At 50.7% G+C, this 60571-nt stretch overlaps 2 protein-coding genes across 2 annotated transcripts; one reads left to right on the top strand and one right to left on the bottom strand.

Annotated features, from left to right (window-relative positions):
- Positions 1–11250: 11250 nt before the first annotated feature.
- Positions 11251–48103, top strand: YEATS2 (YEATS domain containing 2; the record flags this gene model as incomplete). Its single annotated transcript, XM_048506902.1, has 25 exons — positions 11251–11438; positions 12275–12386; positions 13369–13413; positions 15769–15955; positions 16241–16474; positions 17395–17553; positions 19887–19990; positions 21607–21714; positions 22552–22725; positions 22952–23210; positions 25164–25325; positions 26385–26494; positions 27155–27316; positions 28483–28656; positions 28981–29182; positions 31903–32034; positions 32608–32706; positions 34084–34195; positions 35771–35844; positions 37085–37164; positions 39268–39466; positions 42695–42921; positions 44815–44889; positions 45110–45183; positions 46208–48103. Coding segments are annotated over 25 exons (3561 nt in total), but the record flags the coding sequence as incomplete, so codon positions are not given.
- Positions 48104–51833: 3730 nt separating this feature from the next.
- Positions 51834–59779, bottom strand: MAP6D1 (MAP6 domain containing 1). Its single transcript, XM_048506481.1, has 3 exons — positions 59041–59779; positions 57214–57331; positions 51834–55034 (listed from the first exon to the last, which is right to left on the bottom strand). Exons 1-3 carry the CDS (start codon positions 59622–59624, stop codon positions 54957–54959), a joined length of 780 nt encoding a protein of 259 aa, XP_048362438.1. The 5' UTR covers positions 59625–59779; the 3' UTR covers positions 51834–54956.
- Between the last annotated feature and the right edge of the window lie 792 nt (positions 59780–60571).

The following is a 60571-nucleotide window of genomic DNA, read 5'->3' as shown; positions in this document are numbered from 1 at the left end:
TACATATAGATCAGGGGTAGGGAACCTGCGGCTCTCCAGATGTTCAGGAACTACAATTCCCATCAGCCTCTGTCAGCATGGCCAATTGGCCATGCTGGTAGGGGCTGATGGGAATTGTAGTTCCTGAACATCTGGAGAGCCGCAGGCCCCCCCCCCCACCCACCCCCCCCCCCCCCCACCCCCCCCCCCTCCCCCCCCCCCCCCCCCCCCCCCCCCCCCCGCCCGCCCCCCCCCCCCCCCCCCCCCCCCCCCCCCCCACCCCCCCCCCCCCACCCCCCCTCCCCCCTCCCCCCCCCCCCCCCCCCCCCCCCACCCCCCAACCCCCACCCCCCCCCCCCCCCCCCCCCCCCCCCCTCCCCCCCACCCACCCCCCCCCACCCACACCACCCCCCCCCCGCGCCCCCCCCCCCCCCCCCCCCCCCCCCCCCCCACCCCCCCCCCCCCCCCCCCCCCCCCCCCCCCACCCCCCCCCCCCCCCACCCCCCCCCCCCCCCACCCCCCCCCCCCCCCACCCCCCCCCCCCCCCACCCCCCCCCCCCCCCACCCCCCCCCCCCCCCACCCCCCCCCCCCCCCACCCCCCCCCCCCCCCACCCCCCCCCCCCCCCACCCCCCCCCCCCCCCACCCCCCCCCCCCCCCACCCCCCCCCCCCCCCACCCCCCCCCCCCCCCACCCCCCCCCCCCCCCACCCCCCCCCCCCCCCACCCCCCCCCCCCCCCACCCCCCCCCCCCCCCACCCCCCCCCCCCCCCACCCCCCCCCCCCCCCACCCCCCCCCCCCCCCACCCCCCCCCCCCCCCACCCCCCCCCCCCCCCACCCCCCCCCCCCCCCACCCCCCCCCCCCCCCACCCCCCCCCCCCCCCACCCCCCCCCCCCCCCACCCCCCCCCCCCCCCACCCCCCCCCCCCCCCACCCCCCCCCCCCCCCACCCCCCCCCCCCCCCACCCCCCCCCCCCCCCACCCCCCCCCCCCCCCACCCCCCCCCCCCCCCACCCCCCCCCCCCCCCACCCCCCCCCCCCCCCACCCCCCCCCCCCCCCACCCCCCCCCCCCCCCACCCCCCCCCCCCCCCACCCCCCCCCCCCCCCACCCCCCCCCCCCCCCACCCCCCCCCCCCCCCACCCCCCCCCCCCCCCACCCCCCCCCCCCCCCACCCCCCCCCCCCCCCACCCCCCCCCCCCCCCACCCCCCCCCCCCCCCACCCCCCCCCCCCCCCACCCCCCCCCCCCCCCACCCCCCCCCCCCCCCACCCCCCCCCCCCCCCACCCCCCCCCCCCCCCACCCCCCCCCCCCCCCACCCCCCCCCCCCCCCACCCCCCCCCCCCCCCACCCCCCCCCCCCCCCACCCCCCCCCCCCCCCACCCCCCCCCCCCCCCACCCCCCCCCCCCCCCACCCCCCCCCCCCCCCACCCCCCCCCCCCCCCACCCCCCCCCCCCCCCACCCCCCCCCCCCCCCACCCCCCCCCCCCCCCACCCCCCCCCCCCCCCACCCCCCCCCCCCCCCACCCCCCCCCCCCCCCACCCCCCCCCCCCCCCACCCCCCCCCCCCCCCACCCCCCCCCCCCCCCACCCCCCCCCCCCCCCACCCCCCCCCCCCCCCACCCCCCCCCCCCCCCACCCCCCCCCCCCCCCACCCCCCCCCCCCCCCACCCCCCCCCCCCCCCACCCCCCCCCCCCCCCACCCCCCCCCCCCCCCACCCCCCCCCCCCCCCACCCCCCCCCCCCCCCACCCCCCCCCCCCCCCACCCCCCCCCCCCCCCACCCCCCCCCCCCCCCACCCCCCCCCCCCCCCACCCCCCCCCCCCCCCACCCCCCCCCCCCCCCACCCCCCCCCCCCCCCACCCCCCCCCCCCCCCACCCCCCCCCCCCCCCACCCCCCCCCCCCCCCACCCCCCCCCCCCCCCACCCCCCCCCCCCCCCACCCCCCCCCCCCCCCACCCCCCCCCCCCCCCACCCCCCCCCCCCCCCACCCCCCCCCCCCCCCACCCCCCCCCCCCCCCACCCCCCCCCCCCCCCACCCCCCCCCCCCCCCACCCCCCCCCCCCCCCACCCCCCCCCCCCCCCACCCCCCCCCCCCCCCACCCCCCCCCCCCCCCACCCCCCCCCCCCCCCACCCCCCCCCCCCCCCACCCCCCCCCCCCCCCACCCCCCCCCCCCCCCACCCCCCCCCCCCCCCACCCCCCCCCCCCCCCACCCCCCCCCCCCCCCACCCCCCCCCCCCCCCACCCCCCCCCCCCCCCACCCCCCCCCCCCCCCACCCCCCCCCCCCCCCACCCCCCCCCCCCCCCACCCCCCCCCCCCCCCACCCCCCCCCCCCCCCACCCCCCCCCCCCCCCACCCCCCCCCCCCCCCACCCCCCCCCCCCCCCACCCCCCCCCCCCCCCACCCCCCCCCCCCCCCACCCCCCCCCCCCCCCACCCCCCCCCCCCCCCACCCCCCCCCCCCCCCACCCCCCCCCCCCCCCACCCCCCCCCCCCCCCACCCCCCCCCCCCCCCACCCCCCCCCCCCCCCACCCCCCCCCCCCCCCACCCCCCCCCCCCCCCACCCCCCCCCCCCCCCACCCCCCCCCCCCCCCACCCCCCCCCCCCCCCACCCCCCCCCCCCCCCACCCCCCCCCCCCCCCACCCCCCCCCCCCCCCACCCCCCCCCCCCCCCACCCCCCCCCCCCCCCACCCCCCCCCCCCCCCACCCCCCCCCCCCCCCACCCCCCCCCCCCCCCACCCCCCCCCCCCCCCACCCCCCCCCCCCCCCACCCCCCCCCCCCCCCACCCCCCCCCCCCCCCACCCCCCCCCCCCCCCACCCCCCCCCCCCCCCACCCCCCCCCCCCCCCACCCCCCCCCCCCCCCACCCCCCCCCCCCCCCACCCCCCCCCCCCCCCACCCCCCCCCCCCCCCACCCCCCCCCCCCCCCACCCCCCCCCCCCCCCACCCCCCCCCCCCCCCACCCCCCCCCCCCCCCACCCCCCCCCCCCCCCACCCCCCCCCCCCCCCACCCCCCCCCCCCCCCACCCCCCCCCCCCCCCACCCCCCCCCCCCCCCACCCCCCCCCCCCCCCACCCCCCCCCCCCCCCACCCCCCCCCCCCCCCACCCCCCCCCCCCCCCACCCCCCCCCCCCCCCACCCCCCCCCCCCCCCACCCCCCCCCCCCCCCACCCCCCCCCCCCCCCACCCCCCCCCCCCCCCACCCCCCCCCCCCCCCACCCCCCCCCCCCCCCACCCCCCCCCCCCCCCACCCCCCCCCCCCCCCACCCCCCCCCCCCCCCACCCCCCCCCCCCCCCACCCCCCCCCCCCCCCACCCCCCCCCCCCCCCACCCCCCCCCCCCCCCACCCCCCCCCCCCCCCACCCCCCCCCCCCCCCACCCCCCCCCCCCCCCACCCCCCCCCCCCCCCACCCCCCCCCCCCCCCACCCCCCCCCCCCCCCACCCCCCCCCCCCCCCACCCCCCCCCCCCCCCACCCCCCCCCCCCCCCACCCCCCCCCCCCCCCACCCCCCCCCCCCCCCACCCCCCCCCCCCCCCACCCCCCCCCCCCCCCACCCCCCCCCCCCCCCACCCCCCCCCCCCCCCACCCCCCCCCCCCCCCACCCCCCCCCCCCCCCACCCCCCCCCCCCCCCACCCCCCCCCCCCCCCACCCCCCCCCCCCCCCACCCCCCCCCCCCCCCACCCCCCCCCCCCCCCACCCCCCCCCCCCCCCACCCCCCCCCCCCCCCACCCCCCCCCCCCCCCACCCCCCCCCCCCCCCACCCCCCCCCCCCCCCACCCCCCCCCCCCCCCACCCCCCCCCCCCCCCACCCCCCCCCCCCCCCACCCCCCCCCCCCCCCACCCCCCCCCCCCCCCACCCCCCCCCCCCCCCACCCCCCCCCCCCCCCACCCCCCCCCCCCCCCACCCCCCCCCCCCCCCACCCCCCCCCCCCCCCACCCCCCCCCCCCCCCACCCCCCCCCCCCCCCACCCCCCCCCCCCCCCACCCCCCCCCCCCCCCACCCCCCCCCCCCCCCACCCCCCCCCCCCCCCACCCCCCCCCCCCCCCACCCCCCCCCCCCCCCACCCCCCCCCCCCCCCACCCCCCCCCCCCCCCACCCCCCCCCCCCCCCACCCCCCCCCCCCCCCACCCCCCCCCCCCCCCACCCCCCCCCCCCCCCACCCCCCCCCCCCCCCACCCCCCCCCCCCCCCACCCCCCCCCCCCCCCACCCCCCCCCCCCCCCACCCCCCCCCCCCCCCACCCCCCCCCCCCCCCACCCCCCCCCCCCCCCACCCCCCCCCCCCCCCACCCCCCCCCCCCCCCACCCCCCCCCCCCCCCACCCCCCCCCCCCCCCACCCCCCCCCCCCCCCACCCCCCCCCCCCCCCACCCCCCCCCCCCCCCACCCCCCCCCCCCCCCACCCCCCCCCCCCCCCACCCCCCCCCCCCCCCACCCCCCCCCCCCCCCACCCCCCCCCCCCCCCACCCCCCCCCCCCCCCACCCCCCCCCCCCCCCACCCCCCCCCCCCCCCACCCCCCCCCCCCCCCACCCCCCCCCCCCCCCACCCCCCCCCCCCCCCACCCCCCCCCCCCCCCACCCCCCCCCCCCCCCACCCCCCCCCCCCCCCACCCCCCCCCCCCCCCACCCCCCCCCCCCCCCACCCCCCCCCCCCCCCACCCCCCCCCCCCCCCACCCCCCCCCCCCCCCACCCCCCCCCCCCCCCACCCCCCCCCCCCCCCACCCCCCCCCCCCCCCACCCCCCCCCCCCCCCACCCCCCCCCCCCCCCACCCCCCCCCCCCCCCACCCCCCCCCCCCCCCACCCCCCCCCCCCCCCACCCCCCCCCCCCCCCACCCCCCCCCCCCCCCACCCCCCCCCCCCCCCACCCCCCCCCCCCCCCACCCCCCCCCCCCCCCACCCCCCCCCCCCCCCACCCCCCCCCCCCCCCACCCCCCCCCCCCCCCACCCCCCCCCCCCCCCACCCCCCCCCCCCCCCACCCCCCCCCCCCCCCACCCCCCCCCCCCCCCACCCCCCCCCCCCCCCACCCCCCCCCCCCCCCACCCCCCCCCCCCCCCACCCCCCCCCCCCCCCACCCCCCCCCCCCCCCACCCCCCCCCCCCCCCACCCCCCCCCCCCCCCACCCCCCCCCCCCCCCACCCCCCCCCCCCCCCACCCCCCCCCCCCCCCACCCCCCCCCCCCCCCACCCCCCCCCCCCCCCACCCCCCCCCCCCCCCACCCCCCCCCCCCCCCACCCCCCCCCCCCCCCACCCCCCCCCCCCCCCACCCCCCCCCCCCCCCACCCCCCCCCCCCCCCACCCCCCCCCCCCCCCACCCCCCCCCCCCCCCACCCCCCCCCCCCCCCACCCCCCCCCCCCCCCACCCCCCCCCCCCCCCACCCCCCCCCCCCCCCACCCCCCCCCCCCCCCACCCCCCCCCCCCCCCACCCCCCCCCCCCCCCACCCCCCCCCCCCCCCACCCCCCCCCCCCCCCACCCCCCCCCCCCCCCACCCCCCCCCCCCCCCACCCCCCCCCCCCCCCACCCCCCCCCCCCCCCACCCCCCCCCCCCCCCACCCCCCCCCCCCCCCACCCCCCCCCCCCCCCACCCCCCCCCCCCCCCACCCCCCCCCCCCCCCACCCCCCCCCCCCCCCACCCCCCCCCCCCCCCACCCCCCCCCCCCCCCACCCCCCCCCCCCCCCACCCCCCCCCCCCCCCACCCCCCCCCCCCCCCACCCCCCCCCCCCCCCACCCCCCCCCCCCCCCACCCCCCCCCCCCCCCACCCCCCCCCCCCCCCACCCCCCCCCCCCCCCACCCCCCCCCCCCCCCACCCCCCCCCCCCCCCACCCCCCCCCCCCCCCACCCCCCCCCCCCCCCACCCCCCCCCCCCCCCACCCCCCCCCCCCCCCACCCCCCCCCCCCCCCACCCCCCCCCCCCCCCACCCCCCCCCCCCCCCACCCCCCCCCCCCCCCACCCCCCCCCCCCCCCACCCCCCCCCCCCCCCACCCCCCCCCCCCCCCACCCCCCCCCCCCCCCACCCCCCCCCCCCCCCACCCCCCCCCCCCCCCACCCCCCCCCCCCCCCACCCCCCCCCCCCCCCACCCCCCCCCCCCCCCACCCCCCCCCCCCCCCACCCCCCCCCCCCCCCACCCCCCCCCCCCCCCACCCCCCCCCCCCCCCACCCCCCCCCCCCCCCACCCCCCCCCCCCCCCACCCCCCCCCCCCCCCACCCCCCCCCCCCCCCACCCCCCCCCCCCCCCACCCCCCCCCCCCCCCACCCCCCCCCCCCCCCACCCCCCCCCCCCCCCACCCCCCCCCCCCCCCACCCCCCCCCCCCCCCACCCCCCCCCCCCCCCACCCCCCCCCCCCCCCACCCCCCCCCCCCCCCACCCCCCCCCCCCCCCACCCCCCCCCCCCCCCACCCCCCCCCCCCCCCACCCCCCCCCCCCCCCACCCCCCCCCCCCCCCACCCCCCCCCCCCCCCACCCCCCCCCCCCCCCACCCCCCCCCCCCCCCACCCCCCCCCCCCCCCACCCCCCCCCCCCCCCACCCCCCCCCCCCCCCACCCCCCCCCCCCCCCACCCCCCCCCCCCCCCACCCCCCCCCCCCCCCACCCCCCCCCCCCCCCACCCCCCCCCCCCCCCACCCCCCCCCCCCCCCACCCCCCCCCCCCCCCACCCCCCCCCCCCCCCACCCCCCCCCCCCCCCACCCCCCCCCCCCCCCACCCCCCCCCCCCCCCACCCCCCCCCCCCCCCACCCCCCCCCCCCCCCACCCCCCCCCCCCCCCACCCCCCCCCCCCCCCACCCCCCCCCCCCCCCACCCCCCCCCCCCCCCACCCCCCCCCCCCCCCACCCCCCCCCCCCCCCACCCCCCCCCCCCCCCACCCCCCCCCCCCCCCACCCCCCCCCCCCCCCACCCCCCCCCCCCCCCACCCCCCCCCCCCCCCACCCCCCCCCCCCCCCACCCCCCCCCCCCCCCACCCCCCCCCCCCCCCACCCCCCCCCCCCCCCACCCCCCCCCCCCCCCACCCCCCCCCCCCCCCACCCCCCCCCCCCCCCACCCCCCCCCCCCCCCACCCCCCCCCCCCCCCACCCCCCCCCCCCCCCACCCCCCCCCCCCCCCACCCCCCCCCCCCCCCACCCCCCCCCCCCCCCACCCCCCCCCCCCCCCACCCCCCCCCCCCCCCACCCCCCCCCCCCCCCACCCCCCCCCCCCCCCACCCCCCCCCCCCCCCACCCCCCCCCCCCCCCACCCCCCCCCCCCCCCACCCCCCCCCCCCCCCACCCCCCCCCCCCCCCACCCCCCCCCCCCCCCACCCCCCCCCCCCCCCACCCCCCCCCCCCCCCACCCCCCCCCCCCCCCACCCCCCCCCCCCCCCACCCCCCCCCCCCCCCACCCCCCCCCCCCCCCACCCCCCCCCCCCCCCACCCCCCCCCCCCCCCACCCCCCCCCCCCCCCACCCCCCCCCCCCCCCACCCCCCCCCCCCCCCACCCCCCCCCCCCCCCACCCCCCCCCCCCCCCACCCCCCCCCCCCCCCACCCCCCCCCCCCCCCACCCCCCCCCCCCCCCACCCCCCCCCCCCCCCACCCCCCCCCCCCCCCACCCCCCCCCCCCCCCACCCCCCCCCCCCCCCACCCCCCCCCCCCCCCACCCCCCCCCCCCCCCACCCCCCCCCCCCCCCACCCCCCCCCCCCCCCACCCCCCCCCCCCCCCACCCCCCCCCCCCCCCACCCCCCCCCCCCCCCACCCCCCCCCCCCCCCACCCCCCCCCCCCCCCACCCCCCCCCCCCCCCACCCCCCCCCCCCCCCACCCCCCCCCCCCCCCACCCCCCCCCCCCCCCACCCCCCCCCCCCCCCACCCCCCCCCCCCCCCACCCCCCCCCCCCCCCACCCCCCCCCCCCCCCACCCCCCCCCCCCCCCACCCCCCCCCCCCCCCACCCCCCCCCCCCCCCACCCCCCCCCCCCCCCACCCCCCCCCCCCCCCACCCCCCCCCCCCCCCACCCCCCCCCCCCCCCACCCCCCCCCCCCCCCACCCCCCCCCCCCCCCACCCCCCCCCCCCCCCACCCCCCCCCCCCCCCACCCCCCCCCCCCCCCACCCCCCCCCCCCCCCACCCCCCCCCCCCCCCACCCCCCCCCCCCCCCACCCCCCCCCCCCCCCACCCCCCCCCCCCCCCACCCCCCCCCCCCCCCACCCCCCCCCCCCCCCACCCCCCCCCCCCCCCACCCCCCCCCCCCCCCACCCCCCCCCCCCCCCACCCCCCCCCCCCCCCACCCCCCCCCCCCCCCACCCCCCCCCCCCCCCACCCCCCCCCCCCCCCACCCCCCCCCCCCCCCACCCCCCCCCCCCCCCACCCCCCCCCCCCCCCACCCCCCCCCCCCCCCACCCCCCCCCCCCCCCACCCCCCCCCCCCCCCACCCCCCCCCCCCCCCACCCCCCCCCCCCCCCACCCCCCCCCCCCCCCACCCCCCCCCCCCCCCACCCCCCCCCCCCCCCACCCCCCCCCCCCCCCACCCCCCCCCCCCCCCACCCCCCCCCCCCCCCACCCCCCCCCCCCCCCACCCCCCCCCCCCCCCACCCCCCCCCCCCCCCACCCCCCCCCCCCCCCACCCCCCCCCCCCCCCACCCCCCCCCCCCCCCACCCCCCCCCCCCCCCACCCCCCCCCCCCCCCACCCCCCCCCCCCCCCACCCCCCCCCCCCCCCACCCCCCCCCCCCCCCACCCCCCCCCCCCCCCACCCCCCCCCCCCCCCACCCCCCCCCCCCCCCACCCCCCCCCCCCCCCACCCCCCCCCCCCCCCACCCCCCCCCCCCCCCACCCCCCCCCCCCCCCACCCCCCCCCCCCCCCACCCCCCCCCCCCCCCACCCCCCCCCCCCCCCACCCCCCCCCCCCCCCACCCCCCCCCCCCCCCACCCCCCCCCCCCCCCACCCCCCCCCCCCCCCACCCCCCCCCCCCCCCACCCCCCCCCCCCCCCACCCCCCCCCCCCCCCACCCCCCCCCCCCCCCACCCCCCCCCCCCCCCACCCCCCCCCCCCCCCACCCCCCCCCCCCCCCACCCCCCCCCCCCCCCACCCCCCCCCCCCCCCACCCCCCCCCCCCCCCACCCCCCCCCCCCCCCACCCCCCCCCCCCCCCACCCCCCCCCCCCCCCACCCCCCCCCCCCCCCACCCCCCCCCCCCCCCACCCCCCCCCCCCCCCACCCCCCCCCCCCCCCACCCCCCCCCCCCCCCACCCCCCCCCCCCCCCACCCCCCCCCCCCCCCACCCCCCCCCCCCCCCACCCCCCCCCCCCCCCACCCCCCCCCCCCCCCACCCCCCCCCCCCCCCACCCCCCCCCCCCCCCACCCCCCCCCCCCCCCACCCCCCCCCCCCCCCACCCCCCCCCCCCCCCACCCCCCCCCCCCCCCACCCCCCCCCCCCCCCACCCCCCCCCCCCCCCACCCCCCCCCCCCCCCACCCCCCCCCCCCCCCACCCCCCCCCCCCCCCACCCCCCCCCCCCCCCACCCCCCCCCCCCCCCACCCCCCCCCCCCCCCACCCCCCCCCCCCCCCACCCCCCCCCCCCCCCACCCCCCCCCCCCCCCACCCCCCCCCCCCCCCACCCCCCCCCCCCCCCACCCCCCCCCCCCCCCACCCCCCCCCCCCCCCACCCCCCCCCCCCCCCACCCCCCCCCCCCCCCACCCCCCCCCCCCCCCACCCCCCCCCCCCCCCACCCCCCCCCCCCCCCACCCCCCCCCCCCCCCACCCCCCCCCCCCCCCACCCCCCCCCCCCCCCACCCCCCCCCCCCCCCACCCCCCCCCCCCCCCACCCCCCCCCCCCCCCACCCCCCCCCCCCCCCACCCCCCCCCCCCCCCACCCCCCCCCCCCCCCACCCCCCCCCCCCCCCACCCCCCCCCCCCCCCACCCCCCCCCCCCCCCACCCCCCCCCCCCCCCACCCCCCCCCCCCCCCACCCCCCCCCCCCCCCACCCCCCCCCCCCCCCACCCCCCCCCCCCCCCACCCCCCCCCCCCCCCACCCCCCCCCCCCCCCACCCCCCCCCCCCCCCACCCCCCCCCCCCCCCACCCCCCCCCCCCCCCACCCCCCCCCCCCCCCACCCCCCCCCCCCCCCACCCCCCCCCCCCCCCACCCCCCCCCCCCCCCACCCCCCCCCCCCCCCACCCCCCCCCCCCCCCAAGCTTCTTATTTGGGCAATGACATCAGGGGGAGTCACTGCCCAAATAAGGAGCTCCCTCTACCTTCCGGGGTTTGAGGAAGCCCAGCCAGCCAGGGTTCCCCTTCAACCTCCGAGGAGGGCAGCAACAAGCGGCTTGTGCAGCCGCAAGAAGGTCGTCCCAGCCACGCCCCCAGCCTCCGCAGAGGCCTGAAGATCCGTCTGGTAAGCAGTGACTCGTGTATAAGCCAAGGGAGCATTTTTCAGCCTTAAAACAGGGCTGAAAAACTCGGCTTATACTCGAGTATATATGGTAAATGGACTTTCCTCTTCTATTGAAAACTAGTTCTACCTATCCCAATTTGGATTTTAATGTCCAAATTCTCCCTAATTTAGCCCTTTGGATGTGTTCTGGAAGCAGCATAGGCCACCAAATTGCAGAAGATGGGAGAAAATGGAAGCCAGGTGGCTCGGAAGAAGGGGACAAGAACAATCTGAACTGCTGATATGGCAGTTCTGTAACGTGTGGCAGCAGCCTTATTTAAAACTCATTGATCATCCTTGAAAACCTGTGAGAAGACCAATTTACGATAATCTGTTTTTGTGACAGGAGCAAATATGTACCTCACTTCCAACTTTTACACTATGATACTCAATGTAATCTTTAACTAAACTCTGACTGTTCAAAACTGGACGGACAAGAAAATGTTTGAAACATTAAACATCTTATTATAGCATTACTTTCATACTAAAATATGATTAGGTGTGTTTAAAATATTTAACAAACTCTGGCATCACTGTTGTAAAAGGTACTGAGAAGGGTTCGAGGAAGACCATTAAACCAACGAATTGATCCCTACAATGTGAAGTATTAATTTCCTTTCTCATTATGATTAGGTATTAAATCCCTGGGAAAAATAGAGATAAAAAGGAGTGACTGGGAAAATAAAGAAATTTTGTTCAGTAATTAATGAGATTCTTGGAACAATGTTAAAATGTCTTTAAAAATTTTATCTGGAGGGAAGGATTTTAAAGTGGGAAATAAGAACAAGGTGATTTTAAAAACATGCTTTAGCATCAGGGTTTGTGGTTGTTATTTTATTGTCTGTTGCAAAAAAAATTGAATTGATTTTGGTGGTGGCTTTTTTCTTACTAGGTATATTCCTCCTGATAAAAGAGAGGAGAATGACCAGTCCACCCATAAATGGATGGTATATGTACGTGGGTCCCGAAGAGAGCCCAGCATCAATCATTTTGTTAAGAAAGTCTGGTTCTTCCTTCATCCCAGCTATAAACCTAATGATCTTGTTGAAGTCAGGTAACTGAGCTCTCACTGATGCTTGCAGTTTTTCCTAGTTTGAATGACGGGTTCTTGGAAGCTTGCCTTCTTCCTGTAATTTCTTTGCTATACCTCCTCACTGACTTTTTCCTTGAATGAGGCGTTTGGAGATGCCTGCCGTTGCATATTAGTTTTGCACAGCAGCATGAGAAAGAATAATTGTTTCTGGAGGAGGACATTGCAAAGGTGAACAAGGAGATTATTGGGCTGAAAATACAGGCCATGGTTTTATTAGCAATTTCACAAACATCCCTAAGAAAGGAATTAGAACATCATCTCCGTGAGCTATAATTTTAGCCAAGAAGGACCGGTTAACTTGCACCAGGAGGAAGCTTAGGTTAGAAAGTACATACCACAGGTAGGACAATGCTTTTCTTAGATTTTAAAAAAAAACAGCTGCCAGGACTTCATTATAGGCATTTGTGTGTGATGTGCAGTTTACTGATTTGTAGTATATCCCAGCTACATAGTGTTTCAGGTTTGTAGTTCAGTAATTTGGAACTGTGGTACAAATCCTTTTTAGAATCAAATAATCACTTAGACTGCAAAGGTAGCGAAGTTTGAAAAGTTTTAGCAAAATGTATTTAACACTAAAGAATGCTTTTAGGCTCTCTGGCATTGTTTCAACCTTTGTTAGTATTTTAATATCACCTGTGCTGCTCCACCTGACTGGATGGCTTTTTCTTCACCCCTCCCCCATCCTCAGTCAGAAATTCTTTGCATGGGAATTAATTATTAATTTTCTACTGTGTCCTGTGTAATAGAAAACTTGTTTTGGAGGCTAATGAAAGCATATGCAATTATTTTGTTCCTAGAGAGCCTCCTTTCCACCTTACAAGGCGGGGCTGGGGTGAGTTTCCTGTGAGGGTTCAGATCCACTTCAAGGACATCCGGAACAAAAGGATTGATATCATACACCATCTAAAGGTAACTTGGCCACAGCGACAATTCACAAATAATTAAGCCGCATTCTTTACTTGCCCAAGTCATAAGTTAGTAGACTTCCATTTCTGCTGGTGCAAGAACCACAGTGAGCAGTTTTCTTGCTTTCCCCTTCTTCAGTAGCCAAAAGTTCCCTGCCATCCTGTTCCTGAGGAAGAGGGACTCCCAGGCACAGGATTGAGGGGAGATTTTGGACTTCCACAGGAGTGAGAAAGGAGGAAAATTGTGCTTCATGGGCAGAACTCCTTGTGCCCTTGGAAATTTAGTCTGGGTCCAAATCCTTGATTGTCGGGTCTCCTTCTGTGCAGAACCCATGCTCCCTTTTGTAAAATTGATCCAGCACATCTATTTTATTTGGTGTATGTTGTTTTGGCCATTGTATGTTTGGCCCAGTGTACACCGCCCAGAGCCCTTCGGGGGGTGGGCGGTTTATAAATTTGATATATAAATAAATAAATAATGTACATGAGGAAGCTTATGGGCTTTCACATAAGATTGCACTGTTCTTCTCGCAAATTTCCTCAGAATAAAATAGAAGCTGTTTAATACACAGTAAGCAGAAATCTATATATTCAGAATATAGAAAAGCTGGTCATGTTATAAGAATATGAAGGGTCGTCCTAGGAATGCATTCAGCTCACGTGCAAGTTGGTGACCTGACCCTGTCTTATCAACCTAGCTTTTGCTTAGCCTCAGAGTATGTTTAAAATTATTATTGTAGTTTAGCCATTTTGTATTTTTCATTAAGAACACACAAAACAGTGACACTTTGTAGAAGAAGTACCCTAATATTTAGAATTACACAAAATAGGAAGGTAGCTTTTGTGTGATTCTTACAATTTTTGCATGCACAGTCAAAAACTGAGGAATTAGTTTTACATTCCACTGTTAAATAACATGTGTCTGTATTTCCTAATGTTTGTAGCAAATTCAATTACATTTTGCTTTACTTCATTGTTTTATACAGTTGGATAGGACCTATACTGGTCTACAAACACTGGGAGCTGAAACGGTAGGATTAAAAAAACCTTTCATTTAGTCCTTTTATGTATGTGTATAACTGTAAAATGAAATTTCTAATTCTTCCTTGCAAAAATGTTGCCAGTGTTGTGCTGAAAGTGTTTAAAATTTATGTGCTGCTTTCCTGTTATACACTTAAACTGGCTTTACATGTCAAGTTGGGCAGCAGTCAGTAACATGGTGATATACATGCTTGCCACATAGATATAGTGTGAAATTGTCCTGATTTCTTACAGGAGGCAGATAGATGCTTGGGGATTTGAACTCATTTTGCTGAGTAGGGAGTAAGTGAGTTGAATAGAAAGGGGCACATGACCCTGATGAAAATTCTGAGAATACCTCGTGTAAATTGGTTGTGTGGAGAGAATATTTTTTCAGTGTTCTTCCAAGTATGCTGTGTGCAAGTTGGAGAATTCTGCTGTCATGATTCCAAGTGCATTAACTGTATCAGAATCCTAAAATTATGATATTCAAATTGAGGCAAAAATGGCAGGTTGTGAGAGGAACTGAAGGTCAGGATAAAATCCTTACTTCTGCCAGCCAATGAGCTTTGACTAAAGGATGCTTTGTATGTGCTGCTACCCATGTGGGTGATGGCCTGAGAGCTGTGAGGTGCAGTACTGGGGTGATTTTAACCATCAGCACAGTTGCCAAAAATACAAGTGGTAGACCACATGCTATGCCAGGAGTCGGCAGCCTTTACCACCCGAAGAGCCATTTGGACCCGTTTTCCACAGCCCTGAAGATCTACCGAGCCGGAGAGGTGGCTCCACATGGGTCCGCCTCCAGTTCGGCCCCTCCACTCACATTTCCTTCCAGTACTGGGAGGTGGAGGCACCGGGCAGGGAAACCCCCTCTGCTCTACGGAGCAGGCAGCCACCTCCGTGGAGCAGAGGAGGGATGGCGGCTGTCCGGTGCCACCGCCTGTCACGCTGCAGGAGGCAGCGGTGCTGGACAGGGAAACCCCCTGTAAAGAGAAAGACAAGCTTACTGCCTTCTCTTAACAAAGAAACGTGGGTTAGGATTTTGTAAAAGTGCACGCATGAATGCAGAAACACAATGCAAGATATAATTATAACAGTTTAAAACAGATGCAAGATATAATTATAACAGTTTAAAACATTCGGTAGCGTAGCTTTCCTTACAGCTAATGCAAGCAGAGAATAACGATAAATATTATAGGTAAGACTAACTTGCAACAATTAATAAGTTGAAAATACTTCAGATAACAGACAGTATATCAAAACAGAGTAACAGCAGTGAAAACAAAGGAAGAGAAAAAGATAGATAGATTCTAATGAGAGCTTTGAAAGGTAGTTCTACACCAGGGGTAGGGAACCTGCGGCTCTCCAGATGTTCAGGAACTACAATTCCCATCAGCCCCTACCAGCATGGCCAATTGGCCATGCTGACAGAGGCTGATGGGAATTGTAATTCCTGAACATCTGGAGAGCTGCAGGTTCCCTACACCTGTTCTACACAAACTACCCGTCAGGTGGTATGAACAGACCAATAACGTTCTCATGGTAATTTGCTGAGTCAGCTTGGCCAACAGTCATAATTGCTAACAGTTGTAATTACTAAGATTAGGGTCCTTTTCAGAAAGAACATAGTTTTCAGCTGCGCATGACTTTTAGCTGAAAGAGCTACAGATTGGAGAAATTTTAGTGATGTGACCAATTTCTCCACACACCCTCTGCCTGATGGAGCAGGCAGCCTCCTGCTCCGTGGGGCAGAGGGGAATGGTGGCTGCCAGGATGGCAGGGTGGGTGGCGGCTGCTCTGGAGGGACTCACCACGGTACTCTTCAACCTCCAGTGGTCAAAGGGCAGCGTGGGCATGTCTCTCCAGGCCTTCAGATCAGGGCTGGAAGGAGAGGTGAGTGGAGGGGACTCGAAAAGTGGCGCCCTCACGCACGAAGCCGCCTCCGGTTTGACCCCTCCACTCACCTTTCCTTCCAGCACTGCTCTGGAGGACTGGAGAGACACGCCCACGCTGCCCTCCAACCTCCAGGCCATGCGGAGCCACAGTATAAGGCTGAAAGACCCGCATGCGGCTCCGGAGCCACAGGTTGCAGACCCCTGTGCTATGCATACAAAATGTTCCCAGCTCACTCTCAGTCATCTTCAGTCAAAGGAAGAAAGCCATATAGGATCAGAATTTATAAGAATTGAGCTAGATGGAGCACTAGCCTGAACATGCTTAATATGTTCACGCAGATGCAAGAGCTGGGAAACTCTTGTCTGTAGTAACAAGATGCGTAATAAAAAGCAACTGGTTTGGATCTTCACTGCCTTATGTATTAGTGTGAATCACGTCACTGTGGTTTTCCTTTGTCTTGTTGAAAGGTAGTGGATGTTGAGTTGCATCGGCATTCCCTTCGAGAAGAGTATCGGTTCTCCCAGTCTTCAGATTCTGATCTTTCTGATGCCCCTACCTTGCTACACTTGCCACTAAATATGCCAGCTCCAGTTAAGGCATCTTCACCCATAAAACAAATGCATGAATCCGTTGCAGCGACTTCGGTTGAAAAAGGTAAAAACATGCATGATGAGTGTAGCTATATGCACAGACCCTAAGGCAATTACACCGTGGACAGTTTTCCATAACTCTTAATAACTTTTGTTACTGGAAGTTGTTTGGGAACATATCTAAATGATGGATTTAATGACTTTGGAAGGACAGCAAGTGTTTTATGGAATACATTCTCTGTTTGAAGAAAAGAAGTAGGAGGATGCCAAATATTTCTAACTCTTCAGTGAAATTCTCGATTTGCCTGTTTCTAGAAACTTAGCAACTCTTTTTAATGTAATCTACCAGGGTTTAGTGCTGAAGCTGAAAGACGTACGACTTTTTACTCCTTGCCGTCATCCTTAGAACGGACTCCCACAAAACTGGCAACCCAGAAAGTTACTTTTGGTTCCCATGGCAACTCAGCTTTTCAGCCAATTGCAGCTAGTTGCAAAATAGTGCCTCAAGGCCAAATTCCAAGCCCTGCGGAATCACCTGGCAAGTCTTTCCAGCCAATCACGATGAGCTGCAAGATTGTATCAGGTATTGCTCAATTTATGCATCTAATTATATCAGAAAGGAAGGTGAGAGTAAACTTGTTGGCCTTGTCTTGAAGTACAGTTCTTTCCATCTTTGTTTACTTTGGTTGAAAAGTTACATACCAGAGATCGCCAACGTTCCCAGGAGCATCACATTGAAATAGTCCCTAAAATCACACTGCCCCACAACCATGTATCTGGATATCAGTGGTGATTTATCTTATCACAGAGCTGTATCTAATGGGAATAGACAATAGACAAGATTTGTTTTAAAAGAAGTCTAATGTGTGTAAAGGTCATTCATGGCTTGCTGAATGAACTATGTGAGAAAAAATGTAACCCCTTTTGGTGCTGTGACTACTTCTATTGGTGCCAGTTTCTGGGGGAAACATGGCAGTTGTTTGGATTCCATAAGTCTGCTTCTGCCCTTAAAGTCAGGAGACTCAGCTCTGTCTTTGAACTGTAACTAATTATTCTGAAAATTGCCGTCCTTTATGTATCTAATACATAATTAGGTATCTGATGTCAGGTCCAAGCCTGTCAGTGCCCAGATGTCTTGCTGTGTAAGAATTGCAAATGTTTCCTGTAAATGCTTTCCTGTTTCCCTCTCCCCTCCCTGGCAATTCCCTGGCGCCAACCCTCCTGTGGGAAGGTGCGAACATTCCCAGGGTCCTTGAAGCTCTGTAGTGCAAATGTTATACACTTTGTGAAGCACATTTGGCATGGATCAAAGGGGGAGGGATTGAAGGATCTAATCTCTGGATCTAAGCGGGAGAGCTTAAATTCAGCTTTCTTTGTTACTCTACGCGTTGTAGAAATAAACTGCTTTAGGACTTTCCTACGGTCTTTGTTATTTACACGTTCGAGAGCCTGACATTGAGCCTGACATCTAATGCATAATAGGGGAATTTCTATTTTATTTAGGTTCTCCAATATCAACTCCAAGTCCTTCTCCTCTACCTCGTACTCCAACCTCTACTCCAGTGCATATGAAGCAAGGGACTGCCACCCCTGTGGTTAACAATCCTTATGTTATTGTGGATAAGCCTGGTCAACCAATTGGAGCAGTGGCCACCAGCACAAGTATATATTTATGGGATCTCTATACCTTGTGTGTGCGTGAATGTTCTTTTGTCATTACATCTGAATTTGCATCATTACATCCCACCCTGTACTTCCTGTATTTCAAGTCACTTTAACTTTTCTTTAAGGGTTTTTTTATTCATAACTTTATACTCAAACCCTTACACTAGAATAAAGTGTGTCAGCATTTAAAGTGCTAAAGCACCCCTATTTATTTGGGCAGCAGCTGGCTATCCTGGCTTCCTTTCTAGAATTTTACAGCATGTAACCTCAGTGATGTGGAACCAGGAGACCAAACTGCCCCTTCCCCAACCAGACCAAAAAATGTGTTTCCTTCATCCTTGTGTTGATTGTCATTATTAGAGGCCAGTAGAACAAGCATTTTCTTATTTTTCCCTGAGATCTCTCCCCTGTAGATCTTCAAATCATATTGTCTGCCAGCTTTATATCCAAAGGGTCCAAATAACATGTGGCCAAGAGAACTGTGCTTATCTTTTTTGCTTGCATGTATGTTTTGTGATTGCATAAAGTTTTTTTTTATTTGTGACTAAATGAGCCATTAAAAGGAGAAGTAATTGCCACAGGCAGAGCTTTCCTATTACTTGTAGTCAGTTCAAATGCAGCATTTTCCAGTAAAGGTAGTTAGTTCCTCAAATAAGTTTTTTTCATTCTGATCATTTATGTTTCCCTACCTAGTCCTGTTCATCAAAGCATGAAGTGAGAATGAGCCTGGTGGCAGAAGTGTGTGGCCTATAGGGACATAGGGTCACCCATGTCCCCGGGTGCACACCTTTCGGTCATGTGGGAGGGGTGCCCTCCTACATAACAAAACAGCCTGCACCGCAGCCGCGCACGACCACCCATTGCTGAGCCCTGCCCTGTCTCCCTACCTTGCCTACCCTGCAGGGAGACAGGGCAGGGCTCAGCAATGGGTGGTCGTGGCGGCCACCTGGGCTGCCCGCTGCCACTGAGCCCCGCCCCTCCAGCCTCCGTGCAGGCTGGCTTTTGCCCGCCCCAGGCCCTGGGGACGGCAGCAGTTGGCCTGCATGGAGGCGGGGGGCTCAGTCCAAGGCCCCCCGACCCCCATTCCCAAGTGCAAAGGAATGCTCAGAGGAGGTGTTGCCCCTGAGCGCCATTTCCCCTCCATACACTTCTGCCTGATGGTGGGTAACATTTTCCACCCAAGGACTAGGTCAGTGTCATTATGAAGAAAGACGGCGGGGAGGGGGGGAGGGGGGGAGGGAGTGGGGATGGCATCACACAGAGGATCTACCCGTGCAAGAAATGCATTCTGCTTCTGGGCGTCTCAACAGTGAAACATTCCAGAATAGCAAATTAGCATCACTTCTTGTCACTGGTATATAGGACAAAATTAAGAGTACCCTCTTGCTGGAAGTCTACATCTATATCAAATATCTTTTCTGGGAACATACAGCATAACAGCTACCAGTTGCAGAGCTACATGGGGGCAGGGGGGCGCTGTGCACCAGGCACATGCCTGGGCGTGCAGAAGATTGCCCCCAGGCCCTTCCCCCACCCCCCATGGTGTTCTCATCTTTTCCTCATTCCCATTATTCATTTGACCTTAGTTCTTCCTTTCCTTTTCATAGACCCTTCAGGGCTGAAAAAAAGTGTTTCCTGTCCACAGTACAGGCTAAAAACAGCCTGAGGAGCTACAGTTCCCAGGAGACCTTGGAGTTCACAAGGTCTCCTGGGAAGTATAGTTCCCATCAGGCCGTTTTTAAGCCTGAACTGTGAATAGGCCTTTTTTTCAGCCTGAAAAAGTTCTATGAAAAGGAAAGGAACTAAAGTAAGTGTGGGAAGGGGGGGGCGCTGCGAGGGGGCATGGGGGGACAGAAAATATAGACTGTGCACTGGGCGCAGTTTGGCCCAGCTATGCCTCTAGCAGCTACTGTTATGTTCCACCATCTCTCTAGCAAAAAAAATTGCATTTCCTTTCTAGGAGCTCTAATATGTCAAAATGCGTGTATCTTGTCAGATCACAACCAATTTATGGCAACTCTGGCAAGGGGTTTTCAAGGCAAATGAGAAGCAGAGGTGGTTTGCCACTACCTTCCTCTGCAGGGCATTCCTTGGTAGTCCCCCATCCAAATTGTAGTCCCCCATCCACACCTCCCGGAGCCCCTCGGGGATGGGGCAGTATAAAAGTCTAAATAATTAATAAATAAATAAATAAATATTGACCCTGAGTGAGGACTGTGCTGTTCCATTGCACATCCTGTAACATGTCAATGACTGAAGTAAATTACAGGTAGCACAGATAGTGGCTGAACATGTTTGTGCTGATGGCTGTTGTACTCTCCATTGCATAGGTAGCCCTGCAAGTAAAGCTACCAGTGTGTCTCAAGCCTCTCATGGAACTGGGTCTCCGATCTCAAAGAACCATGGCAGCAGTTCTGCAACCTCCACTGTCAAGGTGACAGTCATTTGTTTGGCTTTTTCCTATTCCTTTGAAAACCTTCCTATGGACAGTATGCAATGTATTCTATGCTGTTTTTGTCACAATTCAACAGCATGTGCTCCTGCAGTATTGCATTTGTAGAGTTTTGTTCAGCCTTATTGGTGTTAAGCACTCTGATCTCTCTCAGAGCCATATCCAGAGGTTTCCACTGAGTTTTGCCTATGGTGTATCCTCAGGATTCTCCCACCAAAAGCCACAGGTTTCTGAGAGCTTCATGTTTTCAAAAGAGCCCTCATGTTTTTATAAGAGCCCAGGTATATATTTAATTTAATTTATTTTATTAAATTTATATCCCGCCCTATCCCCATAGGGCTCAGGGCGGGTCACAACATAATCTGCAGCACAATCATGTAATCACTCATCATTAATTCTCATTGAGCTCAATAAAATGTGTTTTCATTTCTGTATGTGAAAAGGATTGATCAGAACTATACTATGTTGAGTTCTGAAATCATTTTTTAAAAGAATTGTTTTGCAAATGCAACTAGCAGGGCTGCCTTTTTGAGGGAAGAAGCTTTTTAACTCTTTTCTCTTCAACTATTTCCCCACTAAAGGACACTCTCTGTGGGCCTGCTGTATTCCCCTGCTGGCGAAAAGCAGTTCAGTCTTGCCATCTTTCAGCAAGGAAGTTTTTGAAAGCCCTTCTCCCCCTTGGAGGGAAACAAAGACCAGCAGCTCTCTTTTTTAAAAGTACCACAGAATTAAATATAGTGTGCTCTCCTGTCCCAGTACATCTTTCAACGTGCAGTCTTCAAACCTGAGAAAATCAGTTTAGATACATCCTTTAAATGAGGACTGTGGTGGAGAATGCAAATTTTAGTAGTCAGAGTATGTGAGAAACGTTCCGCTCCAGAAGGCTGAGCTTTTGACTCAATTTCTAGTTAGCAGTAAAATCTTTTTCAGAAGATGTATCATTTTTATAATGCTAGAGAAGTATTCAAAGCAAGCAAACATGTAGCACTTGACAATTTCATAGCTACCAGAATAATATTTAAGTAAGGGGAGAAACGGATTGCTGTGGTGATGTTTGGAAACATCCTCAGTAGCAAAGTGCTAGGAGCAGTTCATTTACTTCCTAGTCAGACACAGAGCCGGGTTGTTCCAGATGATTATGGTAATTCACTGACTGATGGATTTCTAGCTGAATCGGCCTCTTTAGATACTTCTTCTGTAAGTTCTGAGTAGGACAAAGAAAGCAGTTACATAGGAAAACATATCTTTAAAATCAATGTGCCTGTCTCTATTGGTCTCTACTAGTTATTCAACTAACAAAAAAAATAATTAACTTAAATTCTACCATTTTGATCTGTCACCTAACTGAAAATAAAAGCAATTAATGGTGCAGTCCTAAGCAGGGTTACATCCATTGAAGTGAATGGTTTAAAAGGATATAATTCTTCTTAGAATTACACTGAAAATGTATTATGTCAAATAGAATAATTAATGCAAGTGTGTGACATTCCACTTTGCAAGACCATTTTGCAAAGCATCTTTACATTTTTTGTCTTGTTTTAAAAAACAGGGAACCACTGTATTTTAACTTAGTTTTTTTACTTGCCTATTTATCCTAGCAAGAGGATTCACTCTTTGCAACCATGCCACCTCTTTGTCCAATTGGGAGTCACTCCAAGGTACAAAGCCCTAAATCTGTGACTGGAGGACTGGGAACATTTACAAAGGTATGGGGGAGTCTCTTTGCAGTGTGTAGCAACAGGGGTCGCTCCAGCTCACAATGACAGCTGCCAAAAAGGAGTCCATGTATATACTTGGGAGAAAATGTCTCTTTATTCTAGCTTTGTGGGGCTCTGGCAGCGTCATTCTACTGCCTTTCCTTCCAGATTACTGTTTTCTGTCCCCCTGTCCCCACCCAATCACTTTGAGTACAGTAGCTGCCAAATTTTAAAACGTTTACTGAATGTTTGCTGCTTGGGGTTTACATCAAGGTAAGCTGTACATTTTTAAGCCATTGATGTAATCACTGATCGCTGTGTCTAATGAAATGTTCAGTTAGTATCTGAATGCCTCACAAGGTTGTAAAAGCTGCTAATTGATCGTTACGAGCTTGCTTCTATCTAGTTGGTCTCTTTAATGAAATAATCTGTTTTGATACTGTATAGTTTCTTCTATGCTGTGCATAGAATGGATAATCTTATGAAGTTTCCTTTCACTTCTTTTGACAAATAGTTAGTAGTCTGCATTATATAGTTAATAGGATTTTGTAGGAGGTGTTTAGCTTCCAGTGTGGCCAGAGTTCAGAAATGCTTTTATGACTAACATGTACCTCTTTCAATGCAAAGCAAGTTTATTTTTGTTTGATGTGTTTAGTTGCTTGTCTTCTGTTGAAACTAACAGCTGAGCACATGGGGGAAAAAAGATTTTGTGGATTTTTGAAGGACAGTTACTCCTATCATCTACATTACTCCTATTCATGTTCCATCTGGCAGCCTCAGCATTCCTTGTAAAAGGCCAATGTCCTTTTTTGGTGAAACTTCACCTTGTGCTTTTATTATTTAAAGGTGATAATAAAGCAAGAGCCTGGAGAACTGCCCCAGCAATCTCCAGCACCACCGGCTGGGACTGCTTCTCAGATATCCGTGCCACAGTATGTCACTGTAAAAGGAAGTCACATGATTGCTTTGTCACCTCAGAAACAGATTGTGAGCACAGGAGAGGGCTCCACACCATCCAAGGTATGGGGGGATCTGTTTTTGCATTGTAACCATTCTATGCTGCCTCCAATAATCCTCTTCTAATACAACAGTGTTCTTGATTGTGCAGGGAGGTAACTCATCATCTAACTATGAAATAGCTGTTCCTAGATAATTACCCCTTCAGGTCCGTTCTGTGGAGCTACTAGTTCAGATTCTTTAATCCAGCAGCTAGTGTCATATAAACCGTGCATATATTTTGTTGCAGGTTGTTGGTGTTCCAGTCGGGTCTGCTGTACCTGCAACTGTCAAGCAAGCTGTGGCTATTGGCGGTGGGCAGATACTAGTGGCAAAGTCCAACCCAACAGCAGCAAAGACAGTTGGCACAAAACAAGTTGTAACGCAAGGAGTAGCCAAAGCGATCGTGAGCGGCGGTGGGGGAACTATTCTTGCCCAGCCTGTGCAGACTTTAACAAAGGCTCAGGTTCCATCAACAGGAGTTCCCAAAAGCGGAACCCAAGGATCAGGTAAAAGTGATTTGTGCATCTTCTGAAACAATTGTATAAGATTAACTAGTAAGGAGAAAGCAGTGATGGTTCTTTTGAAAACATCAATGTTTGGAGCTTAGAAGGAGCTCTGTATAAGATGCTAGGTGGGGCTATGAAAGACCCTGTTTGCACTAGCCTATTTATGTTGTAACTATTGCCTAGGGACAGGGAATCAAATGAAATAAACACCAGATTGCACCCATGTAACAGCATGTTTCTTTATCTTTCCCCGCTGAAAGTGCAACAGGCATAAAGTTACACAGATGGGGAGAGCTGGATTTAAATATAGTAAAATAAAATCAATTCCATGTTCAAAAATTTTTCCCTTAGCAAATCTTCCAGCTCTTCAGCTGTCTTTCCCCCCTCGTGTTACCTTTGACCTTTCAGTTTTTGTTTTCCTTTTTGTGGATCTCTTTCTATTAATGATCTTTGCCCCTTAGAACCATATTGCTATTTGCTTCCTTTATTGTACTGCTTTTGATAAGGGGTTTGTTTGGCATTCATCCTCTCCTGTTCTCCAGATCTGATCTCCTGTCCTTTTGAGCTACAAGTTTATTCTTTATAGAATATTCAGCTATTGCAAGCAACATGTGGCATACATACTTAAAGCAGAGACCTATGGAGAATTATTCCTGTGTTAGCTGAGTTCCAATTGGCTTCCAGTTGAATTCCGAATCATCTTCAAGATGTGGGTGTTGACCTTTAAGGCCTTACGCAGCCTGGGACCCTCGTACCTTTGGGACCGCATTACCCCATATGTCCCTACAATTTGCTGGTGGTTCCCAGACCCTCAATGATGCAGATGGGCTCCACTCGGGCCAGGGCCTTCTCAGCCCTGGCCCCTGCCTGGTGAAACACTCTCCCTACAACTGTCCAGACCCTGCAGGATCTTGGTGAATTCCGCAGGGCCTGCAAGACTGAGTTGTTCCACCGGGCTTTTGGAGTGTCCAGCCGTTGATTGAAGTGCCCCCTTTTATTCCTCCGGTTCGGAGTTCCCTTTACCATCTACAGGACCCACCTTTTTGTTTTGCTTCCCCCCTCTTTGGGAGGGCTTTAATGAGGGTTTATTGCCTGACGTCATTTTTGTTAACTTTACCGCTGTGTTTTTAATTTAATGGGGTTTTGTTTGTATGTGCTGTAAAGGGAAACTATGTTGTTCACCGCCCAAAGTCCTCCAGGGGTAGGGCGGTATACAAAACCAATCAATCAGTAAATAAATAAATGCATGCATACATACATACATACATACATACATACATACATACATACATACATACATACATACATACATACATACATAAGAGTGTTTTAAAACAACAGTTTGGTTCTATTTTCCCCATTGCTAACTGAACTTGTAAAGTCTCTAAATAGAGGTATGTTTTTTCCTTACTGTGTGAAGTGAAATTCACATTCATTCAAATATAACAAATTATACTGTCATAGTGGTTGTCATCCCAATATGATTTTCAGAGAAAACTTGTAAGTACTGTAAAAATATAACAAATACAGAATCCACACAGGTTTTCTACTCTGGATTCAGACCTGTTGGGATGCAGGTTTTTTCTTGCTTCATAGTACATTCTTGCAACTCCCAGGGGTTTCCCAGCTTTTTCTGATCTTTTTCAAACCTGCTGTGCTGTGAAGTTTTGAGAAAGATCTTGGTTGCCATAAGTGATGTAGCACCCAGGGGGTGGGGGCGGGGGCGGGCGTCTTGAACTGCAGGAAAACCTATCATTCAGTAGTTCCATTGCCTTTGGACTTTATCGGCAGTTGCACAGTAACAGGGAAATCACACAGAGTTTTCCTTTGTGGAAATCATCATTGAAAAATTTACTGTTACTGATTTTTGTCCCTTACCGAGAGAGTATATTTGTAAACGGCTGGTTTCTGGAATCCTGAAAAGTGTTTTCTTTTTCTTTTTTTTCCTTCTAGTGATGGCAACACTGCAGTTACCAGCCACTAACTTGGCAAACTTGGCAAATCTACCACCTGGCACAAAACTCTATCTTACCACAAACAGCAAGAACCCTTCTGGGAAAGGAAAACTGCTGCTTATACCACAAGGAGCCATTCTGCGAGCTACAAATAATGCCAGTTAGTCTTTCCAAGGGAAAATATTGAGCTATAAATGTAGTCTTGCCTAGCTAAACAAGGATAGCATCATCTAAGGGCTAAGCAGCATGTTGCATGGCAGACCCATGATCAAATTTTTTCCAATATTTTCATTAACATTATAAGGCAGTTGTGGGGGTGGTGCAGCAAGAAGTAACCAGTTCTTTGATCGAAATCATCTCCCTCCTTGAGCTATTGATCAGTTATGTTTAAAGAGAAAGGACAGGTATTCCCTAACATGACTAATTGCAGCTCTGGGAGGCAGTTTTGTATTAGGCCCTTTCTGCACGGGCCAAAAATGACGCCCTGGGGGCGGTAAAAACGCCGCCCCCAGGCCGCCGTTCGCACAGGCGGCGCTGCTGCAACGCAGCAGCGCCGACCTGACTGCGCTCCCCCTCCCCCAGGGCAGCATCAGGCCGCCCTAAAAAACAACCCTTTAAAGGGTTGTTTTTGAGGGGAAAGCGTGTTCCCGGCGGCGCGGTGCGAACAGCACCGCCGGGAACACGCCAGTTTTCGCCCCATTCACCGGGTCCCCGTCTTTGCCTGCTGGCCGTCGCAGCCCGCCCACGCTGTCCTCCGACCCCTGGAGGTCGGAGGGCAGCGTGGGCGGGGCTGCGACGCCAGCAGGCCGATGACAGGGACATGGTGAGTGGGACGGGGAAGGGGGAAGAGGCGGCTCCGTGCGGAGCCGCCTGCCGTCTGCCGGCCTCTCTGGAGGCCGCCCGCATGCTTGCATGCGAACGGCCTCCACCTCCACGCCGGCGAGAATTCTGCCGGCGTGGAGGCGCCTCCACGGCCGTGCAGAAACGGCCTTAGAGAAACAGCTGGTGAGAGGGGTAAACTGTCTCTTCCCCCAGAGCCCATCTAAATTTCTCCCTGCAGTTCCTTTTTAACAATAAGAAAATGCCAGCAGATTCCACGGTGGCTTTCCCATTTATTGTGGTAGTCTTGCTTTTCACATTCTATTCCATTGTCGCACAATAACAATTATAACAGGGCTATGCTAAACTGAATGTATGACTGTTTTGTTCTTTGGTCCAGATCTCCAGTCAGGGTCTTCCACAAGTGGAGGTGGAGGAACTCAAAGCACAAGCACCGGCTTATCTCAGCATCTCACCTACACATCTTACATCCTTAAACAAACGCCTCAGGTCAGTCAGCATAAAGCTCATCTGCACATTGCTGGCCTCTGATTATGGAGAGAATAACATCTCCCATCCAGGTCTGTTTTATATTGCTTCAGTTCTCTGATTATTGTCGCTGCTTTCCACCTCTAACTTTAGCCTCCAGCCTTTTTTACAGTTAGCATCAGAGGGAGACTGGTGAGATGGAATGAGCTAGTGAAAGACAGCTGGGCAGCAGAAATCAACATAATCTTCCCTTTACCCACAGAAACAACTTGGAGCAGACTTCCTCCTTGGTCTGAGTCTAGGGAGTTTCCTTTCTCTGTGCACAACATGAGGTGGCTGGGATGTGTGGTATCAGATCTGCGTTTTGCCTTTTTTTTAATACTAGGCCTCGATCTATTGTTGTGTGACAAGAAGCTGTTGATTACTCTTTATGATAAAATACACCTTATGCCTTATGTTAAATATATTACCAAGAGCAGTTGCATCAGTTTTCTTAAACTAAAGTGCTGTTTACCCAAGATAATTGTGCTATGGGATACTCATGGAACAAAATGGTTTTCAGAATTCATGTCTTAGGGGCCATACTTAAGCAATTTCTGATTTCTCACAAATCCACTTCTGCACAGTTTCTTGTCACTGGAGGTGGGAATTAACTGTAACTGTTTCTTCCTTTTGGTCCAGGGCACATTTTTAGTTGGCCAGCCGTCTCAGCCGAGCTCTGCAAAGCAAGTGGCAACGGGGACAGTAGTTCTTAGTAATACGGGTGCTGGAACATCGTCTGCGCAAGGACATCAGGCATTGAAAGTAATAACTGGACACAAAACTGCTACTTTATTTGCACAGGTAATTGCTAAGATTGGCATGCTGATCACCTAGTTCCATTTTTAATTTATTGAAGAATTTTTATCATGCTTTCCCACATAAGCTCCCAAAGCAGCAAAAAATAGGAGAAACAAAAATAAATATAAAAATACAAGCTAAAAGTGCAGAACAAATGGGCAACAACATGTGCCCTAATGGTATATTGTCCAGCCCCCATTCTGTTGCCAAGAAGCATTGTTGCCACTCAGCTTACCTGTGAAGGCAGAGTCATCTGAAGTAGGGCCTCTGAATTGCCTCTTAAATTACCAGCATGTTAATTTGGAAAGTTGGCTGTTTTTTAGTCCTCCTAAGAATGTAAGAAGGTCCCTGCTTGTTCAGACCATCTAATTCAGCATCTTTTCTCACACAGTGGCAGCAGGGGAGACGTTTTGCAGTGGCATTGGAGGGGCTTGTACTGTGTGGACAGAAATCCTTCAACCTGCAGAAATACTCTGTTGGATGCAAGTTACAGCCTTCCAGTTGTGAGAGATGCAGGTGTAGGCATCTATTCCCTTACTGGCAGCTTGCTAACGTCTTGTTTAAGCCAGCCTATCTTTTTATATTCATCAGCGTAGCACAACAGGAGAGAGGTAGTCAATCAACAGAGACTGCAGATTTAAATTTAATTAAATGGAAATAGTTAAATTGAAAGAAGAACCAAATGCATTCTGAGTTGTTCTGTTCATCAGGGAGAATCCTAAAATGTGAGAAAATACAGAACAGATATCCCTTCTGTCACCATCCATGTTCATATCCACTTTACTGAATTAGTGAGCCGCTTTCCTGAAAAATGAGATCTCTTTACTTAGAATCCATTCTTGGAATTCATGTTCTGAGGTCCAGTCCAGGAATTTTAAGGGCAGCTCCCATTTTTCTCTACTGTCTCAAAGAAACCTCAGAGTGGTTTGCAGTCACTTCCTCCACCTCACCCCCCTAAACAAGCACTTTGTGAGGTTGGTGGCGCTGAGAGAGCTCTGAGAGCTCTGTGACTGGTCCAAGGATACCCAGTAGTCTTAGTTTGGAGGAGTGGGGTATCAAACCCACTTCTCCAGATTAGAGGCTGCCACTCTTAACCTCTACACCCCCTTGTCCATCTGTAGGCTGTCCCCCCCCCCCCCCCCAATTCTTACATTCCTTTAATTTCACAGGCGGCTTCTGGTGGACAAACATCACTGATGAAAATATCAGACAATACACTGAAATCCGTTCCGACGTCATCACAACTCTCAAAGCCAGGTACTACTGTGCTGAGAGTGTCTGGTGGTGTGATTACCACAGCAGCAACTTCAGCCGTCACACTTCCATCAAATGGAGTTACACAGGTGAGCTGATTGGATATATCTCTGCTAAGCTTGCAGGTACAGTTATTCAGCGAAGCAAGGATTGTGCAAGAAAGTGCACCCAGATCAGAATATTCTGTTTCTGGAAGACAAAGTTTAAGCACACGCTCATGTTTCCCACAGTCTATTCACAATGTATACTTTCCCCCCTCCCCTCCCCCCCATAGGGATAACAGCAACTAGGTGGTGGAGGGTGATTGAAGTGAAGGAAACAGTAACAGAGAAAGAGTTAAATAGTCCCTGTGTATGTGTTAATCCATTAAAATAGGGGAAATTTGACTGCTATCTCTCCTCATTTTAATGCAGCAAGGAGACAATGCAAGCTCCAGCTCATCTCCAGCTGCAAACTCTGCAGTGAAGTCCGCTGGGCAGCAGCAACAGCAAGTTTCTCTCAACCCAGCACAGGCAGCCTCTGCTCCACCAAATAAAACAAGTGCAACTGCAGTTGTTAGCATTGCTTCTTGGGTGACAACCCCAGCTCCTGCATCTGGGAAAACTGCAGTATCAGGTATAAATCCTTTTCTTGGCTCTGACTATCAGCATGTAGCATTAATTGTAATATTTGATTTTTGTTGTTCTATTTCCCATACTTATTTATTTGTTTGCCCTGACAACTCAGGACCCAGACCAATAGTAATACTTATATTAGTATAACATTCAGAGAATTCCACAAAGATTGCCTTGTAATAAGAACATAAGAACTAGCCTGCTGGATCAGACCAGAGTCCATCTAGTCCAGCACTCTGCTACTCGCAGTGGCCCACCAGGTGCCTTTGGGAGCTCCTTAAAGCAGTTCTGTAGAGAAGGCCTGGGTTATCTTCATATTGTAGATTGGGGTGTTAAAGATCCAGGGCCTGAAAGGCTATACTTCTACCTTACTAACCTTATGCATGCAGTTTATCTGTTTAAAAAATTGAAAAATCACAAGGGAAGCATAATTGGCAATTGCTACTTTGTTAAATAGCTGTTATAAAATTATTATATACTAATGATTATTTACTATCAAGATCTCCAAGGATGCCTTAGTCCCTTCTATATACCAAATTTACTTTTTTGCTAGTAGTGCTTAGTGTTAAATTCATGAGTGGTTGCTGAAATTAAAATTTGTTCTGTTTATGAATTTTATTTGCTTCATTTATAACTGCTGTTTTCCCTAATGAGGACTCAAAACAGCCTACATCATTGTCCTCTCCTCCATTTTATCCTCACAACCACCCTGTGAGGTAGGTTAGGCTGAAAGTATGTGACCGGCCCAAGATCATCCAGAAAGTTTCCATGGCACAAGTGGAGATTCAGACCAGTCTCCTAGTCTGACACTCTGACCACTACTCCACACTGGCTCTCCTATCCATAGGTACTTTCAGTAAATGTTACAGGAAAGGAGGTATATAAAGAAGGCATGCGTATACTTGCATTAAAAAGCCAAGTTTCTTTATCCCTTAGGTCAGTGATGGCGAACCTTTTCGAGACCGAGTGCCCAAATTGCAACCCAAAACCCAGTTATTTATCGCAAAGTGCCAACACGGCAATTTAACCTGAATACTGAGGTTTTAGTTTAGAAAAAACAGTTGGCTCCAAGGTTTGCGTTACTCGGGAGTATGTTTGGTGGTAATTGGTGGCTTTGCTTTGAAGCAACCGTGCAACGCTTCCAATGGGTGAATCACGACCCTAGGAGGGTTTACTCAGAAGCAAGCCCCATTGCCAGCAACTGATTTTACTTCCAGGTAAAGGATCGCACTTTAGTTCTTTGCATGAAAATCAGTGGGGTTTAACAGCACTTAACAGGGTTACCTACACTGCTTCCCCAAAAGTAGGTCTTAGGTTTAATGCTAATCATTGAGCCCAGCGGCCCAGGCCAGCCTAGATGTGTGGGGGGGGGGGGCACTCTGTTTGCACGTGCTCACAGAGAGGGCTCCGAGTGCCACCTCTGGCACCCGTGCCATAGGTTCGCCACCACTGCCTTAGGTGGATTCCGCATGGGCCAAAAACAGCGGTGTGAAAACCCTTTTACACCGTTTTAAACCATTTTACACCATTTTCACACCACTGTTTTTTGCCCATGTGGAATCTGCCTTCAAGAGACAAAGCATGTTCATACTTCAGTTACCCAGTTGCTGAAAGTCCTTGTTCAAGCCACTTAAAAATGGTGGCAGTTGTGTGATTGCCAGGACATACCCATATTGGACGAGTTCCAGCAGAGCTGTCTGTTCTGAGCAACAGAAAGAGAGAAATAGACCCTTAAGAGGAGAACTCCTACCCCCAGCTCTTAAGATAAAAGAAAACCTCATTGCAATTTAGCAAACAGACACACAGGCCCTTGTATGTGAGCCAGTCATCTTATACGATGCATGGCTTTGAGAAGCCAATTACAGCTATTCATACGCTAGTCAAACTCATCTGCTAACAAGTTCTCTTTAATGTTCCCAGAGAAGTTCATGGAATGGCTGGTTGAAGATGTATTTTAGAGTAGCACCTTCACGCTTATATCAACTGCGGCCTGTAAACCTACTTCGCAGGGGATAAAATGGAGGAGAGAATAATGTAAGTCCCCTCAGGAATAGTTCTCTTTAGGGAAAATGGCAGAATGTAAGTAAAGTAAAATAAATAAACCCACAATAAACATTTGTGATGGTGGAAAGGCAAACATTTATACCCTTTTAATATGTTAGTTCAGATATAGCTATTGAGTTACTTGCCACTATAACTTGCCACTAAAACGGGTTAGAAGACCTACAACTCCTAAGGTAAACCAGAACTATGTATATGGTGAGACTGAAGATGTTCCTGTTGGTTACAGTTGCCTGTGAGAGTTACAATTAGAGAAAATGTATTGCAGATTTATAGTTTGAATATAATCTAGTCACAAGCGTGAATATCTTCAGTAGGACCTCCCTGCATGATTCATCTGCATTTTTTTAAATTCCCCATGAAGCTCTTGCCAATGGACTTCAGTTCTTGATGGATTATCAGCCTTACTTTCAATATTACATAGCTTTAGACAAATTAGGAGGGGGAGTCCTTGTAGCGTATACATTTCATATCAAAGAGCTTCCCATTTAACATTATTGTCAATCTTTTGCTATTGATGATCTTTTGACTTGAGGTCCTGATTTGATCACCATGTACCCATACTGCTTTGGGGCAGAGGCAGTAGTTCTCAGGGTTGATGAGTAGATAGCTGACTTCATAATCTTGAAGAACTTTTTAAAAATGCTGCTTCCATCCTAGGGTTGTTAAAAATCCACTCCAGTCAGAATAGCCCACAGCAAGCTGTTCTGACAGTGCCAAGCCAGCTCAAGCAGTTGGGTGCAAGCACTGCTTCTGGAGGAGTTCAGACTATACTGATGCCTGTGAACAAAGGTAAAATGCAATATGACACGGCCAACTGTATGTGTGAATGCATTTAAGAACATAAGAACAAGCCTGCTGGACCAGACCAGAGTCCATCTAGTTCAGCTCTCTGCTACCCGCAGTGGCCCACTAGATATCTTTGGGAGCTCAAGGGCGTGAAAGCAATGGCCTTCTGCTGCTGCTGTTCCCGATCACCTGGTCTGCTAAGGCATTTGCCATCTCAGATCAAGGAAGATCAAGATTGATAGCCATATGACTTGACATTATGTGATACATATTGCACTTCATTAATACTGAGCAAACTCAGGTTTAAAAAGGCCACAGAATAGTCTTTCCTTCTGTTCTGAGTGACTTGGCTTGTTTTGTGATGGCTTTTTCTGTTTTTACATAGATTGTTTGTGATGATTTTATTTGTAAAGGTTTTTTGAGCAGGTTTCTGGAGAGGTGGCATAAAATAAAATGAAATAAGAAATAAACCCTCTACCAAGAATTTAAAAAGTAATTGTCAAACAGAGACAGGGTTCTAATGTGGAAAAGAACCAGCTAGCCAAGTTTCCAATTTTCTTCTTTGTCCTCCTCTAGTGATACAGTCGCTTTCTTCTAGCAAAGGGTCTTCTGTCACACCTGTAACTTCCACTACTTCAGTAGCGACCAGCACTGATTTGCTGCCAGTTGCTAAAGGTAAAATTATTTGTTGTTGTGATCAAATCTCTTGGAAGCTTTGGGGGATGAGGTGATTGTGGAATGCTTACTGCTATAATAAAGTGATCCCTTAGCCGTCTCTTGAGCATGACTCAAGTCTGTGGTGGAGTTTCCATTAGAGAAGAACAAAACCTGACATGTTCCTGACAAATGCCCATATAGCAATAGGCCATTCTATCAGAACGGCCCAGGTAACAGATAAATCTTCCAAAGATACTAGAGCAGGATATGCACAAGAGTTTGTATGTCTGTGTTCCTGTTCCTCTATTACAGTTTACTAAAGAGTATTTGGGGGGGCGGGGTGCATTTTCTGTGTACGTTTTGTCGTAAAACTGATTCAGCTTTAATTTCGTTAGTTTCAATACTAATTTCGGCAATATCTTTGCTTGGTGGTGGGGCGGGGGGGATTCCAAGCATACTGTTAATGAAGTTTTAACACATGTGCTTCTGCAGCAACTGCTGTCTTTCACAGAAGTGTTTTCTGAAAGGATAGGATAGAAATGTGCTTGTGTGAGAGATTTTGTTCAGTGTGTCTCAAAAGAAAATTCCCCAGTGCTATACATACTGCTGCTCATCATAACCCCACTTGTTTCCAGTCTTCTTTCTGTGATTCTGTATCTACACAGAGGTACAAAAATGCACCCCTGCTATGGTGGCAGCAGCAAGTGGGGTACAAATGGGCAAGAAGGAGTCTGTGCTGTGCTTGCTGCTCCCACTCCTCTATCAAACCTGCTTAAAAGCATAGAGTGATAGCGATTGCATAGGGTGCCTTGCAGCCAGAAAAAGGAAGTGTGCCTTTTAAAAGTCTGAAAGGGTGGGGGGTGGCATGGGGCTCGACCATTTTGAAAGCAGTGCTTAGCTTTGTTGCCACCCCACTTGTGGTAGTGGCTACAGGAGAAACATCCATTTGAACGCTTCATGGGCTGCCACCCCCTGATTTTCTTTTAAAACTGGATTGAAAATGGCTTATTTTGTATCCGCTTTAAAGGGAGAGGCCTTCCTGCTGCCCATGATGGGAGAAGTGGAAATTTCCATGTTGAAGCAGCTTCAGGTGGAGGCTTTAAAGGAACATTCAGAAGTTTTAAAACTGTCTCAGTGATATGTTCAATTTTACACCCACAGGACAGCAGCAGATGTTGCTGGTTGCTTACTAAAACAGTCCCCGGAGAGACTAATTTTTGTAAACATCTAGTACCAGGTCCCATTCTGTGGCTAAAAATACATGTAAAACTTCAAAGCATTTTGAAGCCTTTCCTAATCAACGGAAGAAGTTGGCTAATACACAGTTGCTTTTCTGTGTCTGACGGGCTTTACAATTCCTGGTAAACTTTTTAAACTATTAATTGTCTTCTGAAGTTAAGCTGGAGCCTGATTCTGCAGGACAGAGCTGCGGTGCTGTGGTCTCCCAAGATAATCAGGTGTCAGTAAAAGCTGAGGAGAGTTCTGAACTTGGAAATTACATCATCAGGTAATGTCTTCTTTCTAACTGTATTATTGTACAGTGGAGAGCATGTTGGCTGGGCTGTCTTAACATCATTATAGGCCCCTGGGCAAAGCAGTGCACTGGGGCTCCTTTCTATGCAGCCACTCACAGGAGCAAAAAAGTAAATGGTTGATAAATCTGTAATCTTGAATAACTACTACGTGCTTACCCTACAAGTGTTCCTAATGAATCTCAGATTCCATCTCTAATAACCAATGTCATATAAACATAAGCAATATCATTGCTATTAACTGTCAAGTGAGTTGAAGCATCTGCTATGTTATGTAGTGTGTGAGATACGTACACATGCATGCACGTGTGGTTGCAGAGGTGACTGTAATACTAAATCAGAGGCGAATGCCAATATTCACATAAAAATTAACATTAATATTGTTTTGTCAAAGGATTTAATGGTTTTGGTGGGTTTTCCAGGCTGTGTGGCCTTGGTCTGGTGGAACTTGTTCCTAACATTTCACCTGCATCTGTGTCTGGCATCTTCAGAGGTGTATCACTTTTCTCTGTGATACACCTCTGAAGATGCCAGCCACAGATACAGGCGAAATGTTAGGAACAAGATCAACCAGACCACGACCACACAGTCCGGAAAACCCACTAAAACCAACATTAATATTGTTCATTGTCTTTAGTAAAACACACACTAAATATTCATTTTCCAGTATCAAATATTTATAGTTTAGTGTAGTATTTATTTATTGACAGCAAGTCACAACATAAATTAATTAGCATGGGGCCCCTATGCTTGTATCTGCCCAGACATCTGCCCAGAATGCCCCTACATTAAGATAGCCCTGCATGTTGTAGAGAGGTTGGGTGACCATTTAATAGGACATTTAGATTTCAGCAGATGGGAAGTGACTAGAGCCTCCTTATTCCAACACTTCCTGCTAATAATACAAGCCCTGCTGGCATGAACTGAAATTTCCTTCCAGGTGAAATAACTGAGCTTTAATCCTAAATGTCAAAGATTACTTAGGCTGGATGTTTGTGTAGGCCCTTGGTCAGTAGACAGCACTGTCAGATATCCCATGCTTTAGAGCAGAGGCAAAAATCTGAGGAGGCCGCCTGACAATATGCTGTTAGATTGTGCAGCCCCAACATCAGCTATTTGCAGGGTGTAGTGCTGGAAGCTTAATTCATATTATTGTGAATCAGGGCATTAAAGCAAAATACTCTTAAATCATATATTTGGTGGCTTCCACACAGGGATGGGATTTTGTGGTTTCCCTGTTTTTGGCACAGCTTCATAAATGTCCCACAGTACTGTTTGGAAGCAAGAAAAAGAACACTTTCTGAAAGCATTTAACTCAGGGAAGATAACCCCTGAGGAAAAGAAATTGCCTTTGTCTCGCAACGATCTGTGAGAGCTACATGTGTGATGTTTGTCCTTTATGTGTTTGAATTTCATTAGCCAAACATAATTTCATCAGCCGAACATGGGCCTAGAAAAGTATCTTGCTGGCAAAGTGTGTGTGTCCTTGCTGTTTATACATGCATATGATATGTCACTCTGTAAAAGCACTAATTCTTTGTACTTTACAGGACAGAATATTTAGACAACCTCCAGCAACTCTTAACAGCAATAGTAAAGAAAGTTCCATTAATTCATGAGAAAAGTAAGAATCTTGAGAATCACAATAAAGCAATACATTATGGGTAGACTTAGATTTACTTTTGGAAATTTTATAGTTAACAATATGGTGTAAAATAGATCAGGATGCCTCCTTGTAAACCCTGTTTGGGTGGACAGGTAGCATAAAAATGTTTTTAATAAATAACTAAATGTATTGCCTCTTTTTAAAAAGCAGTGTAATTATATGGGCCCCATGCTTGGAAGAGGTAGCACTGTATTTGCTTGTGACTATAAACATACCTCCGTTATAACTTTTACATTATGGTATTTTTCTCTTTTATTAGATTTGTGGATTCTTGAATCCACCAAACGACAGGTTGGAAATGAATAGTTCTATTGTCAAAGTTCCAGGTTTCCCCCCAGCTTGTTTAAAAGTGTTTTTCCTCTGCCCAACTTTACAAATGAGGGCAGTGACTTTTTCTGGCACTGCTGATGAGATTCCATTTTTTGAGCCACTAGAGCAGTTGGGTCCTTCCTGGCTAAGGCAAAGTGCCTGCTGTTTAAAAGCTGACAATTTCTTATAGCTGTTCATATGATATGACGTATATGATACCCCTAGGAGAGTCTGATTATATTACGCATCCTCTCTTTGAGGAAAGAGAATGGAAAACCATTCCTGCCTGTGAAAAAAGTGTATTTCAGTACTACTTTAGTCAGTCTCCTGTTTCCCAGAGCAATGATTCTAGAAATCTTCACCAATGGTGTGGGGGTGCGTGCCTGGGTGGCGCAAAAAAATGCCCACGCCCCCTTCCTCCCTTGCCCCTCCTCACCAGGCCTGGCCCCACCCCACCAGCCTGGCCTGTTTTCAGCTGGCTGAAGATCTTCTCACAGTACTTCCAACTGCACAGACTTATTTTATCCCCTAAAAATTCCCACAAAGATTTCCAGTTCTCTCCAGTGACCAGACTGTCATACAAGAGTCCCATCTTCGGAGGGATGCTCAGCAATTAAAGAACTTTCTTGTTCATATAGTGCTCCTCCTGATAAATCTTACTGGTTCCTCCTTTTAAAGCACCCAGGATTGAGAGGTGCAGCCACTTTGAGATCTCTGTATAAATTTCATTTCTCTACCTTTAAAATGCATTAAATAATCCTAATGTTTAGTGGGTGTTCTCTCTTTGAGAGAACGTTTCAAAAATAACTAATCACAAATTGAATTTTCTTTCGGAGCTTTTAAAAGACAATATTTGAGGTGTATGTGTATTTTTCTCCTTGCTGTTTAGCTGAGGATGCTAATGTTTTCTGTGCCAGTTCAGTGGAACAATATTATAGCTGGAATATTGGGAAACGGAGAGCTGCTGAGGTAATCTTTTTCATTTGTTCTTATCAACAAAATTAAAAACCAGAAGAAATGGCTTACTGAAAATTTGGGATGGATGGATGGATGGATGGATGGATGGATGGATGGATGGATGGATGGATGGATGGATGGATGGATGGATGGATGGATGGATGGATGGATGGATGGATGGATGGATGGATGGATGGATGGATGGATGGATGGATGGATGGATGGATGGATGGATGGATGGATGGATGGATGGATGGATGGATGGATGGATGGATGGATGGATAATGGTGGGATGGGATGGTTTCTAAAATCTCCTTCAAAGGCCTTTTGTCTCTCTACAGAGCATTTCTACTTGTTTTCAGTATTGATTTGCTTTATTTTATAAGATTTTAGTTGGGTAAAATGTAAATACATTGGAATTACATTTCTAGTTATATGTAATATTGTAAAATATGAAGTGTTGTTTAAATGGCAGCATTGCTCTTTTAAAGTTTCAGCCTCTTGAGATAAAGTCTTGGGTCTATGTTTCTGCTGCCCCCCCCCCCCCCCCCACACACACACACTTTTGACAGCCAGGAAGCTGAGTAGCAGGACTTGCATGAACAAAAAGCCCCCCATCCTCTTTTATCAGTGCATTGTACATTCAACTGAGGGAGGAGTGGGCCTGTTTGACTCCCTTCCCACTCTTCACTGCAGTGGACCCTCTGTCCAGCAGTCAAAAGGGGTACTTGAGGGGGAGGAGAATACAGGGAAAATCCACATGCTTTGCACACATGGTTGTTTGGATCCAAGCCAATATGTGCAAAGTGGCTTCAATACGTGAAAGCCCTGTGCACAAGTTAAATGAAGCTGTTGTTTCTTTCATTATTCAGTGAATTTTGTTTCTGTAAGTTTAACCATTCTGGGGGGGAGCGATCAACTTAAATATCTCCCCATCAGTCTCTATAATAAATGTAACTCTCTGTCACAATAATATTTAATATGTCTTAAAAGCTTTCTTGAAGAGCAAGAAAGACCTGTAGTAGTAGCATCCACACAATGAAGCCGCCTTCGCTTTAATGTTCCCACTGTTATTACTTCATCACACGACAAAGAAAATGGCCCTGTGTAGTTGTTGGACTGGACTTTGAGGCTCAGAAATTGCTTTTCATTCAGTTTTCAGTATTTGTTGTGCTTTTTCTTTTTTCTGTTTTGTCCTATTACGTGCAGAATGCAGAGAGGCAGGGCAAGCACTCAAACAAGACTGGCATTGTTCTCAGATGCTACGAGTGAAAACTAAATGCCATCAAAGCCATCATAAACTTGCAAAGCCTTTAGCAAATTAAATATCAGACAATCTGAGTGTGATTACGTTTATTTGTAAAGGGTACTTCTAGATATAATGGGTTTTTGCTAACTTGTGCTGTGGATTAGAGCCTGGGCACTTGTGCATTTAGAGATTGAGCAGATGGGATGTTGGTATATAACTATCCACGAATGGGCCTGATTTGGACAGGTACCAACACACTTTCTTCCCCTCCCGTGTACTTATATACCATATTTCTGTTGCCAGTATTCCCTGGATCTGTTTGCCCCATGGCTTGGAGGGACATCTAAGTACATGTATGGTGCCTATTCTTTCTGGGACAAGTATGTGTGTGGTTGAAGTTGGAAAAACAGTGTGGATGAAGAGAGAAACACGTACTGAACTTGAGCCCTGATCCAAATTACATGTTACTTACAGTCTGGCTCTTATGGTGCTGATTCAAAGTCAGTGGCTACAAGCCAAACTAGACAACAAATTGCATCGCTATCAACGAACGAAATCAGTGATGTGTAAGTGAGGTTTAAACTTCCACAAAATAAGTGCCTCTTCTGTTTGGAATGGTTTTGAAGTGTAGTAGGAGTGACGGAAAAGAAGTCTGGTTTACAGATGATATATTTACAGTTAAAATATTTTGTGAAGAATGTAATTCTAAATAACAATCCTGCAACAGAATCCATGATTCTTGCTTGACCCTGTGAGGAAGAACATTCAGACCACTGTTTCCCTAAACTACCAAAACAAGTGGTATCATTATCACTCTCATCTTGTAAAATGTGAGTATGTTTTGTGTTGCTTTTTTACCTCTGCAGTGGCAACGAGCATTGACAGTAAGGAAAATCCTCCAAGAAATCATAGAGAAGCACCCAAAATTTCATAGTAATAGCCCCCTGAAAACTAAACAGGTTGTACATTGGTGTCGATCCCGTGGCTATTCACCCCCTGATCCAGAAACCCTGAGGAGTGAAGACTCCATAGAGGATGTGTTGACACAAATAGATAGTGAACCAGGTAAGAAAAAAGAATTCAAGAACCATGGAAGTTCTCTATGTTGGATGTAAGATAGGAGAGGAGAATAATGTAAGCTTCTTGGTGGGGTATAAATGAAGTAAATAAATAATAAATATAGCTGAAGATGGGAGGCAGATAAAGGGTTGGTGAATGGCTGAGAAAGCAGAACTGAGTCAGGGGAAGGGGAAACAATGTAGGGAAAGGGATACAGGGGAAAGTGATGTGCCCCTACAACTCCTTGAGGAGTTGGTAGGAAGGAGGGAATGAAGAGCTTTGGGGGCTTTCAGGGAAGGAAAAGAGGAACTATCTCCCCAAAGTCCTTGGAAGTTCCCACTTGTATATCCTAATAGCCAACTTAACCCTGATCTGCAGATCTGTAAATCCACAGATTGGAACCAGATGGAAAGAAAGGACATTTTTTCTATAAACTTGGGGGAAGCCACCAGTTGACATAGAGAGGGAACAGGTTGATAGAGAAGAGGGGAAAAGAGGAGTGTGAAAACAAGGAGGGATATACCCTCCCCACAAGTTTCTTTCAGGTCCCCACCTGCTGCCAACCTTGACTCCTCAGAACCCTCTGAGTGAGGAAGCAGTGCTGAGGGTGGGGAATCCAGAGGTGGGAGGAGAAGTGCTCCCTCTGACCATTGTTTTGTGTCCTTGATGGTGTCTGAGGTATAGAGGCAGCAGAGCTGTGAACAGTCCTCTGCTGCCACCAACACCAGGCATCCTCCTCCCACCACTGGGGTGCAAAGGTTGCTGCTGACAGACCTCAGCAAGGGAGCTATGCAGACTGTTTGGAGAAACCCTAGCCAGGAAACTGGAGTAGGGCTGGTGGGATGACAGGCCAGGAAAGCAGGTCGTGAGAGACCTCTCCCACAGCAGCGGGCAGGATTCAAGTCACTGGTGGGAAAAGGGAGTAATTTGGGGGCAAGGATTGGGGGAGGGGGGAGAATGAATGAATGAATGAATGAATGAATGAATGAATGAATGAATGAATGAATGAATGAATGAATGAATGAATGAATGAATGAATGGGGAGAGAGAAAGAGAGAGCAAGGAAATGACGGTAGGTGTGTGGGGGGGGGGAAAGTTACAGAAAAAACAGGAAGAAAAAAATAAGCCATGGTGGAAGGTGGAAGAGAGACAGACATGGGGTGGCAGGAGAGGGGAATAAGCAAAGAGGGAAATGGGATGATTGTCAGAGAAGAAGTGGAAGGAAAATTAGAGCAGAGATAGGTTGACAGAGAAGGGAAGGAGGAGAAAGGGGTGATGAAACTAAAGGGGGGGTGCACCCTCCCTGCAAATTTATTTCAGGTTCCCATGTGTATTACTTGAAGCATGATCCCTTCTCTGCTGGACTCCTGGAGTATGTTCGTGCTGACTGCAGAGTGTACCATCATAGCAGTTTAAACCATTGTAATGAACCTCAGCGGTAGAGCTCTCTTACTCCTGGAGGGTGTAGTCAAGAAATAGCTTCCCTCTGTACTATGCCAGGGGGATATTTCATGTGGCACTTTCTTAATTCTCACTTGTAAGTGGGTGAATAATTCCCCTTCTGGACCTGTGCAGGGCTATCAGTGCAAGGAAGAAAGTCTGACATAAATTAAACCTTTTGTCTTATATTTATACAGTTAATGTCCCAGTTTGAAATCAACAGAAAGGAATGTATGTTGCATTAAAATGTGTATACAGATTGGATTATTGGCTCTACAAAAGAGATACTTCTTGCTATTTCTAGAGTGTAATATTTCTAGAGTTGTGGGAATTTTGATTGTGTTATTGCTACCTACTAGGGTGGGGCAAAAAAAATTATTGGTATTTTTGGGGTTTATTAGGTTTTTTTCACAAAATTTCAGGTTATTAAATCTGAACCTGAAAAATACATTTGCCTCCGGACTCCACATGGATCTGAGAGGTCGCAGGTGGCACAGAGCTGAACCCACAACGCCTGGTGTCTCCGAGACCCATGTGTGGTCCAGAGGCAGGTACAGAGTTGAACATTGAGCCCAGCCAGGCTGAGTCCAGTGTTCGACTGCGGGCTTGACCTGGCCACATTCAGCTTTAAGCTGAGCGCTCTACCTCCAAAGCCAGCAGTTTAGAGCTGAATCTGGCCAGCCCAAGCCCAGAGGTGAACTACAGGCTTGGCCTGACCTTGTCCAGCTTTCTGCTGCTGGCTCCACCTCTGAAGTGCATTTTACTTAATCTTTGGCCTTAGCCTTATTTTTTTTAATTGCTTGGTGACTGTTGTGGCCTTTTGATGTTCTCCTTTGTAGGCACTACTGGAAACAGGTAACACATTCCCCAGGGTACTTTTGCAACTGGGCTTAGTTGCATAATTACACATGTAAACCTTGACAAAACTACAAAATAATGCAAAGCTTTCTGTTCCCTTCTGAAACATACAGCCTACCATTTATGTGTCATTTTCACTTTTAAAAATGTTTTGATTAAACAGTGTGTTCTCATTCTCCATTCTTACAGTTTTTAAAAATCTTTTCAAAATGAGCAAACAGGCTATTTTTAACCCAAGAGGGACTACCCACCCTCCCTCAGAAGCATGGGTTTCCTTTGCTTTATGTTGCTCTGGTTATCCAGCTATTATAGAAGAGAAGAAGACTTTGGATTTATATCCCCCTTTTCTCTCCTGTAGGAGACTCAAAGGGGCTTACAATCTCCTTCCCCTTCCCCCCTCACAACACCCTGTGAGGTAGGTAGGGCTGAGAGACCTCAGAAGAACTGTGACTAGCCCAAGGTCACCCAGCTGCCATGTGTTGGAGTGTACAGGCTAATCTGAATTCCCCAGCTAAGCCTCCACAGCTCAAGCGGCAGAGCGGGGACTCAAACCCAGTTCCTCCAGATTAGAATGCACCTGCTCTTGACCACTATGCCACTGCTGCTAGTTGAAGTAGCTCTACTAGAACAGTTAAGGTCTGATGCTCTGAAAATATTAGTCTCACTGAGCAATTCCAAGCAGCCCTATAATTTTGCTTAGGACTGCATCCAGTCTTCATTGGAAGGAACTATTTGGGGGCAGTGGTGAAGATGGTGGCTAGATGGGTGCAAAACATTATCGGTAGAGATCATGTTTTAATTCGGTGTAGTAGTGGTTAGGATTTTTTGCAGAACAAGTGGACTCTTGACCATTTTGTAACTGCATACATCTGTCACTTTGTATAGATTTTATAAATCCTCTTTCTAATTCTTCTCGTTGATTGCTTCTTTGGGAAGAATGCTCATCTTCTTATTCCACGGGCGAAGAACTGTGTCGAAAGCTTGAAGAGCTGGAGCGTTTCCTCAAGCAGGAGCCAGAAAATGATGAGGAAGTGGACATTCTCAACATTGCTGAGCCTGCAAAAATAAACATTAAAAAGGAGCAGGAGGAGAAGCAAGAGGAGACAAAATTCTACCTACCCCCTCAGCCTGCATCAGAGTTTGTGAGCGAGACAGTGCAACAGGTAGAGGAAAAGGCTTTCAAAGAGAAATGGAAATTATTGAGCTGTTAGCAGTATATTAGCTTTTTCTTGACATTGCAGGTTTGAATTTGCTGGCAACACAAGAATGCTCTTTGTTTAAGGTTTGCTGTCAAACTGATATTTACTGTTTGTTTTAACATGGTCTCTCCTGTGTTCCCATCAGGATTGCCTCTTCAAAACTTGCTTATAATTAATTTTAAACATTATAAAACATGCATTACACAGCTGACGTTAAACGATGTAACTGCTGCTCTCTACATTCTATTTTTTCTACTATAAACAGATCTGTGCTATTTTCCATCAAGACTTTGGGGAATAGTTAAATGTGCCTGAGGATGAAGTTTCACTGTTGAGGTGTAAACACAGAAAAGGTCCTGTTTCTGGGAGCCAACTGTAATTATAAAAGTGGAGCAGGGTCTTAATGACAATTTCTGCACACAAGCAGTTTCACAAGGAGAAGACTGTTTGGTAGTTGGAAAGTAGACCTAGAAAACCAGGATCACAAATTTCAGGCCCTTTGCAGGATGATTATGGGGTTTGTCATGGAGCTGACAGCACTGATCCAAAAGCTGCCATGTGATATGTGCTTCTGCAAATCTTTGCTTCTGGTACTAACAGGCAGTTGCTTTGAGCTGTTACCAAGGAAATGAAAGCATTTTCCCACTTCTGTTGTTCTGTTCTCAAGAACAAAACGCTTTGCACTTGAACCTAAAATAGTATGTACAATAGTATGTGTAACGGTAAGCCTAGATGTAAAAATGATGTCACAAAAGTAATGTATTTGAAAATGACCTTATCTCTCTGCTGTAAATCAGGCGATCACAGTTTCTTGACAGGTGTTTGAAAATGAACTTAAGAAGCAAGTTCCTGTCCTGTATTATGAGCAGGACATGCAGACAGGAGCTAATTTTCCACGGGATGCTGCCTAATATTGTTCCCAGGGTCTGAAGCCAATAAACAGACTCTGGATTCTTCAATCAGTAGTGTTTATTGAAAGGCAGCAAATACCTAGCTTGAGAAAGGCAGTTCTGTTCAACCTGGCTTTCCTGAGTTCCTTTATCCTTTCCCAATTCCCCCCTCCCAATTTCCCAGAGAAAGTGTGAAAAGTATCTGTTTGAAGCTTAGGCACCATAGAGATAGATACAGCCACCTGCCTCACCTCCCCCCTCAGGCCAACAGGCATGTTCTATTTCCCTGAGCCATGCATTTAGCTTGAGTTTACCATCAGCAGGCACCAATCCCTACATATTTACATAGGAGCAAGCATAAATGAACACAGTTTTACTTACTGACTTCTGAATAACCGTGCTTAGGTTTGGATCCTGTTAGTTTTTGTGCTGACACATGGGGACGAGGAAGCACCACTGACAAAAGCAATTTCTCCTGCTTTCCTCTCCTCGCTTAGTGAGCTGTGTTGCTCAGTACTTTGCGCCCCCCCCCCCCCCCGGGACTGCCTTTTCAGCACTTGCAGAACATTGCTGAGGAAGTCAAACTGTGGCACTCTTAGCATCAATTTCAAAATACAGTGACAGACTTTCTGAAATTATGACTGGATTTCTGAACAACAGTCAAACCTTTTTAAGGGGGTAATCCTGTGTACAATCCTCAGAGAACAGCAGGGCAATCATAAACATATGTATCCATGTTTATGGTAGGATCAGTAGGACTTAACTTCTGTAGAAGACATTAGCAGTTAGGGCTGAGCAAACTTTCAAAAGATTTTGCCATAATTGGAATAATATTCCAATACTTTTACTGTAGCCAGTTTTTAAATTATTCTGGGAGCAGTTTGCTTAACTTTTTAAAAAAATGTGTGGTGATATGGCTCAGTGATCCAGGATAGTAGTATTTTCTTCTTTCTCTCTGGTTTTGTAGATTGGGATTGCTTGTCAGCCCATAGAGCTGCACAAGAACATTTATGCTTCAGTAATAGAAGATATGATTTTAAAGGTAAGCAATATTCTCTTTTATTAAGCAACAACGGGTCAATCGTATGGGGGGAGCATGAACATGTTGATGGTGCCAGTGCGTTTGCTCCCTCCTCAGGCATAAGGGACACTCTCACTGGTGGAGAAGGCAAATGTGGCAGCAAAACCCAGAAGCATTTGGTCTTTATATTCTCTCTCTTTCTCTCTCTCTTTCTCTCTCTCTGAAACTGCCTCTGTAACAGGCCACAGAACAACTGGCAAGTGATATATTAAGAGAAGCAATGTCTGTTGGCTATCAAAGAGCTCCTCACAGCAGGTAAACTTGCTTTTCAAATCCTAACACTTTTCAAATCCTAACAATGTACCCATGGCATGTATTCCTATGATACTTGGTGCTGAATTATGTATTATTCTAGAAACTACAAGAAAAACACTAACTTTAAAACTATGTAATTCTGTTGGACTCAAGATGTGTCCTGCACTTTCACAAGATGAAATAGCTGAATTCTAACTGGATATCTCAAGTAGCCCCACTACCACAGCCACCACTACCACATAGCAAACTACTTTTTAAGCTAAGGCTGATTCCGCATGGGCCAAAAACTGTGGTGTGAAAACAGTGTGAAAATGGTGTAAAAGGGTTTAAAACAGTGTAAAAGGGTTTATACCATTTTCATGCTGTTTTCACACCACAGTTTTTGGCCCATGCGGAATCAGCCTAAGAAAGCGTTCAAGAGTAACCTTTTCTATAACACTGTGGGGGCCTATTGTTCAAAGTAAAAAATGGTATTGTTTGCCTAGTTCTTTGAAATATGGGTGCGTATTTTTATTTCATAACACTGAAGAATTTTGTAAATTACATCATAGTATATTCAACAACATGTGCATACAGAGTTGTTAGTCTCAAAGCACAGCCTGGAGTTCTCCCAAAATTACGACTAATCTCCACACTACATGCCATACTACAGATATCAGTCCCAGCATGCCAATTGGCCATGCTGGCAGGGGCTGATGGGATTTGTAGTCCATGGACATTTGGAGAGCCGCAGGTTGCAGACCCCTGGCCTAGAGGAAACAGCAGCTTTAGAGGACAGACTTCATGGTATACCATACAGTTCAGGAGAAATGGAAGTTCTATTGTGACATTTCATCCCTGCTAAGCTGCCTTCCCAGACAGCACCCCCAAATCTCCATGAATTCCCTCAGCTGGAACTAGCAACCCTATGACCATGGCCATAATTTATGTTCTGCATTTACTTGTATGGATTTTGTTACCATTTGCTTATAGAATGCTACACAGATGCTTGACTTCTTATATTTCTTGGTTTATTTTTTGGCAGGACACCAAGAGAGATAACTGTGATGAATATCCACCAAGCCATCTGTAACATTCCTTTTCTGGACTTCCTCACAAACAAGCATATGGGAATACTGAGTGAAGAACAGTGATCTGGGCTGAAAAGTGACAGAAACTCTAGAATGAGGAACTTCGCCCAATTTTTGCATCTGAATATATTCTTTAGTTCTGTGGAGCTGAGTTACCTTGCAGTAGCAAGATACTTGACTACTACAAAGTAATGGTCTAAGGGGGGGGAAGAGTTTTTTTAAGGAAACAAAAAGTAACTTTTTTTAAAGTTACAAATTCTGCTTTCAGATTTCTAGTATGTTTCTAGTATGGAAATTATATTCACTACATAGGGCCCCTATGAGTATATTCTAGAGATGCCTTTGGGAGGTTAACAGCCCCAGTATGAAGATGAAAAACATAGTCATAGGTAGTGAATGACTTACAGTGCAGGTAACCCCTTAGAAGTTACTGGATTTAGAAGGGTAAAACTCTTGTTAGGATGGCACGGTTGGACAAGTGTACTTTAAAGCTGTGAACCGTGATCCAATTGTGGTGCAAGATGGCAAGCTCTGAGAACAGATCTTCATTGATGGGAGCAAGAGCACTAACTTGTCTCAGAGTTAGAGTCATCTGGAAGATTGTCCAAGGAAATCAGTAATCTGAAATCTGTTGTTATAAGGAAGTTTAATGTACACAATACTTGGGGAGGGGGGTGAAACTAGAATCACTAAACAAGCAAATATTTGCACACAATGTGGCTAGCAGTCAATAGCTATCCCTGTAAAGATTAGGGAAGCAATTGTAAAAGTGCTGATTAGTTCTTAGAAACACATCATTGTCTGTATATGATACTTACTTGAAGATATACTGGGGCATTACTGAGATACAGCTCCTTTAATTTATATATTGTAGATTTAATCAACTTACAAATTATACAGTCTATGGACTGCTAACCACGTCGTGTGACAATATTTGCTTGTTTGCTTATAAGGAACTAGTCCCACAGCCTAATGTCACTTCATTGGCCAATAAATCCTGTCATTCTTGCTGTAAATGATGATATTTTTTGCTTTTTGTCCTATGGGCTACCATTGGCTGAGATCCTTTGCTTGGCCCACAAATAAAGCTTTAATAGTTGGAGAGTTGCCCGTTGTTTTTGCTGACTGTGAGCAAACTTTATGCTGCTTGCTGACTGAAACTACTGAAGAGGGAAGAGCCCCTTCATTTGCACTCCTGATCATAGGAATGATGTAACCCACATTAAAGTAAGCAGTTGGAACAGAATGAAATGGAGGGGAATGTGCTTCCTTCAGGCCCTTTGCTAGCTTTGTATTTGTGATGGTTAGCATCTTTAGGAATTAGGAACTTTAACACTGGCTACTTAGCGTTTAGTTAGCCCCATCATATAATTTTAAGTTCCAATCTATTATTTGATTTTTCCTGTAAGAAAGTTATTTTATCATATATTAATATTCGTTTCAATATTGAACTTCAGTCTAACAATATAGATTGCTTTTTTGAAAGATGGCTCTTGACTATTATGGGAATGAAAGTGCTATTTCTCATTGGATGTAAAAATATCTGTCAAAATTTAGCATGGATTCGACTTATTTTTCCATTTAAGTTTTTCCCCCCTTTTCACTGAAAAACAGAAACATTGTCTATCAGAAACTCTAACAATACTTACTTTTGGCAAATGTTAACCTAAATTAAAGCAACTTTGACGTACACAAATTGCTTTTGCTGAATCCAAACAATACTCTTCTAGCCGGTTGAAGACTTTACAAAAGGTTGTCTCAGTTGGTCCATTCCTTAACTCTTCTGTGTTGCCTGTACTATAATGTATACTTGTGTAAAATACATTTTTCAATAAATTTTCTTTGTTAAATATTATGGGGTTAGACTTTTTCCTGCTCTGAACCTATGCTGTTCTCTTGAAGTGGAGAGAGGATTGATAGGTGCCATGTTAATGCAGAGCTCTTCCCTGCTAACATCATGCCTCTGTCTAGTTTATTCTTACTTCTATTTCTAATTTATTGTTTCACACAGAAGAATAGAGTTAAATGCTATTGTTTGTTCTTCCAAAGCACTACGGAATTCACTTTGTCACAGGACCATCAGTGCCAGAGGGAAGGTGGAACAAAATAAATGGAAGAGAGTTAGCCTTAGAACAGACTCACAGGAGACAGCAGAAGCATTTTGCAGTTACGGAACATCCAGTTTTAAATGTGCTTGTATCAGGTGTCACACTCAACTGGGAAAGCATCATATCACATTGCAACCTCCCTGTGCTTTACAGTGACCAGGTGATTTTTGGCCTTTGTTTTCTTTCCCCAAAAGCAGAGTCCTTTAAAAAAAAAGTTTAAGCCGCTATGCTATGAGCAGCTTACACAGAACCCAAAATTCAATACCTTTTTATTAAAGCGAACCAAAATGCCAAAAAAACCTCATATTTATTTTTAAAACGTTGCTCTGTCATGATTTCTCTTGGGCCGTTTCCGCATGGCCAGCTGAGATGGGGTGCATTGGCATAGTTCGTGTTGATGCACCCCCCAGGCTGTTCGCATGAACGGCCCAGCTGGCTCTGCAGCCGGCGGCGCAGCCTTCACACGGGCTGCACCACTCCCAAACACCTCCTGCCTCCCGTCGCTTTGTGGAGGCCAGGGGACACGCCTCTGTGGCCAGAGCAACACCTTTGGGGTCAGAGGCCAGGAGGCATGTCCCTGACCTCCACAAAGGACCCCTGACTCCCTAAAGGAGGTCAAGGATAGGCATCTGAGTAGTGGAAAGCGTGGGAAGATCTCGCCCTTGGCTTCCACCTCGTTACCCGCTCTTCGCACTTTCGGCACTGGGTGGAAGCTGGTGTTTTCAAAAACACCGTTTTGGAGGGGGGGGGGTGCGGAGAGCGACGCCACATCAATATGATGGCGGGGCCTGTGCAAAGACTCCCCCCCAAAAATAGTGTTTTACCAGGCTGAAATCAGTGTGCCCATGCAGAAAAGGCCCAGGAGAGGAAAATCTAGTTTTACCAACCATCTTGAATATTCTTCAGCATTTCAGGGAAGAAAATAGGAACGCTCTGGAGTGTTTTTGTAACACTGCTATTCTGATTCAAGGGTCATTACCTTAGCTCCCCTCTCTGATGGAGAAACTTCCTTTCGGTTACATGTTGAATTCATAGATAACTTTGAGATCAACTCACATTTTTAAGGACATACTGATGAATCTCTATCCCCATACAAACAGTATCCTGAAAGCTATCTCTGATCTGTTCCCTTGTCCCTTGAATGGCATCACAGTCCTTACCAAGTAAATGCAACACAGCTGGGCAGAAAAAGTTGAGTGTCAGACTTGATGCTCATTCAGTATCGTTTGAATTGGTTGTCCATGCACATGAAGACGCAATACACGCTTAGTAGGGAACCCAGCCAGATGTGCTGGCATGCAAGCCAAGCAAGCTCGGAGATTCTATTGGACTGTGCTACAAGCTTCACCATGGAACACAGTACATTTGCCTTGCCTTGTTTGTTGTACTAGTTGTGGCCTTTCCTGAATAAACAAGATTTGGTCAAGGTTATCCATGCTCTGATCTCATCTAGATTAAGCTATTATATGTGTCACAACAGCTGTCTTCAAAGAATAGAATTTCAAATTACTGTACTAAGATGGCTGACAGTCGTTAACAACTGAGAACATATCTCTGCACTCTGGAAATAACTGTAATATTTATCCATAAATGTCTAGGCCTTATTCAAAACTTCTGCTTCCCTGGAATTCTAGCCTAGCTCTTTTTTCTGGTTTTGAAAACAACTTTTTCTACTATATTTTATAAGAACGGTCAATTCTGTCTTTCAAAGCAATGATCATACAAGTTATATCTAATTTGTAATTGTATGTTAATTCACTTAATACTAACAAGGCCTTCTCGGTTGTACATCCCAGCTCTGGAAAGCTGTTCATTTGCCTGGTATCCACTTTTTCTAGTTTTAGGTACAAGCCAAAATAATAATAATAATCCCTGTTCCTTCTCTTAGGTTAAATTATTATTGCATTGCTATTTTATCGACATACACTTTTATTTCTGATGTACTGTTTTCAACATCCCTGTTAGTCTCCTGGAAAACCTTGGAGTTGAAAAGAAGGCACAAAGCTTTTAAATAAAATATATGCCAAAAAATAGTTTGAATAACTTTAGAGTCTATAATGTGGACTTCAATAATAATTTTGTACTTCACTAAATTCACTACAATTGTTGAGCTCTCTGTATGATACTCCAGTATTGTTTCTGGTATTGTCTTCATACACTGCTACACCCCAGTTGTCAATATGTAGCCTTAAAAAGAAAATGATGCTCTACTTTTCCTTGACCTCTAGATTCTCTAAAATATCTACTGGTAGAAGGAGGTGAATTGTTAAATTGCTGTGTAACAGCAAGGCTTGGAGAATATGTTGCTATAGCAACCAACTGCCACCAGAAAAGAGCTGGGAAAAAACCCTCAATGAATCAAGAGAGGAATCTTAGAACTGATTTATACATTGAAAATAATAAGAACCAGGGCATAATGAGAGCTCTTTATATTTTATACATCTATTGAGTAGTTCTGATTATGGTATCTACTAGGACACAGTAAAAATACACGGCTGTGCAGTTATTACATAATAATCTGCATATAGAGGTAGGTTAACGCTTTTTCATATACTAAGGTGCTATCCAAGTATGAAGTGGCCTTTTACATTTTGAAAGGGTTTTTTTTAACCTGATTAAATGCTTATACATAGTTCTGATTTACTGTTGCAGGAAGTACTGCTCAGGTTGCATAATGTTACTCTTGTCTAATCCTACTTCTGTAAAAAATTGATGAAGAAGTGTTTCCTTTTATTAGTCCTAATTCTTCCCCCCAGCATTTTCAATGGATGCCCCTTGGTTCTAGTATTGTGAGAAAGAGAGAAAAAATTATCTCTGTCAATATTTTCTACCCCATGCATAATTTTATAGACTTCAATCATATCCCCCCTCAGACGTCTCCTCTCCAAACTAAAGAGTCCCAAATGCTGCAGCCTCCTCATAAGAAAGGTGCTCCAGTCCCTCAATCATCCTCGTTGCCCTTCTCTGCACTTTTTCTATCTCTTCAATATCCTTTTTGAGATGTGGCAACCAGAACTGAACACAGTACTCCAAGTGCGGTCGCACCACTGCTTTATATAAGGGCATGACAATCTTTGCAGTTTTATTATCAATTCCTTTCCTAATTATTCCCAGCATAGAGTTTGCCTTTTTCACAGCTGCCATGCATTGAGTTGACATTCCCATGGAACTATCAACTAAGACGCCCAAATCCCTTTCCTGGTCTGTGACTTGATAGCACTGATAGGTCCAGGCTAAGTTCAGAACCAGATGCAATCATCTCAAAAGCTGATCACATTTCAAGGGAAGGGGAGAAAGGAACTCTGCCAAAGCATCAATGGATGTGCAGTTTTCTATTAACTCACTTGTAGCCTATGTTTCTCACTGAGCGCTCTTGCAAAACTATTGGTTCCAGACATCAGAGCACATCTGTAAAAACTACAAATGCTATTACTCCTAAGTTCATTTTAGCACTCCAACAGTTTCTATTAGACTAGTGACAGAGAGACAACCTGTAGCCAAAATAATTTTATTAAAGTATTTTACTCCATAAAATACAAACTTTATGTATAACTGTGTAGCTTTCACCTTTTTTAAAAAACAAGTTAACTTAAACCAAATAAGAACTGTGGAAGGTAATTTGTTTAGTAAAATTCCAGACTGCATGTAACTGAACTAATTAAAAGTCATTTAAAGACATCAGAAATAGATCAATCAAGCAATACTAACCCGTTCGTTTACTCGGAAACATTCAACATGCAAATAAGAACGTTTTAATCAAGTTCCTGGGGAAAGAATAATTTCTTCCCCCACCCCAAAGGAAAATGGTCCCACTATGAAACGTGAAAGAAACAGTGTTGTCATTCACCCCATTAAAAAGAATATGGTGCCAAGAACAACATCCTAAGGGTGTAAAGACTCCAAAAGGAGACTGACCTCAACTCTCATGCTAACAGGAAAACTGCTTTTAAAACAGGAGACTTTGCAAAGTAGTGTATAAAACGGCATGAAGGTCTAGTGTTCAGTGAAAAATAATTCACAACAAATCCAGTTGAATATGCCTGAGCCTTTGGCAGAATCATAGCTCCAAGGGGGCCGAGGGGTGCGACACACCAGGCACATGCCCCTGTGGGGGTGTGGCTAGGGCATTCCGGGCAGGGGCGTTCCAGGGCAGGACAGGGGCATTCCAGGGCAGGACAGGAGAGGAGGATGCACCAGTGCACCGGGCGCTTTCCCCCCTTGCTACACCTCTGGCCTTTGGGCATATCTAAAGCAGCTCTTTGAATCTTGGCTCACGGATTCAATCATGTTTGGCACATCTAAAGCTCACTGAAAAGTATACAATATATGCACACATTTGGATATGCCCAATTTTTTTCAGTTATACCTAACAATTATAAGTTCTTGTTCAATGAATATCTCACTATTTAAGAATGAAAGATTGACAGTCCACTGTGAGCAATATGTTCTTTATTCTAAGGGGCCAGTGTAAGATTGGAGAGCTCCAGCTCAGAGCTCTCTGGGTCTCCAAGGCATACTCAGAGCTCTTGCCACCTATGGATTCACCCTGGTTCTACAGTCCTGTGAAACCTATGTACGAGCAGCAGAAGCCCCAAATGCATATCAGAGAGTCCATATGTGTACATTGGAGTCTCTGAAATCAGAGCAACCTGAATGAAAACAAATGATAAATTGGCAACTCATGTTTTGGAAACCCTTCATATAAAAATGTACAAACAATCTATGAGAAACTGAACTATCACTAAGAAATGGTTTCCCAAAGAGGCTAGGCAAAAGTTAACTGTGCTGACACTATACAAAAATCACTGATAAAATAACGTAACTTAAAATTATTTCTGTATGCAACATTCATTTCTCTAATATTGGCATTACTGATGTACGAGCAATAACCGTAAGAATTTCAAGGCAATAGCTTTTCTACCTTGCATACTCAAAGGACTAAATAAAATAGTAAGCATACCTTTTAAAATGAAAAAGCCATCACTCATCTTTATATACAGTATTTACATTCACATTAAATTGCACCGTCACAATTTAAGTTAGTCATTGCTTTATGGTGGTCTGTTGAAATTATCTGAATTAAAACAATGAGTGCTACCATTTCCCAATAAATGTTAGTGTTTTGTCAGGAATACTGCAGTTTCTTTTATGTTGCTCCTGTTGTGGGTTTTTTCCTCAAAATGTAATGACCCCACTCAGACACACAATCAATATTAAAAGCAGAACCTCTTTTTGTAGACTTGTTAGTGTTACATCAAACCTCCCAGAGTCATGTGAGTGTCAGTCATTTAAGTTAGGAAAGATTTATTGCCGCTGCAATCGAATTACTCTATATTGTGCTTTTAGTTGCATTTGTATGATTGGAATCCTCATTTTATTGAAATAGTTTAATGTAAGACTGTGCAGGGCTCAGTGATACAAAATATATGATCACCCCATCTCCCTTCCTCCATTTTATCCTCACAATAACTCTGTGAGTTAGGTTAGGCTGACAAAGTGTGACTGGCCCAATGTCACCCAATGAGCTTCCATGGCACAAGTGGAGATTTGAACCTGGGTCTTCCAGATACTAGTCCAGCACTCTTAACCTCTACACGATGCCAGCACTCCCCTTATTCAATTAGGAGGCTGTTAATTATGACAAGATACTTCTTTCTGGATGAAGCCAAGATTTTTCATATCCAAAATCACAACTAGGTCTTTCTTGCTAGGGGTATTCTGGTGTGGCAGAAATGTTTCAACAGCGGAGGCAGGGTGAGGGAATAGTTGTTAACATAAAGGGAATTTCTATCTAGCCTTCAAATACAAATGACTCAACAAGGGTTTTGGCCTTTGGCGGGTAATGATGCAGAACTGTATGGAGGCTAGGTGTACTGAGAATACTTTTCTCCAACAGAAAAAGAATCTGACATGAGCTACATCCCCTACCAAAGGACATTATAGATCGAGCTAAGTCAGGATAAAAGAGAAAGCACATAAAGTATCTAGCCCAGACCAGTCTTGGAAAGACAGGGGTTTGCTTCTACTTTTTCCAGATGTCCTCAAAACCCATTCAGCATTTGCAAGAAGAACAAACAATGATCTACAACAAATTGGTAAAGGGTCATGCTACTGACCTTGAGACACCATAGTTCCTGCAACAACAGGAGAGAATTTCTGAGATGGTTTCCCAGAGGTAAAAGAAAAAGTTCAAAAGCCATTCAGAGTCTTTAGTACTGACCCTTTCTCAATACAGTCATAAAATAATATGAGGTTTGGGTTTCACTATGAACCTTGACCCCACAAGTGCATTTAAACTGATGCACACTGTCTCAAATGTAATTGTTGCCACCCAGATTCAGTGCCTTAAACTCGATGTCAGGCTATCAATAATGAGCCTATTTCTATTTCTCCATGGTATATTATGCTGTCTCCAACTCAAGTGCTTATATGAGTTACATTTTCATAACAGATGCATACATTCTGATAATTACTGTAGACATTCTGAATTATTCTTCCTCTTATCTCAAAACCACTCATGAAAGTTGCATAGCTGTACATTTTTTACAACTTTAACATTCAAGCTGCCTGGACAAGGAACCTGTGAGATCCAGATTCATACATTGAGAATATGAGATGGAGCCTGGAAAACTGCAGAAGGGTTGGGAGAAAACTTAGCCTTCACTTCAGGTATCTAGAACAGAAAAAGGAAATCCACAGATCAATCCAATTTTTACGTATATAACTGTTGTAGACTCTAGTTACCTTTAAAATTAAGACCACAAAGTGATCCCCAGTATTCTAAGGGTCTCTTGCCACACAGAAGGTACTAATCAATGGGGTTCAAGCCTCCTAATCTGGGCTGGATTGTGCACAAAAAGTGCATAAAAGTGCACAGTGCAGTGCAATTCTAAGAAGAGTCACACCCACCTAAACCCACTGAAATCAATCAGCTTCCAAGGGTGTAACTTTGCTTAGGACTACACTGAAGTCTTGTGGTCTCTGTCCACATTGACATTTTGCAGCTAAGGCAATAACTTCAAAGGACACTGAATAATAGAGGCCTGAAGAAAACCTCTGTAGAGGCAATTATAAATTAATGTACATAAGCTCCAAATTATTTTTTCCCATCCAGCATGCTCACAGGATGGTCAAGAAGTAAGGTTTCAGGAGGTAAGATTTCAGTTTCAGCAAGTGTCTAGCAATCTTCTCCTGGGCATAACGTCTTCGAAAAGGATTTCATAATGGGGAACAACCTGCCCAAATTAATTTACCACCCTTTGTGTCTTTTTCTGCCAGATATCAGTCATTGCCTTAAAAGTGCTTGAAGGTTATTAGGAAAAGACTGATCTTAACCGTTGCCAGCATATCTGTGATTATGAAGATACAGAATTGTTTGCTATGCTGCTGCCTTTACTCAGACAATCAAATCAGATGGCTGTCTCCTGTTCTAGACAAAATTAGTTCTGCATCTGTTTGCCAAAATCACGTATCTTTTAAATTACAGCAAGATGAAAGTTACGAGATGCATAGCCCCATTTGCCTTTCCAGTAAGGAGAATTACAGCCAAGTTTATTAAGCCCTGAGGGCAACTAGCTAGCAGATTAACTGAATCCTCATGACTTATTTTATTTATATTATGACCATGATGGGAATTTTGTGTAAATATTATAATTGTGTAAATTTTGTGTAGATAAATATTGGATTTTTGTGCAATGATTTCTTTTTTTAAAGGTGCAGTCTTTGGCTTGTGCATGAATAAATTGGACTGGTTATGCACGAAAGTAATAAAACCAGTTAACCTTTAAGGAGCCAAATTCTGCCCCCAATTCAGCTCTAGTTGCATACAGCTAGAGGTCCCATGTGGGGATCTATATCCCTATCTGCATTTAAACAAACACGCACAAACAGCCCGCCAGCCTACCCAGCTTTGGCCTAGATAAAGATAATAATGCAGATATAAAGTACAACTGACTGGCAATCTATTTGCTACCACATGAACTAAGCTTGCTTGCTTTTGTGGAAGTCAAGTCTTTGTCCAGGAGAGGCTAGGAGTCCTGGTCCTAACAGCTGATTCAGTTCATCAGTCCTCTGGAGTTAGGATGAGGCAGAAAAAGGTAACTCACCACTGGTCAAAACACAGAGTGGAACTGGTTCACTCAGCATGGGAAATATTCCCTACAATGAAGATCTCAGTGGAAGAGATCTTCCACATGCTTCTGAGATTTGTCTACGTGCACAACAAAGAGCTCCAAAATCTCTTCTGAGATGAAATAACCAGAATGAAATACTACAGCAGCCAAGGGGCTCCTTGTGGGGAACAGTGATTCTCTTGGGGGAGGGATTAAGAATTGTGTTCTGTTTAGCAAAGAGCAATTGCTTATTGTTTTAATTGCCTGTTGATTGATCTCTGGTTGTTTGATTCTATTTAATTCTTGTCCTTCCATATCTGAATCCTTATATGGCTTATTCCAAGATGTATTTTTAAAATAATATTGTCACCTGCCTTGGATTGTTTCAAATAAAAATGTTAGCTAAAATAAATAGTCAAAAATAAATATAGGCTCATTCCGCACATGCAGAATAATGCACTTTCAAACTGCTTTCAGTGCTCTTTGAAGCTGTGCAGAATGGCAAAATCCACTTGCAAACAGTTGTGAAAGTGGTTTGAAAACACATTATTTTGCGTGTGCGGAAGGGGCCATAGAGTCTGTCTTGCAGTATCAGGGAGTCTGCCTTATTGCTCTAAAAACCCAATGTAAAGATTCTTGGAAATGAAAGACTCATTCATGGTGCACTGCTGTTTTCATGAGTTGAATCCTACTTACATTATTAAACTCTTACATCTGAAAGTTTTCACAAAATACATTTACCTTAAAGTCTGCCTTGTAGCTAGTTTCTCGCACAAAATGATCCTCTGGGATAATGAACCCTTGTTTTGTCTTTGAGGCCTTAGATCGTTTTACGCCAGTCCACGGGCGATACTCTTGCCTAAAACAAGTTTGCAGATCAAATTAACACAAAAATGTGGACAGTGACACTTTGAAGCAGAGGAGGCAATTGTATGCTTACACTGTTGGAAATGGTTGGTTTTATCTGCCTCTTTGCCATCCAAAAGACTAAGGAAGCATGGGATACAAGTAGCTATCAATACTCTGAAAGCAATGCAAACAGGGATATTGGTTCTACTATGAATCAGATATATGGGGCTGTATCTAACCAGATTATCATTTGATGAGAAAGAAAAGAGGGATCCCCTTTGACTGCCTAAACAGGACTTAAAAGGACTTAAAATGAACTGCATGGATTAAAGCCATGTGAGACAGGTGCTGCAGTAAACAGGAGAAACAGCAAGATTATGTTAAAAAGCTGGCTGAACCCAAACAATAGAACTCAGACTAAAATCACAACATTTGGCCATGTCCTGGGCACTGTAACAATCCTAAACACATTCCTTGTTGTCTGGAAAATGTCCTTTAGGGTACACATCCTTCTATCCTTGGTACCAAACAGAGACAAGACCATTGCTCTGTCAATAGAGCCCTTTGTGTTTATATGGCCCATGCCTCCCTGTTTTTCTTGGCTGGCATACAAACCCATGCTGTGCATAGAACAGAAAGAAAGAAAGAAAAAAGGTTGGTCAAGCCAGGACACTTTGTTAAATCCTCACTTAAAATCTCAGATCTGGATTGCTGGATGCCACAACGGTTGTTAGGGGGATGGCCTTGCAAGGGACCCCTAGAACTTCAAAAGGAGGCTGTGGCCAACAGGAGTAATATCCATGTATTAGGATCCCTCCCCAAAAAGGGGGGTTGGGGAAACAAACATCTGAAGAAACAGCAAGAAAGAAATGTTCTATCTGCTTTCTATACATAGTATAATATATTACATATATTATAATATATTAAATGCATTACTGATCTGTGCTCTTTTTACTAGGTCTAGTAAAAGGGTTGAACATTAAGTAATCTTTGGGAATTAATTCCCTGGAACATTCTCTTTTAATAAATAGCATTTTTAAAACATCAATAGCTGTGACATTTATTTTTTGGCATTATATTTGAGGTTTGCATGCTGGAGGAACTTACTGGGAGGAGATCAGTGGCAGCAGAAGGAACAAATAAGGAAACCTTCCAGGCCTACCAGGAAGCCGCAAGATGGCAATGCTTGATTTTTATGCCTAGCTTTGTGTTAAGATCCTCACCTCTAGTCTAGTCCCATAGATGTATGTGACAGGTAGTTGTTATCTGGTTTACTCCACCTAACGAACTCTTTTCCTCCATAGGAAACTCATTCTGTACCAAGAATTCCCCTACCCTCCACCAATACAGGGACAACAAAATATATACTGTGATGTGCACATTCTATTTTATTAGCATCCAACTGCAAGGATGCTGCATTTATCCCTTTTCTGGTATATGTACAGGTAATGCTGACTCCACCTGTAACAAACCAGGCAGGCTTCACACTTTTCTATACGAAAGTCCTTCCTGTACAGGAAAAGTCACACATGTGGAGTTATCTTTTTAGGAGTGATCTTTTCAGGCAATTAGGAGGAAGCAAATCCGGGCTACATGTTCAGAGTCATCACCTGTCCTTATTTTAATTTGCTACATCTCTCCCAACCAACCACCCTGATAAAACCCCATTCGGCGAGACCTGCACCCCTGGAAGAGGCAGCCATTCAGTTAAGGTCCTACCTGTAGGAGGTGGTCTTGGAGACACCTGGCGGCGAGGCGGAGGACCACATCTGCTCAAAGCCGCTGTACTTTCTGCCTACCTCAGCTGTCGGCAGCACGTACACGTGGGACCCTCCGTGGACCCCGGCGTGGGAAGTGGCGCCAGCGGGGGGTGTCCCGAGGGGTTCCTCCCTCCTGCTCTCCCCGAGGCACGGCAGGGTGTCCCGCTTTTGCAGCGGCCACGCTCGGAAATCCTGCCGGTACTGGGTCTCTGCCGCGAAGGGCTCGTTCCGGCGGCCGCCGCCTCTCCCTTTTTTCGACGGCCTCTTGACGCTCGCCAGGCTCTCCTGCAGCGACGGGGCGGACGCCGACGCGGGCAGGGCAGAGCCCGTGCGGGAACGGCCGTGGGGGCGGCCACCACCTGTTGGGACCCGCGGCGGCTGCTGCTGCGGGGCGGCCCCACCGCCCGCGTCCGCCCCCTCCTCTGCCGGCTCCTCTATGTCCGAGTAGTTGTGGATGGTGAGAGGTACCGCCAGATCCGACTTGTCCAGCTGGTTCCAGAAGCGCGCCAGGCAGCAGACGCGAGTGATGCAGGGCCAGGCCATGGCGGCGGCGGCGGCAACATGCGAGGAGGGATGGGGTGGCTGAAGGGATGGAGCAAGCAGAAGGGAGGGAGTCTGCAGCAAGAGAGGAGGGTTCCCCCAACCCTCCTGCGCGCAGTTACACTTCCAGCGCGCCCCGTCGCTTGTCAATAGCAGCACCTCCTCCTCACCTTATTTCCCCCCCCCCACGGGTTCCTTTGGTCAATATCAGCCCCTCGTTAGGGTTGGCAGACACGTGATGCCTCTGGTGCACCATTACTCTCCCCCCGGGCTAGCAGATGGAGCTTAATGCAGCAGCATCTGCCAGGGATGCAAAAAGGCAAAGGGATGGGGGGTACAGCACCGGTCGCTGATCTTTCTACTGTCCCATCTGACTTTTCCCACAGGCTCTCTAGGAAATATCTTGCATTGCTTGCTGCCTTAATCAAATAAGCCTACCTCAATATGCAAACGTGCACACTTTCAAAGATTCAGTAAAATTATTTGATAGGGCTACCTGATTGAATTGCTTTTCATGTTTTGTAACCCATCATGAGTCTCAATGAGAAAGGCATACTATAAATAGTTGCCTGCCATAGGGGAATCGGTATTAATCAACAAGAGAATCTGGAGTGATGTGTGCAGACTGCAGGAATTACACATGCACTCCCTCAAAACAGAGATCAGCATACTTTTTATAGAAAATCCATTTTGCAAGCAATATAGCAAGAGACATAATCATTATAGAGACCTACTGTTTAATAGTTTGTGCATAAGAAATCACATGGATTACTGTTTATCATACTTTTTTTAGTAGTAACATAAGAGATCTCTGATGGCCCCACTCCTAAGAAAAGCACGGAAGTGAGACTTGACCTTTGCAGTTTAATGTCTTACATAACAGATGGCTAAAGGCTGTAATGCCATGGTATTATGTTTTACTGTTAGCTGCAGTGAGCATTGAATAATTT

This window comes from Sphaerodactylus townsendi, linkage group LG08 (assembly GCF_021028975.2).
Source record: "Sphaerodactylus townsendi isolate TG3544 linkage group LG08, MPM_Stown_v2.3, whole genome shotgun sequence".
NCBI lineage: Eukaryota > Metazoa > Chordata > Lepidosauria > Squamata > Sphaerodactylidae > Sphaerodactylus > Sphaerodactylus townsendi.
Note: the sequence above shows the minus strand (reverse complement) of the source record. Positions and strands in the feature narration are given on the sequence as shown.

Coding starts and splice junctions, on each gene's coding strand:
- MAP6D1 (XM_048506481.1), bottom strand. CDS start 59,624: ATGGCCTGGCCCTGCATCACTCGCGTCTGCTGCCTGGCGCGCTTCTGG. Junction 57,332..59,040: donor TCCAAGACCACCTCCTACAG/GTAGGACCTTAA, acceptor AACTTGTTTTAG/GCAAGAGTATCGCCCGTGGA. Junction 55,035..57,213: donor GCTACAAGGCAGACTTTAAG/GTAAATGTATTT, acceptor TTTCTGTTCTAG/ATACCTGAAGTGAAGGCTAA.